The sequence below is a fragment of the Pyrus communis genome, chromosome 15 (genome assembly GCF_963583255.1).
Source record: "Pyrus communis chromosome 15, drPyrComm1.1, whole genome shotgun sequence".
Classification (NCBI taxonomy): Eukaryota; Viridiplantae; Streptophyta; class Magnoliopsida; order Rosales; family Rosaceae; genus Pyrus; species Pyrus communis.
Genome location: NC_084817.1, coordinates 19,400,158 through 19,461,543, shown reverse-complemented (window position 1 = coordinate 19,461,543; position 61,386 = coordinate 19,400,158). Strand labels below are relative to the sequence as shown.

General features: G+C 34.5%; 4 protein-coding genes across 4 annotated transcripts; 3 read left to right on the top strand and 1 right to left on the bottom strand.

Annotated features, from left to right (window-relative positions):
• The first annotated feature begins 21,342 nt into the window (after positions 1-21,342).
• LOC137718404 (transcription factor bHLH96-like) lies at positions 21,343-23,838 on the top strand. The gene is made up of 3 exons (XM_068457946.1): positions 21,343-21,931; positions 22,243-22,644; positions 23,591-23,838. The coding sequence occupies exons 1-3, from the start codon at positions 21,482-21,484 to the stop codon at positions 23,684-23,686; spliced, it is 948 nt and encodes a 315-aa protein (XP_068314047.1). The 5' UTR covers positions 21,343-21,481; the 3' UTR covers positions 23,687-23,838.
• Positions 23,839-30,071: 6,233 nt separating this feature from the next.
• On the bottom strand, positions 30,072-31,248 carry LOC137716750 (RING-H2 finger protein ATL54-like). The gene has a single exon (XM_068456128.1). The coding sequence runs from the start codon at positions 31,137-31,139 to the stop codon at positions 30,150-30,152; it is 990 nt and encodes a 329-aa protein (XP_068312229.1). The 5' UTR covers positions 31,140-31,248; the 3' UTR covers positions 30,072-30,149.
• A 5,612-nt stretch (positions 31,249-36,860) lies between these two features.
• On the top strand, positions 36,861-37,608 carry LOC137717798 (small ribosomal subunit protein eS17y-like). The gene has a single exon (XM_068457286.1). The coding sequence runs from the start codon at positions 36,954-36,956 to the stop codon at positions 37,374-37,376; it is 423 nt and encodes a 140-aa protein (XP_068313387.1). The 5' UTR covers positions 36,861-36,953; the 3' UTR covers positions 37,377-37,608.
• Positions 37,609-56,929: 19,321 nt separating this feature from the next.
• On the top strand, positions 56,930-58,490 carry LOC137716886 (uncharacterized). Its single transcript, XM_068456244.1, has 5 exons — positions 56,930-57,277; positions 57,371-57,436; positions 57,580-57,641; positions 57,859-57,967; positions 58,366-58,490. The coding sequence occupies exons 1-5, from the start codon at positions 57,099-57,101 to the stop codon at positions 58,460-58,462; spliced, it is 513 nt and encodes a 170-aa protein (XP_068312345.1). The 5' UTR covers positions 56,930-57,098; the 3' UTR covers positions 58,463-58,490.
• The last annotated feature ends 2,896 nt before the right edge of the window (positions 58,491-61,386 follow it).

Sequence of the window (61,386 nt, the reverse complement as noted above, 5' to 3'; positions counted from 1 at the left end):
TATGTGGGGGTATATTAAGGTAATTTTCAATTGAAAAAATAAATGTGGGGTGTATTAAGTATGTGAAGTTTATTCAACAATATGTGGGGTGTTAATATAATATATAGGACATTCGATTTCCTCTGGAGCAAAACGTGACCAGACGGACAAATTTTGGAGTTATTCAAATTGGAGGATGTTCGCAATTCCTTGCCTTGTTCGTATCAAAATTTCGGCTTTTTCCACCATACGGTTATTTTCTGATGATAAAATAAAGAAGCATGCGCGGTGTTGGAAAGTGACGTTTGGTGCTTAATTGCCATTTTTGGAGCTCAAGGACTTCTGATGGGTTCGTGGCCTTCTGGAGAAGTGTTCAGAATATTGCAAACTTTAAATCCTGCTGTTTGGGTTGGTTTTGGAGCAGATATGGGTCCAAAACGTGGCTGTACAGATTTTGGGCGAATTTTACTAGTCAATTTAGGATTATGTTGTGTAATTTATTTTAATTTATTTGGTTTCCCAGTCTTATAATTCTAAGACCTTTTACTTGGAGGATTTAATTATAGTAGTTTAAATAAGCCTTTTGGCCAACCCTAATTCCTTCTTCTTCTATGTGATATCTGAGAGAGGAAATTGGCCAAGCTTAGAGATTTTCAAACTTTTACATTCAAGGTATTTTTGATCTTTACAATTCCTTTTGATTTTAATTATGAATATGTGTAACTAATCTCTTTTGCTAGCTTGAGGCCACGAGCCTTTGCAAGAATATGTAGTTCATTTTCAATTCACTTATGATAATATGCATGCAGGTTTTTAAATTATTAATCACCGGTTTAAACTATCTAAGTGTTTTGATGATTCACGACATTACGATGTTCAGAAAAGCAATTTAATGCAATTTTGGTCGGAGATCGGTCCCTAAAATTGACGAATGCTTCTTGTGGTTAATATATGCAAGTTCACTTAGGATGAATACCACGTCTTAAGGGTTGCATGGTTTTTCAGATGATTTTTACAAAACATAATGAGTCATGCATGTTTAAATTTGATCTAAATACCATAGATTGATTGTATGTTTGATATATGCTCTATATTAGGGGTCCAAGTAGGCATATATTGTTAAGGTGACGGCGGAACTCTAATGCTTTCTCAATTTGATTTCTAAAAACTATTTCTTTCTCCTTCTCTTAATATTGCATATTTTTCCACTCTTTTTTATTAAGTTCATTTTTATTTAATTAGGTCATAAAATCAATCATCCCAAAACTTTGCCTTTAAATAAGTAATTGAGATTTGGTTTAATATGAATTATTTAATAATTCCTGTAGAGAACGATCTTGTTAAAGTCATCTATACTACAATATCCTTATTTCTCTTGCAAGTATTATAGGTGTTTTTAACCCTTTTGCGCGTGTCGTAAAAATCCTATCAAGAGTCATTTTTCAGTTTTCATTTTTTTGTAAACTGTAAACTAAAAATAGTAACCGAACAAGAATTCAGTTTTCAAGAAGTGAAAACAAAAACTAAAAACAAAATTATTATCACCAGCAAGAAAGTAGTTTTCGTTTTTTTTTTTTTTTTTTTTTTGAAAGATGAAAATAGTAACCGAACTAGATTTCGGTTTTCAAAAAAGTAAAAACAAAAACTAAAAACGAAATTGTTATCAAATGGCCATCCAAAAAGTAATTTTCTGTTTTCATTTGTTTGAAAATTGAAAACTAAAAGTTAACAAACAAAATTTCAGTTTTCAATATTCGAAAAAATGAAAACAAAAATTGAAACTAAGTGGTTATCAAATAATTGTAGCCACTTCTCACTCAGACTGTCAGACAGGGTGGCATTTGCAACAATGTACAATGCGTTCCGAGGACATTTTGTAGTGTACATATGCTATAAACGTAAGAACATACAAAAAGCAGAGCTTTTAGACCCCTTTTTGTGTTCTAACCGAGTCCAAACGGGGTGAAAAGAAGCAAAATCACGAGATTTTATATAAATTAACATGAGATTAGTCGAGCTTAATCCCCATAATAACTTATCCTTGGAAGGAATTCAAAATGATTGATTCTAGAATTCGTCAAAATTTCCTATTACACTGCTAAGGTAATTAAATTGTTATGCGTGTACATGATTCTATTATAAAATTATCATGCAAACTAAATAGTATTAGCACCTTTTTAAAAACCAAAAAAAAAAAAAAAGGATACTTTAGATGCAGTCCCTAGTCTCTAACACTCTTTGACTAAAATCTTAATGGTATTCAAACTTTGATCAAAGTCTCTTGACTTTGTACACCTCATTATGTTACTATTAATATTTATATTTTTATAGTTTTGACATTAATTGTTTGATATTTTATGAAATTTATAATCCTATAAATTTAAAATCCCTTATTATAATACTATTCGAAATGGCTACATTAAAAAAAATTCAAACATTTTGATTGAATAAATGGATAAAAACTATGTAACAATAAGAAATAATAAATGGCAAAAGAATGTATCCATAGTGTTAAAAAAATTGGTACATTTCATATATAACAAAGTCGTACATTAATAAAGAAGAATGGGTACATTATAAATAAATTAGGGTACAAATGAAAGATTAAAAAATTATGAGTACAAATGAAATTTTAAAAAATATGAGCGCAAAAAAAAATTAATGCATGGGTACAAATTAAAACTAAAAAGAAAATACTACAAATTTAAAAAAAGGTTGCAAATTAAAAGTGGGTACAAACTAAAAATATAAATATATGATACAAAGTTTAGCCATAAAACATAAATACACTGTATGTAATTTTTCTATCATTGATTAATTATACAATGTCACATGACGGTAAACACATGGGCACAAATACAAATAAAAATTTAAACAATATGTGGCACAAAAAGAAATTAATATATGGGTACAAATTAAAACTGAAAACAAAAATTGGTACAAATTAAAAAAAAAAGGTTTGCAAATTAAAAATGGGTACAAACTAAAAATAAAAATATATGACAAAAATTTTAGCCATAAATATAAATATACTAATGGTAACATTTTTAATACTAAAGGAATATATTTAAAAATAAAAAATATTGTATTATTGACATAATTAATGTTTTATTAATAACCAAGGATCTTGAACAAAAATTGAAAAAGAACAAGGTTTTAATCAATGAAGTAGCAAAATAAGGGATGAGAACCTAATTTCTCCTAAAAAAAAAAAAATACTACAGCCTAACCAAAAAAAGAATAATTACAAATTTTAGGTGGTCATAATTAAATTGGCCAGTAGATTATTAAAGAGGAAGGTTATGAGTTTTATAAATTTGATTAATTAGTTCATGATATCTGTTTGAAAAAAATTTGATGTTACTTGTATTAATAATAATATGTTTGTGTGAAAAAAAGGGTAAATTACATACCCACTCAAGTTTGAGGTCTATTACAACCTCATACAATATTTTTAAAACATTTTACTTTCATACCTCATGCACTATTTTATTTCAAAATAATACCTCCGTTAGATTTTTCATTCATTGGTCTGTTAAATGCTGGCGTGGCATTAGTGGACCCTATTACATGTCAGCCCACTCCCTCCAAAACTTGCACATGTGGATATCCATCTGCCACGTCATGCCAACTTAGCAAAAAGTGCCACGTGGCCAAAAATTCAAATTTCAAAATTTTCCCGCCATTTTTTTTTAAAAAAAAAATCCTATTTCTTTATGGGTTTTGGTGGCTAAATTATGAACAATTGCATTAGATGCAATCCAAAATGCAGAAATGCATATTCCCACATAATTGAACCTAGTAATCAATGAATAGGCAAAAATGTATTCCAATATCCAAATAGGCAACTAAAGTAGCAATATATTTCACTTTCTTGGTAACCAAATAACAAGCATGTTCCATATATTGGCAATCAAGGCTAACATCTAGGAGTTCAACTGGAAATAACAATAAAAAAAAAAAACCCTAACAAGCTAGCATGTTCCCAAAAGGATATCCCGCTAGTAGCAAAATAACCATTCCTAATAAGCTACAAATCCAATTGGGAGCAAAAAAGCAATTCCTAGCTAAGCAAAAAAGCAGTTCCTAGCTATTGCCAACATTCACAAAAAATTCCATCCACTAGCAAAAAATTCCAACATAAAAAAACCCAGTTTGCTTTTGTATGGCAACACTTTTCACTTTCTTGGTTGCCTTGTCTTTCTCTTCTTCACTCCTCTATTTGTTTGGACCTCTGAATTACCTCCTACAGCTGTGCTTGATGCCTACATCCAATGTTCAGTACAACAATATCCAAATCAACAACAATATAGGCCACAAGTTATCACAAAAGAATATCCACATCCAATGCATACAAAAGAATCCCTAAGTTGTCACAATATAGGCCACAAATTCATTTACAAACCCTAACTAAATAAAACAAGTGAAACAATGCTTACCTTGGGTTTCCTTCCCCTTTTCCTTGGTACACCACTTGGATTACTAGATGCTCCATGTGCAGAACTTGATGCCTAAAACAAATTAAAGAATTTCAAGATTAATAAAGTCTTAAATCAACTTAGGAGTCATATAACTTTGTACTAGGTTATATGTCACCTCTTGTTTTGTAGGAAGATGCATGTGATGAGTCTTGGTATTGTGGCCCTCTTTTTTACATATTTCACATTTGACGGTCATTTGGCCTTTCCTTGAGAGCTGTTGTGGCTATGGAATATCTCCACTTCTGTTAGTGGCTTTATTTTGTGCAGGATTAGCTTCTTTCTCCTTTTCTGCAGCCTCTTTGTTTCTATTTTTCTTGGGTCATCCAGGTTGTCTAGTATATAGAGGAGGCTGGATAGGTGGATTTTCAGTGGCATCCCACATTGACATCCCATTCATTAGCTGGATCAAGTGTCCATATATTTCCAAGTACTTGACCTTGGAATAATAAACATCCATATAGTCTTCTGGCTTCTCCCTCTTGTAATTAATAACACCAATGGCATGGCTGCATGGAAGGCCAGTGAGGTCAAATCCCCAACATGAACTTGTACGTTCAGTCAAGTCAACAACAAATTGGTCACTCCTCCAGTATCCACTTGGAATTTAGTCCCACCAGACAATTGTGCAATGCATCGACCATTCTCTATTTTTGCAACCTCCAACTTCTTTTTAATCTTGGGGCACAAATCTCCAGGTTGTCTCACTATAATGTCTCTTCTCATTTGAATCATTATCATCATCATGGTATGAATGATTTGAATCATGGTTACAATTGGTTTCGACCTTGCATTCACTATCACGGCATTGAAACTTTCACACAAGTTGTTCAGCAATATTTCACACTTGGTATGCATTTGAAAATGGAACGTACTCCAGTGAATGGCAGGTTTCTTCATGAGTCAATCATATGCATCTTTGCTCAACAATCTAAGCTCCTCCATGGCTCTTCTAAAGTGAGGAATTGTAGTGGTCTTGGCAACAGCCCATAAAGCATCCTTCAATACCTTACCCTTAAACTGTTCTCTATAGTTTGTGTACAAATGCTACACACAAAACCTGTGGTGACAATCGGGAAAAATCGCCAAGAACGCAGGAATTAAACCCTTCTGCTTATCATTAATGAATGTTTAACGATGCTGATTTATAATCCCAATATCCTCAGCCAGAATCTCCAAGAACCAAGTCCAGGAATCTTTGTTCTCTATCTCGACAACTGAATAAGCTATCACCCAAGTTTCATCATTGGGATCTATCCCCACAACAACCAACAATTGACCCCTATGTTGAGGCTTCAAATGACAACCATCTAAACCAATCAAAGGTCTGTAGCCATGCTTAAAACCTTCCTTGCATGCACCCAAACACAAATACATCATTTGAAACCTTCCTTCATCCAACTTTATTTTCACAGTGCTCCCTGGGTTTGTCTTTTTAATTTCCTCGGCAAAATCCCACAATCTTATGTATTGCTCAGCATGCTTACCCTCTATAATCTTCATATTCATCTTAGAGCAACAGTGTTTCCATTCATCTTTAATGGTGTCCATTAGAGACTCAACATGTCATGTTGGATTAAGTTGGATCATTTCCAAGTACTGCTCAGTAAGCCAAGACTGTCTCATATTCCTATTCATCCATAATCTACCACATGTGTGGTGATCCAAAATCTTCTTTATCTGCATGCTGTTTGAATTGCACATCTTCCCACACTTGACAAGCCACAAACAACCTTCTTTGCATGCTGCATCAACCTTGAACTTCTCATTTCGTGGAAAATGGACATCCTCATACCCATTTATTATAGAATGCATAACTACTGCCTTTTTGAAATGTGCGGCATCCCTAAATATCAACCCTAAGGACAAGTGTGGGTTCTTCATGTCAGTCTTCTCATTAAACTCAAGATAATGCTCACTGTTGCTTCGACCACCGTCTTCATCTTCATGCACTCTGTGAAAGCCATTTGAATTATAATCCAGCTCACCAACAAGATCTACATCAATCTCTTCTTCAAATTCTTCCCTTTGTTGCCGAAATCCCTCCCCAGTTTATGGGTTATTTTGTTCCCTAATGCTAGCCAACACTGCATCTTCCTGTGCATCCACATGATCATCTACAAACTTCATAAAATGTAAGTGATCTTCATGAGCAGGAAATTCTTCTTCTATGAAGTCACTGTCATTCTCATCTTCTTATTCCGCTCCTTCATCACCTATATCAACCACTTCTTCATCCTTCACCCCTTCATCAGCTAACATTTCATCAGGCACTCCTTCACCCACTACTCCATCACCAACTACTCTATCACCCATTTCATCAGGCATTTCTTTAACAACTTGAATCACACATTGGGAAGGCACACTACATTCACCACCAAGGCCATTGACTGGATATTCTATGGCTAGCTTGGCCTTTCCTCTATTCACTTGCACTGGCCTTTTCTCTATCAAATTGCATTGGTCATCCTCATCACCAACAAGTTCTTCAGCAACCACCCTACTTTGAGCAACTGGTTCAAATGACTTCATAAACTCCATCTCTTGAGAGACACATTCTTCAGGTACTATCATCTTAATATACACATCAATCAGAGTGTGGTTTGGCACAAATTTGCACATGTTGATAACATCTGAATCTGTCATCAAAAGCTTTAACCCATTTCGAATTTCCATCCCTAGGATCCTATACTGGTAACTCATGAAGATATTCCCATATCCCAGTTCCTCAACTACATTGTCAACCTCGAGCAATGACATGAAATCTTTGTCACAGTAGTCAAAGAAATCCACCTTCCCTCCAACATAAAAGTCTTCACTGAGTTGTCTACCGTGATACATTTTGATTGTGAATAGGTCATTGTTCCCTGAAATTGCAGCATAAAAAAACCCAATTATAAACTGATGAAACACCAATTTCTGCATAAAAAATTCCTATTTTAAAGTGATGAAATCTAAAATTCAAGACCCAAGACCACAAAACAATTCACAGATAAAGACATAATACAAATGACAATGTGGTGTCCCAGATAAAAGCATAGATAAAGGCATAAATAAAGCATCATACACACAAGGCACAAATAAAGGTATAAACAAAGCACTGCCAAACATACATAACTCATAAGCTTTTTTCCAACATGATTAAACAAAGACAAAAGTCCTCCATTAATCGACAACACCAAACAATTTTTAGTTCCCCACCATTTTCGAACAAAGCAATTTAAAATTAGGAAATATAGATCCAAAATTACAAAGTACAAACAATTTCAAATCCCCAACATTTTCGAACACTCCAACCATTTTCGAACAGTCCAAGCATTATAGAACAACACAAAATAAAGAAACCAAAAAGCACTAAGCGTATGTTGGGAATGGATCCAACGGATCCTCCCTCCTTTCCCAGGTCATTTTCAGCCCTCGACTTTGAATCCTTCACTTCGAAGAACTTGCTTATCGTTGCAATTGGGAGTTAGTTATGGGTTGTGGATTGTGGGTTGCGGGTCATGGGTTAAGGGTTAAGGGTTGTTATGGGTAGTGGGTACGACACCGATAGGAAATCAACAGGTAGAGAGTGATGGAAATAGGGTTTCGTGACAGAAGTAGGGTTTCACTGCGGGGCTAGGGTTACCAGAACTTCATCCTTCTCGATTTTGGGTTTAGGAATGGTGGTGTGCTCGATGATAGTGGGGTTGTGTTGATTATTGGGATGGGAATAGTGGGTTAGAGATTCAAGAAACGTTTTAATTTTAAATTTGCCATGTTGTCAGTGCATGTGGCTCCACGTGGACTATACAATTCCACGTGTGCAAGTTTTGGAGGAAGTGGGCTGACGTGTAACAGGGTCCACTAATGCCACATCAGCATTTAACGAACCACTTGATGGAAAATGTAATGGAGGTGTTATTTTGAAATAAAATGGTACGGAATGTATGAAAGTAAAATGTTTTAAAGATGTTTTATGAGGTTGTAATAGACCTCAAACCCAAGGGGGTATTATGTAATTTAACCGAAAAAAAAAAGGATGGTGAGTGAGCATACGTATTGCTAGGCAGTAAGCAATTGTTAGCTTAACAAAGATTAAGGACAAGCAAGCAATGACTCAGTGATGGTGGTGCCAATTTGCAAAGAGAAAGCGATTGTTTTTGTTGTGACTGCACTCTGAAAGAAGCCTCTGGTTTTCGTGGTTTTGGTTGTGCCGCGGTTTCGTTGCGCTACACCATTCTTTGAGAGAATCATGTGAGGGGCAAGATGCCAAGTGTACACCTGCTGATGTCCAACTTGTTCTTTGTCCAATCCGAAGCAGACGAATTTGCTACCTGGGATATTGCCTAATTCTGATATACTATCAAATATTATGTAACTGAAATTGTTCTCATGCAAAATGCATTTTTTATGCATTGGACAACTACATCAACGGCTGAATTATTATTATTTATTTTCCTGTTTCTATAATGTTCTTGGCATTCTTGCTTGGCTGATTCCACAATTGGAGCTCTGCCGGTCAGGGATTTCATTTCTTGCTGATTCCACAATATCATCATTACGTATAATTATGCATAGAATTCCCCCAGGACGAAAATTTTGATTGCTAGCTTATGCTCTCCTTTAATTATTTTATATGTTGTTGGACAATATTAATTCTGCTATTATTCGTTGTGATTAAGAGAATATTTGAAGGATATTTTTCATGCTACAATGGCTGTGTACATATACATATTACACTTATTATTTTGTGCATCTACAACTTTATCATGACCTGTATATTGCAGTGATCAAGTCAAGATTTTATAGTAATGATTTAGGGTACGTAAATAAGCTTTCCACAAGAAAAAAAAAAAAAAAAAAAAAAAAAAAAAACTTAAAAGAATATCAGAAGGCTCGCATTGTATATTTTACGTTACTCAAATACTCAATTAGTAGTTCTATTCAATAAATTGAAAAGATACCTAAAACTCCATGATTGATGGATATGATAAATAAATTGTGATGAAATTCAAGACTAAATAAGAAGATAGCTGCCTGAAACAATTAATGACAGACGTAATTAAATGAATTTTGTAATACAAAACGGTCAAACAAAGACCAACCCACATGAATAACGAAGTAAAATTCGTATCTCCAGTCCAAATGATACAGCCAAATTCCAATTAGATGGTATGAAAAATATTCCAATTAGATGGTATAAAAAATATGACATCGCTCCAACTGTACACCATCAAATTTGGTCTTCTTTGAACTAATTATAAGGTGAAGACAAAAAATACAAGGAGGAACACTAGGTTATTGGTGTCGTGGGCATGCCCCAGGGTAGCTCTGCTAATGTATAGATGTGACAACTTTAGATTTTGTTGTCACTTAAGATACTGAACTCGAATAAATCTATTGTCTTATATTTGTATATTAGATTATTAAGATGAGGGCTCTAATTTATACCTTTGACCAAAATTTAAGATATGTAGTATGTTTAATGAGCTAGACCACAATTTGGATTTATACTTCTTAATACTTTTCCAGTTATAATTAATTGGTATTCAATTTAGAAATTCAACACAGATTTGAGAGTATCGAATAAAATCTAGGTGTTGAAGAAATTCTACAACCACGGCTGAGATTTAGATTATCACAGTCGTTGGTCACAAGAAAATTATAGGTCGGATGTAACAAAGCATTTTAATATGTAATTTCCAGAACAAATTGTTGACTTGAATACGAGTTGCCTTTGCTAGAATGTTTGATCAAACCTCAACTTGTTGCTAACCTAACAAAGACGTATCAACCAGATATAAAGTGTTCTTTGACTGTGTACTGTCGTATATGGTAGGAGCTGGTGATATATAGGAGATCATGGAATATTTACAATCTGAAATATAGCTAAAAAACCAATTATGGTGGCCATCTAATTAATTTATTTGATCAAACCCTTAATTTATTTGTCTGTGCTATATAATAGCTCATAGTTGGACATACATAACTTAAACAAAAAATATATCTCCATAATTACATGTTAATATGAAAAGGAAAACAATCTGATGGAGGAAGAGGGTGAGAATATTTATGACCACGACAGTTTTTTCCTCATAAAGTATTCGGCTTCTTCCGTGAAGATCGTCATTCTTGTTCGGATTTCCACTGTAAATAAGGAAAAGGTAAGTGTCATACCTCATATAAGAATTACAATTTTATAATAGACCGGAAAATTTGAGTGTAATATTTATAATTAGTACGTTCAAAGGTATGACTCTCACAGTTGTTAAACTCACATTAATACTTTTATAAACAAAGTTATTAACTCTTACAGTTATTCAAATCACATTAATACTTTTATAAATAAAGTTACAAATATGCTGGCCATCTAATTAATTTATTTGATCAAACCCCTCAATTTATTTGTCTTATATTTTTGTCCTATAAAATAGTTCATAGTTGGACATACATAAATTCGAATTTGAGCTATATACGGTGATAGAATATTTATAGCTGTCGTTAAATAGAGACTTCAAATCATGCAGGTGGATTTTATCTTAAACATGATCAACAACCACATGACATATCCACCTGCATTATTTGCTCCATACTTTTTGGGATATCAATTATGTGATCGATACTCTTTCAAGCTTAGGAAACATTATCTCTGATATGTCGACCTAACATACTTAATTTCACTATTAACCAGTAACTTTTTTAGCTTGATGATGTAAATTAGAGCATAAATTATGCATATATCAAAAGAAAGATTCTTGTACCGGCCGGCCGCGAGGTTCCTTGAAAAAACAAAGGAATATATAAACGAATTTCTTGTGTTTGAGCATAAAAATACAAGTCATCTTCAGCTGTACACAATTTATTTTTTTAATTACATGCGAAATTATTATTCTTGTTGCAGTTAAGAACTGTAGAAGGCTATGGAAGATTTTCGTTTTTTATGGTATAGAACATTACCTGTACATTCCATACCAAGTGGCCCAAGACAAACATCCTAATTTCACGATTTGAAATTGTCGCTTTCTTAGGGTCTGAATATCAATCAGATTCACTATTGCTAATCTTCCTAGTGGCTGCAATATTGCTAGCTATGACCGGCCAGCCAGCTATACAGCGCCAGATTAATTTGCTAGAAAATAGATGATTAATAAGGGAACCGGATCCTTTCTGGATTCAAAAAATCTGAGTCTAAAGATCAAATGATTTAGAGGCTATCTCTAAAAGTTATAATAATTGTAACCGTTGGATCAAATTTCAATGGCCCAGATCATTTGATCTTTGGGCTCAGTTCCTTTGGATCCAGAGGGGATCCGATTCCATTAATAAGTACCATAATACACTCTTAAATCCATGATTTGCCTGCCTAGTTATATAACCCTAAGGGCAATGCTTAGGAAACCTTCTATTTAAACTATATGACGTGGCTATTAATGATTGAATTATTACTTAAGTGTTGATTAACGTGCTTATTTTTTATTGTGATACATCACGTATTTTACAAATATGGTCTAAAAAGTTGTTCTACTTGGTATTTACTCTAACCCTAAAGCACAAGTTACAAATAAGTCCCAAACAACTTCTTTACGAGCAATCTTAGTCTATTTTATCTGCTTAATTGGAGAACGACCTTTGGAAATATAAAGTGAAAAACTTTTGGACGGAACAGATTATCACAAAAGAAATTTAACAGAATAAACATACATAAATTAGTATTATATTTTAGTAGTAATATTTTTCTTCACGTGCTAGTGCAAGGTCTTAGACTTGACTTATGTAGATGGTGAATTTGATACCGAATTATTATTGCATGCCCCTTCTATAACTTAACTCCAATGCCCTATTTCTTTGTGTAAATATATCGTTTGTGTTAAAAATTAAAATATATATGAGTTTACAAATTATACTACTCCATGCATATGTAGATCGTTATGAGTTGATTGTCGTTATATCTATATATAATTAAAATGTTAGAAAAAATTAGCAATTTGGTTTATTTTTATGTTAAGATATCTTTTGGTGCCACTTAGTACTACGGTTTAGTGGTATTCAAGTTCGATTCTCACCAAAGATGAGTTTGAATCACATTATTGCTAGCCTATTGTGAGGCTAAGCCCACCCCACCTCCCTTAATGTAGATAATATCTTTTGTTAATATATATATATATATATATATATATATATATATATATATATTGTTGTAGGCCTATTTAACTGAGCTATTATAAGGGAATAGAGAGAGGGAGGCCGACGGTAGAGAGAGAGAAGAGAGAGATTTAATTGTGAGGTGTGTGTTGTATCACCCCCATTGTGCCCTTATTTATAGTAGTAGGATAGGTTAAATCCTTATCCTTTTAAGATTACAACTCTAATAGGAATTAGACTACTAAAAGGAATATAAAAGATATCCCTAGATACACTAGGATTTACACAATCACATTCATATTCTAATATGACTGCAACTCCCCCTTGAGTGTGTAAATACTCAAACAAACATCGCATCAGATCTTCAGCAGATAAGGTAGAACAATTGATAAAGTTGGCAGCACAACGGGTGAATTTGAGTCTTAGATTTAAAGAAAGTATGCATTGGTAGTAAAACTCACAAAACCTCGCTATGGTAAAACACAGCATGGGGAAAACCCATAGACTAAGGAGAATAGTGAGAAGTATGCGTAATGCCTAAAATAAACGTCAAACAGGATAAAAGTGAACTCAACATAGTATAATCATCCCAAGATGGGTGCCTCATCAAAATCTCGTTAGGTAGCAAAAACCCAGTGGAAAAAATGCTCTTAATCGTAGGAAAAATAGTACATTAAGATCAAGTGAGTATGCTTCTGGATACTCTTCCTGAGTTAGACATAACTTCCAAATAAGAGAACTACAAGTATTTCAACTCAAATAATTTACGCATACCAATTCCTTGGACGATTCTCATTAAAACGCACTATAGGTTCCAAAATGTTATGGTAGATACTTCTTCAACCTAATAGTACTGCGTGTCGAGATCAAAACATCTCACCACCTCTTAGTGTTGTTTAGAATAGTTATATTGCTTGTGATATAAAAAAAAAAACAGTATATAAATAGTCATACCAGGAAAGAATATCCCTAATAGCCTACTTAATCTGAAACTAAAACAGAATAAGAAATAAAACATAACTCCTGGTGTTTAGGGTTTCGCATATTTTCTTTTCAAAATTGAGCAGCTTTATTTTCTTATTTTTATTTATAAGAAACTTTGAAGTTCTATAGAATCTAGGCTAAATTAATTATGAATGCACCTTAAAAACTTGATGGATGGGATTTGAACGAGACTATATGGTACAATATTCCGAGAGCTTTAACATGAGCGTCTCTAATGGTATAGGTAAATGGGTCGTTAAATACATATATTTTGATGAGGCATATAGATTAAACGTTGCTCCAACGGTATAGGCAATTGAGTAATTTTGCCTACTCTTACAAAGTGGGCAATATTTACCTACTTCAACATTATAGGCAATAAATTATTCCACCTAGAGCTTGGAACCAAATTCGCACACCGTCAGGAGGGTGGAGATGCACAAACTCGACTCTCTATAAAACAGTAACAACTACAAGCAACCTTAGGATTGGTGGAGTGCCAGGCAAACTCTTTGACAGTCAAGTTAGTAAGCAAATATATTAGACTCAAGCGGTGGCTAGAGAATAGAGAGTGCGATTGCACTACCAAAAATGAACCTTATAAGGATGTATTTATACCAGTTGAGAAACAATCCTTTTAGGATATAGAATCTGTATTAAATTGTGAGAATACCAGAGGATACTTAGGAGTAAATATTGCATCTTCTTAAGAGTGTGATTACTTGTGTTGTACTATAGGAATCTCTAAGAATATAAGAAATCTGGCTAATTGCATTCCAGATCAGGTTTTCATATCTTGCAGAACAAGCATGGTCAATTTCAGTGAAGTCCACGGACTTCGACCACTTATTCGGAACAAGATAATGATGGCATCAACTGATCTGTTTGTAGCACTCCAAAATAGAAGTTGAGTTCATGACCAGACTACTGATGTATTCATATTCCGACCTTGAAATTATGGTCCCACGTGAAGAAGGAAGACAAATGACATTCTGCATATTTATAAAGCAATGACTTAATTATATTTTCAAAGGTTGCGGCACATAGATTTATTGAAATCTTCAACTCTCGTAACACCCTCATTTTTTTTTTCCAGTAAAAATAACGTCGTCTACTCTTCCTCACCCAAACCTACCACTAACATGCGCAACCAAATTCCACTGCCTCCATCTTCCACCACCTGCCCTCACCGCCACCCTCCACCACCATCTTAATTAAATTGGAGGTTTAAGATAATTGTTACGAAATAAACTATAATGTAAGTAATACTGTCTGTTGTTGCTAAACTAATTAATTAGTAACCATACTTTCACTCATATTCCCTTTAGTCATTATGTAAAATAACTACGTAGTTTTACTTTAAAATTTATAAAACAATGCGACACTACTTTTCAATTTCACACTCACAACACTTCAAAATATCTCTATATATAAAGCCAACACTGCTGTGAACATTATTTTTTGGGGTCACAACCTTCACAAAAAAAAAGAAAAAAAAAGAAAAAGAAAGTGGACAGAAATGCCCCTCTAAACAAAAATGTTCAAAAGGAATCCAAAATAATGCACGGGTATTTTCGTCATATAAACAATGTTTTTTTAATAATTAATTCTTTTTGTACAGTTTTTTTGGTACAATTTTTTTTAATTAGTACCTCACAATAGGCTAGCAATAATGTAATTCAATTAGTTGTTTATTAAATATTATTTTATCTATTTCTAAACAAGTTCAAAACATCTTAAGAGGCGCGTAGTGCCGGTAATAAAAAAAGGCCTTTCGCACGCGCATAATAATGTGATTCAATTAGTTGTCAGATGATTTTTTTTTTCGAACAAACGATATTTACTCTAAGGGGAAAAGGGATAGGCTTAGCCTCACAATGGGCTAGCAATAATATGATTTAATCAGTTGTTTATTAAATATTATTTTCTCTATTTTTAAACATGTTCAAAACATCTTAAGAGGTGCGTAGTGCTGGTTATAAAAAATGTCTTTTGCACGCGCATAATTATGTGATTCGATTAGTTATCAAATAATTGTTTTTTTTTTCTTTCAAACAAACGATATTATCTATACTAAGAATGAGGGGGTGGGCTTAACCTCACATTGGGTTAGCAATAATGTGATTCAATAAGTTGTTTATTAAATATTATTTTTCTAATTTAAAGCACGTTTAAAACATCTTAAGAGCCGCGTACCGTTTGTGATAAAAAAAAAGGTCTTTCACATACGCACAATAATGTGATTCAATCAGTTGTATTATTTTCTCTATTTTAAACACTTAAGAGGCACATAGTGCCAATTATTTATATATATATATATATATATATATGTAAAAGGCATTTCGCACGCGCATAATAATGTGATTCAATTAGTTGTCAAATGATCAATTTTTTATTTTCTTTGAACAAACGATGTTTTCTACACTAAGAGGGTGGGTAGACTTAGTCTCACAATGAACTAGTAATAATGTAATTCAATTAGTTGTTTATTAAATATTATTTTCTCTATTCTTGATGTTAATCAATAGAATATAGATGGAAATTGAAGGACCAATTTCATTATGTGGATTCAACTGTTTTATTGGTTTATGAGGGGTTTCTTCTAGCATGTTCGAATATTATTCATTTACTTAAAATATTTGACTTTCTTTTTGTCAAAAAAAAAAAAAAATTATTGAAGCAATTAACGCATATAAATACATTTAAAACGTATAAGTCAAGCATAGTAAGCCGTGGTTCAAAAAATGTCTTCTACACACGCGTGAATGGGTGCATGAAGGCTAGTATTTTATAAAATGCGCAGCTAGCTAGTTCTTTATAGTAAGATAAAGATATATATACCCTTCCAGCCAATATTGCTGGAATCCGAACGAATTAAATTGCAAAGAAAGAACAATTAGGAATTAGCAGGTTCCAGAATTTGAGGTCCCAAATTCCGTGGTTTCATGAACAAGTCAACAAACAAATATTCTAATTGGTTTAACACCAGATATCTGACCAAATATATAATTTGCGTAAACCACCACATAGAGTCGATTAATATATAAACCAACTTGTACATTGTTGCCACTTGCGTAAATTTAAAGGTTCTGGTAAGCGTACTTTGCGCTTGAGGCACATGCCATTAGGGAACATATGGGGATAATTAGGAAACATAATCTGAATTAATTTGGTGTTTCGTTAGGTGGAGTTGTACTAATAAGGACCCTCATAGGTTCGACTGTATTCCACAACTGACGAAGGCCTAATACATATTAAGACATGAAAAAGGTAGGGGTGTTTTGTTTGGTGAGGTGTTGGCGTGCTACTTGACCAGCCCTCAATTTAGATTTCTGAAAACCTTTGATTAACATCTCCTATTGCTTAGGAGGATCAAATAGATTTCTGAAAACCTTTGATCAATTTAGATTTCTTAATATTTCTCTACGGTACATATATTTACTTGATTCATTCACTATTTAACGGTTTGATATGCAACCAAAACAAAAAAGAATATTATAATATGACTAAATCTGACTGTTAGTCGCTTCTTTTACTTTTTTTTTTTCTTCAAATTATTGATAAAATATAGTAGGTGGGGGACGGGATGGGGGTTTTTCTAGATGCAATGGTCCTTTCTTCTTCAAGAGGGTTAGTGTTTCGCACACGACTATTGACGAATAGCTAGTCTTGCCTAATCATTCTCTACAAAATTTACAAAAAAAAAAAAAAAGAAGAAGAAAGATTTAACAAAAGAAGACAATTCAATTAATGGAAGGATGGCAAGATTGTTAATATGAAGTAGAATTCTCTCCTCTCATTCTCACACTTTTGTTTGTCTTTTTCTCTATAAAAAAAATTCAAAACAGAATGTTGACGTGACTTTATCATAATTCTTTAAATAAAAGGAGAGAGAATAAGAGAAAGATTAGAGAAAGAGAATCATACTCTTGTTATTAGAGCTAAATACTGGAATAATTCGACACATAATTCAATGAACAACGATATTTTTTTTTTAATGCATCGATATTTTTATATCAATGAAAGAGAGAGTTCGGCTAAGCCACACAATAAATAACCTAATTTGGTATCGAAACCCCTACATAATGTTTTATTAAAAAGCAGTTAATTAATTATTAATGAAGTAACACACTTAGGGTGTGTTTGTTTGACATCCCTAGCTCTCACTAGACTGGACTAGACTAACAACCAGTGTAGTCCAGCGTTTGGCAAAGCAAAGGATTAGCTTTAATGACATTAGCTCAGACTCGCCTCGACTTCGGGCCTCACTAGCTATCGTTAGCTAATCCCAACCAAAAGCATGTTATTAGCTAGGACTAGATGTCAATGCCTTCTTCTCTCCAAATCCGTCTCAAGCAGCCTTCTTCAGTGACCGCAACCCCTCATGACCTAAAATCTTAGAATCTGGTGACCACCCATAATCTGATTACCACTCAGGGAGTTGGACAGGAAAAGAGGTAGAGGGAAGAGAGAGGGATTTGAACAGAAAAATAAAGGGAAGAGAGAAAGGGAGCTAAACAGGAAAACTCACCATGGCTAGCATTGAATTGGCGATGCTAAACTTGAGAGGGAGGGGCTGGGGTTTTTGGGGGAAGGCATGTCTCCATTTTTTGTGATTTTAATTCGAATCGTCTGTGCAACAGAGGGAGAAAAGGAGCGAAGAAACTTGGATACACAGAAAGAGGAAAATATTAGAGGTTAGATGAAGAGGGGAGAGAGACGGCGGAGAAAAAAAGAGAGGTTAGATGGAGAGAAAGATGATTCCCGAATGATTCTAGAAAATAAGAAAAAGATAAATTAATAATAGAATATTAATAAATATATATTAAGTTAATAATAAAATATTATAGATATACATTAAATAATATAATATTAGAGTCATACTTCTTAGTCTGACACTGCATCAAATTCTTCACTAAATCAGTCCAATTTAGTCTAGTCTAAGCCAGTCTAGTTTAGTCCCTGAAGCTAGTTCAATCCAAGATAGTTCAGTGCAACAAACGCATCCTTAACCCATTGTATTACAAGGGGCTGTTCATGAGGTTACATGGCATGTAAATCAAGTTGTCGACAGCGTTCATCCCTACCCTTGTTGTTAGTGTAGTTGTATTTAAAACAAACGTAGATTTATAATCCAAGTGATTAAAAGAGTTTATATTTACTTTCGAGAGATTCTAATATGGTCGCTCTACCTCAAGTTCAATGTTGACTACGAAGCAGAATTAATAATAAATTGACAGCCAAACAAAGGAAAACACAAGAACAGTAAATGGTACAGTGGGTTTTTGGGAAAGGGTGATGGACACATTATAAGTCCTCATCGGAGATGATTACAGAGTGGCTGTTAGTGAGGTCACATGGATTCCTCTGAGCATGTCCGACACCTGAACGAAGCTGTTGTGTGTTGTTTTTATCTCCTTCTCTATCTCTATCTCTCTCTGTTTGTAGATCTTTATCAGAATCTTTAGGACATCACCAGCTTTTCGTCATCTTCTTCATTTTCTATGTCCAAGTATCCGACCATATTATTGCTAAATGAAACCAATGGTTACATATTCTGTTCAGAAAATTAGGAAAAAAGTACAGTACTAGGTGGGTAAAAGACTAAACTATCCCCCCCCTTCAGTGCGTATAATGTGAGTTGAATAGGGAGATTACTGTCCTCACGGTTTAATATGGCGTTCTATTCATGAAATGGTATATGCTTTTGGGCCCATACAAACAAAATGTCTTCTTAAAAGGGTCCCACTGTTGGATTATTCCAATTTTTAACTAATTTAAATAAGGGATACTTTTGATGCGGTTCCTAGTCTCTAACACTCTTTGACTAAAACCTTAATGATATTCAAAGTTTGATCAAAGTCCCTTGAGTTTGTACACCTCATTATATTACTATTAATATTTATATTTTTATAGTTTTGACATTAATTGTTTGATATTTTATGAGAATTATAATCCTATAAATTTAAAATCCCTCGTTATAATACTATTAGAAATGGCTACAATAAAAAATTTCAAACATTTTGATTGAATAAATGGAGAATTATAATCCTATAAATTTAAAATCCCTCGTTATAATACTATTAGAAATGGCTACAATAAAAAATTTCAAACATTTTGATTGAATAAATGGATAAAAACTATGTAACAATAAGAAATAATAAATGGCAAAAGAATGTATCCATAGTGTTAAAAAAATTGGTACATTTTACAAAACAAATTGGTACATTTCACATATAACAAAGTGGTACATTAATAAAGAAGAATGGGTACATTATAAATAAATTAGGGTAAAAATAAAAGATTAAAAAATTATGAGTACAAATGAAATTTTAAAAATTATGGACCCAAAAAAAAAAAAAAAATACATGGGTACAAATTAAAACAAAAAAGAAAATAAAACAAATTTAAAAAAAAAAAGTTGCAAATTAAAAATGGGTACAAACTAAAAATATAAATATATGATACAAAGTTTAGCCATAAAACATAAATATAGCATATGTAATTTTTCTATCATTGATTAATTATACAATGTCACATGACGGTAAACACATGGGCACAAATACAAATAAAACTTTAAAAAATCTGGGCACAAAGAAATTAATGCACAAATTAAAAATGAAAATAAAATTGGTACAAATTAAAGAAGGTTTGCAAATTAAAAATGGGTACAAACTAAAAATAAAAATATGTGATAAAAAATTTAGCCATAAATATAAATATACTAATTGTAACATTTTTAACACTAAATGAATATATTTAAAAATAAAAAATATTTTATTATTGAAATAAGTAATGATGTTATTAATATTCAAGGACCTTGATAAAAAAAATTGAAAAGGAATAAAGTTTTAATCAAGGGAGTAGCAAAAAGAGGGATGAGAACCTAATTTCTCCTTTAAATAATCCATTAGAGGTGCTTAAGAGTTTTTTTTTTTTTTATTTTGTTTAAACTACAATATATTTATACTAAGAGAGAAGAGAGAATAAATTAGTATCGAAATTAGCATCTACAGAACTTGAAACTAAGACCTTTTACTTATATATGTAGAAAAATAGCACTATACTAAATAGTTGTTTGAGAGTTTGTCGGTTGGGTATACAAATTTGTAATTGTACTACTCATAAAACTCATAAGGATGAGACGTACATCAGTAATCTATCTACACAAGTGAGCTTTTGGATTTTTCTAGCCATTGATGCATGCTAGGTTTATAATGTGAAACGGTTAGAGTCATAACTCACTCAGTCATTGCATGTTTGTATAGACGATTGATTGTACTTATTTACGCAATCAAATTCATTTTTGTACAAGGTGTAATCAGTAGTGCAATCAGTAGCTCGAATACAAATAAAATGTTTCTGTAATTTATTTAGTCTAACCAATATAGTTGTTATTTCTGGGTGGAGAACTTACATAGAAAAAGTTCACTATCATGTGAGGTCTGATTTAGGGTATTGTTGTGCGTAGTTGTTTTTCATGTAAGTACATTGTTAGATCAGGATATCAATGTGATAGTGAACATATTTCGTGTAAGTAGCGAGAGAAGCAAAAGAGAATCTCTTTAACCTCTGGTGGAGTGACTAGTCTACACGAAATCACACGTGCAACACAATGTAGCTTTTCGTTTTCTTGGCTAAAGCTCCTTTAAAAAGAAACCAGATCGAGTTTCTTATTTAGAGATGATAAAAGGGTGTGTTTGTTTGGTCTTTTGGGTGTAGTGCTTTGGCATAGCTAACTTCAACCCTAATAAAAATTTCTTTGATTTGGGTTCTCTTTTAGAGGAAAGAAAAAACCTCCTCACCCTTCTAACTTCCTTTTCCCTTTTGAACCACACAAAAGCCCCTCGTACACTTTCACTCACTACCATAAACAGATTCTGCAGTAGTTAAAAAGTTATTAGAGTGATCAAATCATGGCATTAGAAGCTGTGATTTCCCCACAAGAGTACCTATTTGGCTTTGGTTGCAAAGACTACTACTCTTTTAATGGAGGTGGTTCTTGGGGCAGTGACTTCAGCTTACAAGACCGACAAGGCATCATTGAAAATTGGGACTACTGCTCATCATTTCCTTCACTTTTGCAAAATGTGAAAGATTGGGATCCTAACTCCTCACCTGAGGCTTGCACAGTTGATCAATCTTGCCCACCAGGACACCTCTCTGCCATGGAAACACCACCGCCCCCGCCACCACCTGCAACAACGAATCGCCGCAAACGGCATCGCACCAAGAGCAGCAAGAACAAGGAGGAAATTGAGAACCAGAGGATGACGCACATTGTTGTGGAGCGCAACAGGCGCAAGCAAATGAATGAGTACCTTGCTGTCCTCAGATCATTGATGCCACAATCTTATGCTCAAAGGGTTAGTTTAATTAAATTTGAATCACAAAAATAAAATTCATTATTGGGTTCCTAGCCAGATATAGCTGCAGATGTTTTTATTTTTATTTCCTTATACGAATGTGATATTACGGGAGGGAGATACATGAACACAGAACCTCAAATGCGAGAGTAAATGCGCTTAACCAATTCAGTTAGAAGTTTTTTGCATCTACATTTTCTTTAGATTGAAATGTTTTTTGGGATTAACCCTTATCATTGAAAAAATTTCATAATAAAGCCATATGTTTTGGGATTGCACCAAATTAATCTTGTTATGAATATTTGGTACAGGGTGACCAAGCATCAATTATTGGGGGTGCCATAAACTTTGTGAAGGAGCTAGAGCAGCTTTTGCAGTCGATGGACAGCAACAAGAGGAGTAAGCAACAACCTTTGGCTGAGTTCTTCACCTTCCCACAATTCTCAACTCGAGCAACACAGTGTAACCAATCAGCTGGTCTCCAAGCGAACGAGTTGAATACGACTCAGTATAACAACAACCAGTGGGCAGAAGCAGCAGCAGACATAGAAGTGACCATGGTGGACAGCCATGCCAACCTGAAGATACTTTCCAAGAAAAGGCCTAGACAGCTGTTGAACATGGTGGCTGGGTTTCAAAGCCTTAGGCTCAGTGTTCTTCACCTTAATGTCACCACAGCTGATGAAATGGTCCTCTACTCAGTTAGCGTTAAGGTAATTAGTTTTACAGTTTTGCAGCCAAGTCTTTTCAAATGATTGCATTACCTTTTCATAATTAATATTGTCCTATCAAGAAAGCATTTCCATTTGGCCGAAAAATGATAATTATTGTCACTTTAAAAATTTTGTCGTGCATCTCTCGTAAGTGTAATTTTTTTTTTTTAATATAGGTTGTTTTGAATGTATAATTAAATATTTGGAGTGCTAGTAACTGTTTCAAAAATTAACCATATCAACAATTGTAGAAGTTTTTATTTTTTATTTTTTATTTTTTTTTTTATTTTTTTTTATTGAAAAACAATGAAAGGAGTACAGTAAACAAGGAAGTGACGGGAACACTAAGCTTTTAATAACGTTGGATTTTAATCTCAGGCTATTTAAAGGACAAAAGAAGATTACTTTACCAACTAATCAGTTCACACCGTCTTATTATATTATTTTCCACACCACATTTTTGTCATTTGGTTTTGCACTGCGTTTGCAGCAAGTGGGATGTGATGATGGGAATGCTACAAGTTCATAAACTAAAAAGTAATGTTAGGGAGACTAAATTTAGAAGATAAAATTTTGAAAACTAAAGGATATGGAAGTTGATGATTGGTTTATTACTTAAACATTGATAAACGTGCTTATTTCTATTAGTGACACATCATTTGGTTTACAAATTTAATCTCCAAATTTAATCTTCTTAAAATTACCCTGCACTAAAATGTTTGTCTACAAATTAATAAGAACAAGTTACATTTTTGTCATTTGGTTTTGCACTGTGTAAGTGTGTATGCATCGATCAAGTGGGTCCGATGTGAATCCTTCGAGTTCATGCACTAAAAAAAAATTGTCCAAATAAGAACAAATTATCATTTTGTTTCTTTACTAAATTCACTATATATGTCTTTATAATTTTAGAAAACAAATTAATTTTTGTTGTGAATTGGGACAGATTGAAGAAGGGTGCCTCCTCAATACAGTGGATGAAATAGCAGCAGCTGTTAATCAAATGCTGCGCAGCATTAATCAAGAAGTCGACTTTAATTAGCTGAAAGTTTAATCCTTTTGTTTGGGTGGATTAATTTTTCTTCCGTCTCTTTTGCATTATATTGTATGGTGTATGTTTGCTTATTGAGAAAAAATTAAACTAATCTAATTGTCTACAGTGAGGCACAATGATTGAAATAATCACTGCAACAGCATCTTCCCAATACCTATAAAACCAACAAAATAGACAGAAAAGATGGATTTGGACCCATCCGGATCTAAATGGCGGGATCTTAAGGATATCATAACTTAACTATTTATAGTAAATTATGCGGATAGAAATCATTTTGAATTTTTTTATTTAAAATTAAACATAAATAGTATCTAATAAAAACTGACCGCACGATATACAATGAATGATTAGGATGTAAGGATTCTAGGAATACTCACAAGGAGGATCCTCATCCAGAAAAGATATATTAAGTACCATTTTTCTCTATCATTACTTAATTTATGATACAGTAGTGTCCCAGATGCAAATTATAATTCCATCGTCAAATAAATTACATACTTTGGCATAAATCTGCTGGAATAACTTTGGGAGTCGAACATTTTGAATTATGGAATGACTGAATAATGCTACGTAGATTAATTTTTTAGCCTAAATTTATAAATCAAATGATATGTCATCAATAGGAAATAAATATGTTAATCAACACTTAAATAATAATTCAATCATCAACAATCACGTCATATAATTTATAAAATTTGGTCTAAATAGTTGGTCTCCCTATCATTACTTGTGATCAAAATGAGACAATTCCTACAATTGGAGGGTAGGGTCCCCATTGTACAGTCGAATATTTGTACTTAAATTATATACCCATCGATATAACCCTAGCTCATTTTCTATTAATTGAGATTAACTTGCACATGCATTATGGATAAACTCGTTTTTACAACATGCACATGAGTATACATGTTGTGAGAAACAAAAATGTTGTGACGGGAAGATTATAAATGATAAATCAATTAGTTCTTAATTTAGTCGTGTTGGAATTTTTTTTTTCCAGTTAAGTTAGTTCAACGTAATGAGATTTGCATTTTGGTTTGCAGCATTTTATTGTTGTCGCGGGACAAGTTACAGAGGAAAGAAAAGGTTGGTGTCTATGAAAATGTAATTAATCCCAAATGTGGAAGTTAACTTAATTTTGAGGCTTGTGTGAGAGTAATTAACAACCTTTTTTCTGAAAAAAAAAAAAAAAAAAAAAAAGAAGAAGAAAGTAAATTGGCTAACCGGGATTGAAGACGATGGATTAGAAATCAAACGGCTGTTTCATCTGTTGAAAATAGTATTCCTGATCGGTATGAGAGGTACCCTAAATTTTAATTAGGACGAGGTTAAGACCGTAACACTTTATATCCCCTATTTGTGTTCTTTATTGGTTAAATTGAATTAATTTTTTCCGAGTATCGTCGAGATTTCTCAAAAAATTTAGCAAAAACAACATGCACACGAAACCCGAACACTTCTACGTGCACTTACTGCATCTCAGACCTATCTTATTTTGCTTTGTTTATAATTGATCTTATTACTATTACTACTGGAGTGCTTTTGATATTGCGCTTTGGTAGCTTTAGAATGTTGACTTGTGAGCAAGAAAGAAGGTTCATGAATGAAGAATTTAGGACAAAGCACTTTGGCGTGTTTAAGGGCTCACGACGAAATTCTCAATGTTAAAAAGCTATCGTTTCTAACAAGTTAATCATCTAAGTTCTGAGCGCAAGAGCGAAGAAGCTTCATTTACCATTAAAAAGGAATGAAGAAGTTTCGTGGAAGAAATTATTGCAATTCATATTAAAGTTGTTCTGCTTTTGACATGTTATACTGGGGCCAAGAAAAGACAGAAAGCTATTAGCTTTACAAATTTTTGCCTATAGAATACTGGGAGCTTTAGATTTTGGTCCTTACAATTCATGATTCCTAAATAAAAACCCATCTATATTTGAACGTCCAATAAAAGCCCAAATTTAAAATCTACAGCCACATCGGAATACTATTGACCTACTAATACAAATTATTTACACCCATGCCACTTTCTCAAATCGCTAAATTTATTTCAAATTAAAAGTTGTAGAAAAAGTGAAATAAAATATATAAACTGTTGTATTGCATTAATTGTATCCATATCATACCAAAAACTTACCTTTTTGTGATATATATATTTTGCATTAATTGGGAAGTAAATTAATTTGTTCCAATTATTAAAAACAAATTATACTAAATCCGTATTATATATTTTGAATCAACTAATACTTCTCTAACTTGTAGGTAAATTATTTTTCATGTATTGTTACATATATTAGGCACGTTTTATTGTTGTATAAATATAGGTATGACATAATATTTTTCAATATAATACATCAAATTATATTTCTTCTTGTTATGGGTAAATTAATCTCTATGTATTAGTGAAAAAAAAGATATTATATTACACACGGGGTATAACTTTTTGTAGGTAAATTATTGAAAATTAATTTGTAGGTAGGTAAATTAATTTGTTCCAATTATATATATATATATATACACACACACACACACTACATAGATTATATATTTTGAATCAAATAACATTTTTTTATACATGATAGGTAAATTATTTTTCATGTATTATTACATATATTAGCCTATTAGGGACGTTTTTTTGGTAAAAATATATAAAGCAATATGTATATGATTGTTTGTAGGTAAAAGATAAAATCAAAAGCATGATCCAATTCCTAAGTTTATGCAATATTTTGTTGTTGGCATACAATATTTTGCATAATTGGAAATGAACATTTCAAATAGTAGGTAGGTAAATTAATATGGTCTAATTATATAAATACACACACACACACACACACATATACACACATTTTGAATCAAATAACATTTTTGTACATGGTAGGTAAATTACTTTTTTTTTAATGTATTATTACATATATTAGGTTTTTTTTTTTTTTTTTTTGTAAAAATATATATATGAACTCATAATGCCAAATACATAGAATTAAGCCAACAATTATCATATTTGATATTAATATGCAATGAATTATTTAACATTAATGTCTTATTTTTCTTTTTGCAAAATTATTAACTCTCTCCTTACAATCTGCATAGAATTAATTGTGCACATCAAATATGCAATAGGGTTATTTTAGCCATCTAAAAAATGTAAAATGTGTAAAGTAATATGTAATTAATGAATTCACTTAGGTGGATCCTAGTCATTGGGTTTTTTTTTTGGTAAAAAAATTATGTCGGGTTTTATATGGAAAATTTTGAATTTGAGGGGTTAAAGTCATATTTTCAGTAGAAGGGGGTAGAATATTTTAGCGGCATCTATAACTCACTTGAGAAAATAGTTATTAACTACATTGAAGAAAAACCAAAGAACAATGAAGAATTGATAAAGATGAATAGCTAGAGAAAAGTTTAGTTAAGAGCTGAGGTTTCTGTATTTCTGAAAAAGATGACTGACTGATTACATTTGTGAGTTGCAGTTCCTGATATACTAAGCACAATAGAAGCTTACTTGTAATGAATTAACCAACGAACACTTAACATCTAATAAATATTTTAACAACTTTGGCTGACGTGGCAGTGATTATGACAACCAATGATCATGAGACATCTGTCCTCTTTTTATGAAACGGTAGTTGTATAATTGATAATCAAGAGAAGTTATATTTTTCAAGAAGCATATCGGGAATAATATCAAATTAAAGGAAAGGTGTTGAGTGCTTGCATGACGATATGGGTTCAAACTCCGTCGGTGACTAATCTAACAAAATCTATCGTTTGACCAAAATAAATAAATAAAATAAAAAGAATTTCAAATCAAAAGGACTCATGCTAAAAAAAATAAAGCCAACTTAACTAATTTATGAGCGTTGAATTAGTAGTGTGGCGAATATAACACACACAAGACTCAATAAATGAGTCCAAGTTTTATTTCAAAAATAAAAAAAAATAAAAAAAAAATGCAGCCATCACGCTCAGCGAAGAGAGGTTTCATGCAGGCTACCAATGGTTATAGTGTATAAGTGTAACGCGCACTTTAGACTCCTACATTGATTATATTATCAATCGTATTTCAATCATTGACTTCTACATTGATTTGTATGCTCATTCCAGTTTCTGATAGTTCACAATTCTTCCAACCTCTTCATATTATTGTTAGTCTCGACTAGAAGTTGGCTCATTTAGTTGTTACTATTTCTTTTAATTATATTGTTGTTTGGGCCATAAATATTAAAAAAAAAAAAAAAAAACGCTTGTTGTGGGATCAAACAATTTTTATTACATAAAGTCATGCGACTCTGGTCCACCAATTTCGAAACCTAAGCTAGGATCCTATCTTAGGGATCAGACGACCAACTCTTTTCATCTCAAACCATTCGAGGGCTTGGATAGGATTCTTCCCGAAGTGTGTATGCGTGCAGACAACCAAGCCTGGAAATATTTCGCCTCCCTAAATGCCAAGGAACACGTCATCCAACATGTTGATGCCACCACAAGACACAGCTGAAGGCCACCAATCAAGAATTATAGTCATCGTTAGAGCCAAATGACCGATCTATCTGTGCTTGAACTCAGTGTTAAAGGTTGAGGTTGCTCCTTCTTCACTGCTCAATCTCTATGATTATATGAAGGGAGACTTTGAATGCAGTCCTTAGTTATAAATAATCTTTGATTGAAACCTTGTTGGTTTTTAATTTTTGATCAAGGTCCCTGAAATTAATGTGATAATTTATTTCTATATACGTTACTATATTTTTTAAATTAAAAATTAGAAATTTTAGTTGTTTATATAAATGAGATTTTAAATAATAAAAAAACCATAATTTCTGGGATTAAAAATATTAAAATATAAATATACTATTGTGTGTGTGTGTATACATGGGTACATTCTTCAAAATCACAAAAAAAAAAAAAAAAAGATATTAGGCTTAATAACGTTAGTAAATTTCTTCGATTAAACTTGATATGGATACATTTTAAAATCAAAGAAAAAAGAATGTACCCATATAAGTTTAAAAATGGATTAGAAAAAAATTGAATAGATTTTATATAAAAAATTGTACATGTTACATATAACAAATTGATATATTTAAGAATGAGTACATTTAGCAAAAATAAAAAGTACAAATAAAAAAAAATATGGGCACAAAAAGAAATTAATATATGGGTACAAATTAAAACTGAAAAGAAAATTGGTACAAATTAAAAATGGGTACAAACTAAAACTAAAAATATATGATAAAAAATTTAGTCATAAATGTAAATATACTAATTGTAACATTTTAAACATTAAATGAATATATTTAGAAATAAAAAAAAATTTATTATTGAAATAATTAATGATGTTATTAATACCAAGGATCTTGATCAAAAATTGAAAATGAATAGGATTTTAATCAATGGAGTAGCAAAAGGAAGAATGAGAACCTAATTTCTCCTTATATGAACCTTAGTGATTCTTTAATCAACCCAACTACTCTTCAATACAAACCCAAATTGCTCTTTAGCAAAACCTCTAGCTCTTAAGTTACAATTCAAAGCCTACCTTCGAAATAAATACTGCCTAAGACCCTAGGATCTAAAACTTTTATAGCTCTACGACCCCATGTTATAATTTGGTTGACGTGCAATTTCAACTACCTTGATCACCTCTACGAGGCAATATTTCCTGTTTTGTCCAATCCGACCCTAGAGACCTCAGTGGACTCCTCCATATTTTACTTTTGTAAATATTTGTAATCTTGACTCTATTATGAAATGATTACATTTTGTTTCTCGTTTTAGTTTCTTTTTCTCTTTCATTTACATTTCACCCAAATTCACACCAAAATTGTAAGTCCTAGTTTGCTTGGGGCACAAAAAATAACTTAACTGAACCAACGTCCCACTTAGTGTACAATCTTTTGGTTAAGAAGTTAGTTTTACGCGCAACTCTCACACACTCACTGTTTGTTGGCAGCTTCCAACACTAGCACTTTCCAGAAGGAAATCTGTAGTTATAATCCTCACATTCCAAATGTAGGTATCAGTAGTTGTTTGGTGAGCATTATTGTACATCATTTTTCCTTTCCTTTTAGATTAGCTTGGACTGGAAATTGGCTTATTTTTTACGTTTTGGTTGCAGAAGATCATTTTTATGTTCTACTTTTTGAAAATACCATGTACAAAAAAGTACCATGATTCGATGCTCTCCACTTTTCCTTTTGGTGTATGAAAATATAAAATAAATAAGTGATTAATGGATGGACTTCGGTTAACTTGTTATGAATGTCTTATGAGCCACATGTAGCTTTACTTTTCTTGAGCATTATTCTGCAGATAGCAATTGGATTCTGCATTTGGTGCTCCAATCTCCTTTTTTGACAAGTCAGAATTTCAAATAAAATGTCACTTTCCATGTCAAGAAACAAGAAATCTGTATATTACAGCACAAACATCTCACACAATTAAACAAACTTTACAGGGGAACAACAGAAATTTTGCTCCACTTACGTCTCAAAGACCGTTTCATCAAAATAGGGCTTATATGTAGACATTGCCTAATGGGAGAATGACGCTTTCGAGCAAGGTCCGAATGCATTTTTTCAGCATTCTGCACTTTGATGACTAACTTTGTTGGAGCCAATGAGGAAATAATTGAGATAGACCTTCTTTCAAGAGCCCAATTTTCATTTGAATTTATTTCCTGCTTTGGCATATTTTCACCGTCATCATCCACCCCAGCTCTGTTTTCGCAAACGTCTTGATATCCCACTTGATTATTTGCACCTATTTCACCTTCACTCTCAGAATTCTCCATCTGGGGTTCTCCATTTGTGTCTGTGGAAGTACTGATCTGAGTCTCTCTCATAATATTAGCGCGGCATATCGGGCAATTCGTGTGGGACCTCAACCAAGTGTCAATACAAGGAATGTGGAAAGCATGATTGCACTTTGGCAACAGCCTTAGGGTGTCATCTTCTCGAAACTCATTCAAACAAACCGAACACTCAGTCCCTTCGATCAAGCCCTCGTCTTTCCTGTACTTACAAACTGAAATTGAATTTATGATTGACTGTTGCAAACCAACGGAGGAGATGAACCAGATTGGATGGTCTACTTGATCTTCAAGTAACTCTTCATCCGTGCCGGTAGATTGAGAGGGTGAAGATCCATTACTTCTGTGACTGCACCAACTTGTGCAAGACTTCACCACAATAATATAGTACCCAATAAGAAGGAAAAAACTAGCTAGCAAAGAGACTAAGAGCACCACATAAGGTGAGATATGGTGATTTGGGTTGGTTTGATTGATAACTGAAGTTGGTGGTGGTGGTGGTGGTGGTGTGTAGAAATCAGCATAACGGTAACAGTCGTACGTGCAATCGGGGCAAAAGTCTGGACAATCAGTTTGGTTTGTGGAAATTGGTGCAGATGGGAAGAGCTTTCTGTGTTTGATCACTGCCATTAAAGAGGGTTAGTGTTGAGGAAATTCACGAAGCTTGAGAGAATTGAAAAAGAAGATGAGAGGTATACAAGGAGTGAGGTGGGGTGTCAGTTTCCTTGTGTGAATTAGAAGAAAAGAAATGAAATTAGACACATCTCTTTCAAGGTTAGTGGGAGGGGGTATGAGAGTAAATTGTATAAAACAGGTTTGCTATCACATGGTGTTCCAATTCAAGAACATAATATCACAAATTGTATTATTGGACGGGACGTTATGTTAGATGTTTACCCATTACATGTAAGTTCTTCTCGATGCAAATTGCTGGGTTTGGAATTTTGAGGGGAGAGGGGGAGTCAGGAAAGTCCATGCCTCCATGACGTCATGGATTTACCAATTCTTTGGTTATAACTAGTTAATTTTTACTGCATTTTCATGTCCATCTTCTTTTCTACCTACCAAAAGAATGGTTGGTTGGTTCTATTTTTGTATTGATATTGATTTGTCTTTTTAATCATCTTCTCAGGCAAACTGGGGTGCCATTTAGTTGACCAAAAAAAGGGTTAGTCTAGTTTTTTTTTTTTTGAAGGAATCGATAGTGAATTTCATTCATCTTAAAGAGAAAACAGTACATTCAAGGTTGACACAGATGTGGGGCAATCCACAGCTAATATGTCGGTAATAATACTAGGGGGATGCTCTACCCATTCAACGCATTGATTGATTAAGAGTCTGAGATGAGCAAGTCTATGAGCCCCGACATTGGCTTGACGACAAACGTGGATGATAGGAGCTTCAGTGACCACCGGAGCCAGTGACTTGATGTCTTCGATTAATTGACCAAGAGAAGATCGATTAACCCAAGGTTGTCGCAAGCCTTCAACAATCTGAAGCGAATCTAATTCACAAAGGATATTAGAAAACCCTTTTTTTTACCCCCAGATCAAACCAATTTGAACATCCATTGCTTCTGACTGAAGGGGAGAAAATATCAGGGAAGCTTCCACATTTGGCAGCCAAGAAGCCTCTTGAATCATCCTTTATTTTCAAACCGTAGCCACCTGAACAATTGAACTGGTTCTAGGAGGCTTAATGTTGAGTTTGAGGCGACCCGAATGAGGGCATGACCACTTTGCCGAACCTTGCAAAAGGGGGTAGGGACCACTATTTTGTTGGCCAAGAGAAATGAGAGCCACCACTAAGTAGCTCAGAGCACTACCCAGAGGACCACATTTAGAACTCCAAAGCTTCGCTTTTCTAGTGCCCCAAAGTGCCCAGCAGAACATCATAAAGGAATCGAACATTTCAGATTTTAGCATACTCGTAATGTCCATGGCCAGAGGAAAAATGGGGGATAGGAGTCCTAGAGTGGCATCCAAGGTGGGACGATAACCAAGCACATTTAGCGAAAGGACATTTTTTCAGTAAGTGAAGGATTGTATCATCATGGTGGTTACACATCACGCACGGCAAATCAGTCGTGATATGGCGCTTGGCTAGGTTCACTTTGGTGGGGATGATGTCGTTACAAAGGTATCACATGCTTATTTTGACCTTTAGGGGAACCTTTGTGTGCCATATCTTGGACCAAAAGGTTGATCTCCCGAGAGGGTTTGAGGATGAGGACCCCGTATTGCTTGGATAAAGCCACTCCCAAGCAAGGTGATAGGCGCTCCTTACTGAGAATCTCTCATTCTTTTCGATCTACCATGATAGTAAATCTGCTGGACTTCAAATGCTCAGGGGGATGGACTGGATTAGGTTGAGCAGAGAAGAAGCCAGAAATGAGGTCGAGATTCCACACTTTGGCTATAGGGTCAATCAACTCACTAACCATATGAAGAGGTGAATTTGCTGGCTTTGGAATGAAAATTTGTGATCAACCATACAAAGGAACCCAAGGATCTTTTCAAATTCTTATTGAGGATCCACTGCCTATTTGCCACCTTGAACCCCTAGATATTATATCCCTCGCTGTATAAATACTTTTCCAGGAGTATGAAGCATCGGGCGACATCATGGCCTCGAGGAATGATCTGTTGGGGAAGTACTTTGCCTTGAGAACCCTCAAAACCAAAGAGGTATGATTCATGATGATTCTCCACCATTATTTTCGCTAGAAGGCTGAGGTTGAAAGCATACAAGTTCCGTAGGCCCAAGCCTCATTCGGATTTCGGGATGCAGAGTTTTTCCCATGAAATCCAGTGAGTTTGTTTCCTTCCTTCAATGTCATCCCACCAGAAGGAAGAAATCATCCTATATAAGGCATCACAACACTACTTTGGAATAAGATAACAGTTTATAGTGTAATGGGAATGGCTAGGGCAACAGACTTGATGGGAAGTTCTTTACCAGCAACACTAACAATCTTTCATTTCCAGCTTTGGAGTCTCTTCCACATCCGTTCTTTGATGTATGCAAATCATTGGCTTTTGTTTCTTCCCATATAAGTTGGCATACCCAGGTACTTTAAATGTCGGTCGACCATCTGAACGCCCAGCAAGGCAACCAGCTTGCCTCGGATGGGTCTTTTGATATTGTGGCTAAAACAGACCTCACTCTTCTGGAGGTTGACTTTTTTACCAGGGGTACTTTCGTAGAACAAGAAGATCTCAGTAATCAGGTGGCATTCCAATTCATTGCCACGACAAAATAGCAGACTATCATCTGCGAAAAGCAAATGGTTCACAGTAAGGTCTCCAGAACTGATCGTGATCCCCTAGATTTTACCTTCGGCCTCTCTTTGGGCGATAAGGCCCGATAACCCTTCCACACATAGGAAAAATAGGTAGGGAGAGATACGGTCCCTTTAACGGATCCCACGGGAGGGGTGGAAGTAGCCTATAAGATGCCCATTCACTACAAAGGAGTACGAGACCGAGCACACTAGTTCCATGACCAGGTTTGTCCATTTTAGGGAGAACCTCATACGAGATAAGATACACCGTAGATAGCCTCATTCAATTCTATTGTAAGCCTTGCTAATGTCCAGCTTTAGGGATAAGAACCCTTTTTTACCCCCGCGACGCATAATGAGCGAATGAGAAATCTTCGAAGCCAGTAGGGAGTTTTCTGCTATCAATCTACTCAGGACGAACTCGTTCTGGGTATGAGAAATGATATGGTTAAGGATCCATTTTAGCTGATTCGCCATTACCTTTTGAGGCAATTTTAAAGACCACATTGCAGAGACTAATAATAGGCCTAAATTAGGACATATCCTTGGGGTATTTCACTTTGGGAATAAGGCAAATATGGGTGAAATTTATTTGCTTGAGAATTATGCCCGACTGGAAAAGACGTTGGATGACGATTGTCATATCCGGACCAACAATGGGCCAAGAAACGCTGATAAAATAAAAGGGAGATTCCATCGAGCCTCGGTGCCGTGGAGGGGTGCATGCTGAAAATAGCCACCCGAACCTCGTTAGCCGACACTGGAAAGTAAAAACTGATATTAGGAGTCACCCGACGATTGGCGGTCTGGAGGACTTCTTCTCGATCCCCCAGTCGCCAAAAGGTCCTCGAAATAGCTCAGGACTGAGGTCTCAATACCTCTGTCATCAGATTGCCAGGAGCCGTTCCTGTCTAGTAGCCCTTTGATAAAGTTTTTTACCTTACGGTTTTTGGCCTATTGATAAAAAAAAACGGGTGTTCTTGTCCCCTTGCCGCAACCAAAGAGACCGAGACCTCTGGCACTGATAGGTCTCCTTTTGGCCTAGAAGAGCATCCAGATGCTCCATTAAATGCAACCTCTCTGCTAAGGATGCCTTCGATAAAGGTTAGGCGAGGATAAAGCCGAGCTTCGAGCGTATCTCATTTATCTTTTCCCTTCTACCTTGAAAGACCACCACTTGAGGATGGCAACTCTAGTAGCCTTGATTTTATGAACAACTTGGAACATAGGGACAAAAAATAGCTTGTCCTTGAAGATGCTGATCACCATAAAATTCTATATGTTTTCCTTGATGGTAAATTGGTAATGAAGCCAATGAACAAATATTTGTAGAAGCATATGACTTAAGACTTGGATTGATTTAATATGTGAAATAATGGTTTAGGGTTTTAGAATGAGTATTAGGAGTTTAGGGGTTGTTTGAGTTTAAGGTTTAGTAATGGTTTTTGTTTTAGGTTGGGGTGGAGTTTGTGGTTCAAGATTTAAATATTGAGTTTTGGGCTACATCAAAATTCGAGATTTAAATTATGAGTCATAATGATTAACTTGACACCCGAACTCACTCTCTTTATATATGTGATTAATTTGACTATAACAAAATAAAAATTGCAATGCAAGGTTTAAATTCACTTAGCGACAGACAGAAACTACAATGTAGTCTAACCTAGAGGTTGTGATGAATTCTAAGCTTGTATTCCACATAGCACGTCCTAAGTTCAATCCCTGACGCTAGTGAATTACAAGATGGTGGCTTACCGTAACGAAACGACCAACTAGTCTTCTTTTTTCTTAAAAAAAATATTAAAAAAAGTAAGAAAATACCTGCTAGTTGTACATGTAATGGCACTAGTAATATTTGTTTGGTCTAGGTGCATTAGTGTATTTGAAAATTTTATTGACCAGTTATTTTGTTTCGATCCGATTAGTGACCACTTACTAATTCTACTCCCTATATTAAGAAGGGGGATCGGAGACATTTAACATAAAGTGATAAAGTACCTTATCTCTATGGGCGGTGTCACCTTGTTAAAACTATGGGCCACTTTATTGAAACTATGATTGATATAAATACTTAGCGAGTAGTACAATAGCATATTTTTTTTATGCAAATTAGGTTGTCTATTACGTGGTTTATTCGAACTTCTCTCTTTTTTAAAGTGAAAATATCGATGTATTAAAAAAATAATTAGAAAAGAAAAATGCCAAGAAGATTTTTTTAAAGTATGACTCTTTAATAATTCTCCGTTATCTCATATTTTTAACACAATGTTTTATAACGTGATCACATGAAAAATGATAAGGAGTGAGACTCTTCATAGATTTTCTGACACATACTTTTGACACAATTCTCATATCAAAATTATAAAATAATGTGCTAAAAATATGATACGACAAATAATATATAAAAATATAATATCAGCTTGTTGAAAATATGGGCGGCGTCGTGAAGTCTCACGACTCACTGTGTAAATGTCACTAACAGCAAGACTTCCACGGTGTACACAGGCGAGTCGAGTAGCGTGTGATTTCTGGAACTGGGCCTAACTTAAATGGTAACACACACACACACACAATCCCCATTAAGTCTCTATCAAGTGAAGGGTAGGCTTACCTTCTGTGAATTGAAAATTGTAGCGAGTCTAGTGACATATGGCCAATGATTTGGAATTTTTTTGGTATAAATTTGGTATATAGAATTCAGAAATTAAGCAATTAATGTCGAATGCATGTATTGGAACGACGTCTAATATAGTGTTTAAGAGACGGAACTGAAGAGGGCCAATCGGCACGTTACTCTCAAAATTATGTTGCAGTGACTAGGATTTGCAAGCATAAGCGCCGTTAAAATATGTTCTCAGTGACATCTTCCAATCTATAAGAACTTTTAAATATTTTTGCAAATCGTAATTAAAGACGCTTTTAGTATTTCTAAAAATAGTTTAAAAAATACTCATAAAATATGAGGCCCAATTTCACAATACATTGGCCCACAAAAATCTGAACAAGGCCCAGAGCCCATATAAACCAGCCAACACCATTTCATAGATTTTCCAATATATATCCAAAACCCTAGCCTCCTATATCTCTTACCCTCTCCTCGCCTCACACGCACATTCACCAGCCGCCGTCTCCTCCCAACCCCACCGTGCAAATCCGCCAGCATGGGCCGCGTTCGCACAAAGACGGTGAAGAAGTCATCTCGCCAGGTTATCGAGCGATACTACTCGCGCATGACCCTGGACTTCCACACCAACAAGAAGATCCTGGAAGAAGTCGCCATCATCCCCTCCAAGCGCCTCCGCAACAAGATCGCCGGATTCTCTACCCACCTCATGAAGCGGATCCAGAAGGGCCCGGTTCGCGGTATCTCCCTAAAGCTGCAGGAGGAGGAGCGCGAGCGCCGCATGGACTTCGTCCCCGAAGAGTCCGCTATCAAGACCGACGAGATCTCCGTGGACAAGGAAACTCTCGACATGCTCTCCTCTCTCGGCATGGCTGACATGCCTGGGGTCAAGCGGGTCGACCCGGAAGCTCAGACTCAGAACCTCGGCGGGTTCGGGCGTGGTGGTCCCAGGAGGTACTAATCAGGGTTTAGAGAATGATGGGTTTTGCTTAAAATCCCAAGTTATCGTTCCCTTAATTTTCTGGAAGATTTTTAATGTTATAGTACATTTGAAGTAGGAAGGAAACTATTGCCAATTTTCTATGCTTTTCGGGTTTTCTATGGAACGAATGCGGATGCAATGTTTTCTTATGTGATTTTGTTCAAGTTTGGATTTAGAATCGAAAGCGATGCGCATTGTTTCTTTTGGTTAATTAATCGTTTTGGTGAAGATTGTTGGTAGGAACTGATAGTATTGCAGTAGTATTCTTGCTGCTTACAATGTTTGTGTTCTCTTGAGTCACTATCAGTTTTGGTTAGGTTTTGAATTATACTTTGGTTTGTGAATTCCGGAGCCATTTTAGTTGTTGGGGATGATTTGTTTGATCTGTGAAACAATGCTATGGCGTTGCATCTGGTCTGTTAGAATTCGGAACCTGTGTGATGCCAATTTGGATGTTTATTGTTCGGGTTTCGTTCAACATTCGGAATGCAAGTTGCTAGGATTTCATTTGACTAGCATCCCTTAAAATGCCTTCTCTTCTGATTAGCATGTAGACTGTAGTGATTTGTGCGGTTTAATTCGCAAGATGATTAGTTCCGCTCACTCGCTCACTTGCACTCATCACTCATGTCTCTGCTTCCGATAGCATCACCTTGTTTTGCCTTTCCTTAGCGTAAAATGTGGAAATGAGTTGGTATACTGTTGTGCACATAGGCAGGGCTTGTTGTTAGGACGATGCCCTTGGTTGCTGGACGATGCTTCTTTTTGCTTTCCTAGTTGCAACCCACCGGCTGATTCCATTTGCACCACCTGTAGTCAAGGCTACCTTGCCTCTTGTAACCTAGGGCTGATGTTTTGTATCCTAGCCCTACCATGTTGAGCATATGACAATGGTCTTCCTTAAATCTCTCCAATAACGTACCTTTCTTATCGTCATGTTTTCTTTCTTGTTCAGCCACTTTAGTAACAACTCCTTGGCAGCATTTTTTCACTTCTGGGTAAATCCGTTTGGTCTTGGATAGGGACTCGGATTATCTCTCTTCCTCTGCCCATCTTTTATTCTTAGCCTTTCAAAAAATTTCCTATCGTGAAGATCAAGGCCGTGTAAGAGCCAGAACCACGCAGTCTATTACTCAAAAGAAAAAACAAGAACTCCGACACTATTTAAAGCCAAAACGATGTCTATTACCCAAAGTAAAAATAAAATTTGCAGCGACTTCTTCTACAGAACGACGGGGATTTGTGAGAGGTGGAAGGCGGGCCAGGTGACGAGGACAAGAAGCGATCCATGGTGTGATCGTGGTCGCGATGGCGCGAGGGTCGAAATTGAAGTTCTCTGTTTTGTTCCCAAATAGATTCGCACTGCGTAAAACAAGGTTTTGCTTTTATGTTTTGCAGTTGATGGAGAAGGAGGTAAGGGAGTAGAGCTCGGGCCATGGGCAAAGCAGAAAGAGGTGATGAAAGATTCACATTACACTGCCAGTATGCGTGCAAAACAACGAGACACAAAAAAATCATGAACCCAAAAATCGCAACCGATGTCATACAATGTGATGCAGTTGGAATCGAATCGATGTTTTCGAATCTGTTGTATCGATCGAGGAACTTAACCTAGTTGGTCTTCCTACCAACAATTAGAACAAACGAAGCCAGCGCAGAGGATAATACAACGCAAATGAAAGAATTTTAGTGAAGCAAAGCGGCTAGCTTAGCTGCTAATGCCACTGGTTGGGCCAACCATTAGAAAACGTTGCAAATGTGGGTTCGGTCATGTCAATTTGCCATGACAGCGTGCCCTCCTCTACATTCAAGTTTTAATACCGGTCGTCGTATGTCAAGTTTCAATACACATAAAATTTTTGCAAGGATGTATCATATTTGATATGCTGATCACAATTTCTTTCTCCGGTGGAGATGCAATTCCATCATCTCTTTCCATAAAAGATGCATTCCTTTACCTTGCATTTTTGTTCTCACCAAAATAAAATCATCTCTCTTTTTGGTAAAGATACGTTCCATTATTTGGAGTTTCCGGGAAAAATAATGGCTGACGCTCTCTAACATAGATAGATTTTATATAATTATAAAAAAAATTAACAAAATGTATTAGTTTTATGTGTTTGAATAAAATCATTGTTAGATGAAACACTAATAGGCAGAAACTAAGCATTTTAATGTTAGAAGTTGGTATAGAATCCGAGAAGGGTTCCTAACTGGTGTGGGAGTTCTAATTATAATAGGTATGGGAAACTTGGACGCAAGTTTCAGATAGGTTTAGGATTCCAACTCAGTTTAGGATTAGGTTTTGATTTAGTATAAAAAGGGTCCTTAACGTTAGGGTATAGTGTGTGTGGATATAGGGTGTGAGAGACTTGTGTGACAAGAAAACTATTTGTATGTGTGAGTTTTCTTGTATTCCTTTATTCAATCAATAAAGTGTGCTTCCGTTGTTCATGTTTTCTGTTATTGGTTTGGTTTGATCGAAGTGTAAGTTTCAACAAGTGGTATCAAGAGCCATAGGTTACGTGGTCAAATCAAAACGATGACAAAAACTGAAAGTGGAGATGATAGGGGTACTGAGGTAACCAAGACTTCGGTGCAAAGTGCTCGGTTTGAGATCGAGAAATTCATTGGGACAAATAACTTCGCTATGTGGCAGTGCGAAGTAAAGGATGTACTGATTCAACAAGGTTTACTGGTGGTGCTTGAAGACATGCCTCTAACAATGAAGAAGGAGGAATGGCAGCGGCTGAATGCACATGCATGTTCCACGATTAGACTATGTCTTGGAAAAGCACAAAAATATGGTGTAATGAATATCTCATCAGCTAGAGAACTATGGGATACGTTGGAATCGAAGTACTTGAAGAAGAGTGCAGAAAACAGACTTTATCTTAAGAGTAAATTGTATCGTTTTTAGTACAAGGAAGGAACTAAGATGATTGACCATCTTGAAGAATTTAACAAGATGATTGCTGAACTTCTGAACCTAGAAGAGACGATCAAAGATGAAGATAAAGCGTTGATTCTGATGAATTCCCTACCTGAATCTTACGAGTCGTTTGTTACGACATGGATTTATGGTAGAGAAACTCTTAAGTTTGATGAAATCTCAAGTGCAGTGATGAATCATGAAGTCCGCAATTTAGACAGACAAGAAAGAAACAATTCCGAAGCACTAATGGTAAGAGGAAGATCAAAGGAAAGAAAACCAGCAACTAAGAAGAAAGGCAAGTCTCGTTCAAGAGGTGCCTCAAGCAACAGAAAGTTTCTCGATAAAGATGAGTGCGCCTTCTGTCATGAGAAAGGGCACTGGAAAAAGGATTGTCCCAGAATCAAAGCCAAGAACAAAGAGAAGAAATATGAAGACTCAGAGGCAAACATTGTCGAGGCTAACAATGAAGATTTCGTCTGTGCCCTAACTGCATCAGACGGAATAAATTATATGAATCACTGGGTGCTTGATACTGGATGCACGCATCATATGACCTCTCAACGTCATTGGTTTTCTTCGTTCAAGACTCTTACGGGAATGGTATATATGGGGGATGATAATCCATGTGCAACGAAAGGAATTGGTAGTGTTAAAATCAGACACCATGATGGTGTAGTCCGAGAGCTACAAGGGGTGAGATATGTCCCAAATCTTAAGAAGAATTTAATCTCGCTTGGAACTCTTGAAGATCAAGGTTGTAAATTCTACTCAGAAAAACAAACATTGAAGGTTGCAAGAAGAGCATTAGTGATAATGAAAGCGCCAAGAAGGGGTTTGCTTTATTTGTTAGAAGGCAACACTATTGAATCTCCGATGGCTATGGTAGCAGCAAGTGATCAATCAGATACATCTTGTCTATGGCATATGAGGCTAGGGCATGTGGGAAACAAGGCATTGCAAGGATTGATTAAACAAGGGGTCCTAGAGGGAGCCAAAAGTGGGAAGATTGATTTTTGTGAACATTGCATCCTTGGCAAACAAACCAAAGTAAGTTTTGGCACGGCAATACATCAAACGGAGGGAATCCTGGATTATGTACACTCAGATGTCTGGGGACCTGCGAAGAATGAATCTCTAGGAGGAAAGAGATGGTTCGTATCCTTCATTGATGATTATTCACGAAGAGCATGGATTTATGTGATGAAGCACAAACATGAGGTGCTGGATATTTTCTTAGAATGGAAAAACACAGTCGAAAGGAAGACTGAGAAAAAATTGAAAGTCTTAAGAAGTGATAATGGGGGAGAGTATACTTCTGATCCCTTCTTTGAAGCCTGCAAAAGGGAAGGTATAACACGACATTTTAGTGTTAGAGAAACTCCTCAACAGAACGGAATTGCAGAACGATTGAATCGAACACTGTTAGAAAAGGTCAGATGTATGCTGTCACAAGCAAAATTGCATAAACGTTTTTGGGCAGAAGCACTGAGTTATGCATGTCACATTCTAAATCGTCTTCCTTCTTCAGCCTTAAACGGAAAGACTCCAATGGAAGTATGGTCAGGACAAATTGCTCAAGATTATGACAGACTAAGGGTATTCGGGTGTGATGCGTATTACCATGTGAAAGAAAATAAATTAGACCCGAGAGCAAGGAAGGCTATCTTTCTAGGGTTTAACAGTGGCGTCAAGGGATTCAGATTGTGGAGTACAGAACTCAAGAAGGTTGTAATAAGCAGAAATGTGACGTTTAATGAAACCCATATGCAACTAAGAGAAGATCGAAAGATTGTACAAGAGGTGGAGCTAGCAGAAGAACAAACTGAACATTCAAGAGATGAAGACAAACACGACAATGAGGGTCAAATCAGTGTCGATCAAGAAGATTGTATCGCCAAGAGAAAAGGAAAAAGAGAGGTTGGCCTTCCTGCTAGATTCAAAGATTGCGTCTCCTGTATAGCCTACGCATTGCCAGTAATCGAAGTAGACATCCCTACAGATTTCACAGAAGCATCAAGGAGTAAAGAAGCTAAAAATTGGCATGAAGCTATGGATGATGAGATGTTGTCACTAAAGAAGAACAAAACTTGGAATCTGGTGGAGCTACCTAAGGGAAGAAAGGCCATTGGATGCAAATGGGTGTATGCAAAGAAAGATGGAATAAATAATGCAAGTTCAGTAAGGTTTAAAGCCAGATTAGTAGCAAAAGGCTACGCTCAGAAAGAGGGAATAGATTACAATGAAATCTTCTCTCTCGTGGTGAAACATTCATCCATTCGAATCCTCCTAGCACTGGTGGCACAGTTCGATCTCGAATTAGTACAATTGGACGTAAAAACTGCGTTTCTGCATGGAAATTTATCTGAAGAAATTTACATATGTCAACCAGAAGGATACGAAGAGAAAGGAAAGGAGAATCTAGTATGCAAGCTCAACAAATCTCTATATGGTTTGAAGCAATCACCAAGGCAGTGGTACTTGAGGTTCGACAAGGTTATGAAGGATTTTGGCTACACTAGGAGCCAATACGATCACTGTGTATATCACAAGAAAACAAAGGAAGGTACATATGTATATTTACTGATTTATGTAGATGATATGCTCATTGCCTCTACTGATCAAACAGAAATCTCAAAACTCAAAACTCAGATGCAAAATGAGTTTATGAAAGACCTTGGCGAAGCAAAGAAAATTTTGGGGATGGAAATCACACGGGATAGAAAGAAAGGGCTGGTGTGTTTATCACAGAAACAGTATGTGGAAAGATTGCTACACAAGTTTGGCATCCGTGATGAGACCAAACCTGTAAGTACACCTCTGGCCTCTCACTTCAAGATGAGCACGCAGTTATGCCCTAAGTCTGATGAAGAAAGGACTAAGATGAAGGACATTCCTTATTCTAGTTTGGTTGGAGGGTTGATGTATGCCATGGTGTGTACTCGACCTGATATTGCTCATGCAGTTGGATTAGTAAGTAGATTTATGCATAATCCTAGTAAAATGCATTGGGAAGCTGCTCGATGGATACTTCGATATTTGCATGGAACAAGGAGCACGGGAATTTGTTTTGAGCGGAATGATAAAGGAATCGAGAAGTTCTCGATTGGATATGTAGATTCTGATTTTGCTAGTGACTTAGACAAAAGAAGATCTACCACAGGATATGTGTTTACCATGGCGAATGGTCCTATATGTTGGAGATCAATTCTACAACCAACTGTTGCTTTATCAACTACAGAAGCTGAATATATGGCAATGGCAGAAGCAATTAAGGAAGCTATTTGGACACTGGGATTAATAGCAGATTTGGGAGTTAAACAGTGCAAGATAGATGTGCATTGTGATAGTCAAAGTGCTATTTACTTGGCGAAGTATCAAGTGCATCATGCAAGAACCAAACATATAGATGTAAGATATCATTTTGTTCGGGAGATTATAGCTGAAGGCAAGATTCTTGTAAAGAAAATTGCTTCAGCTGATAATCCTGCAGATATGTTAACAAAGGTGGTTGGTGCATCAAAATTCAGTCATTGTCTGGATTTGGTGCATGTAAGACAGGTTTGATACTTGAAAATGGTGGAGCGATGGAAGCAGAAGAAGTCTCGAGGCGGAGTTCTTACCAAGGTGGAGTTTGTTAGAAGTTGGTATAGAATCCGAGAAGGGTTCCTAACTGGTGTGGGAGTTCTAATTATAATAGGTATGGGAAACTTGGACGCAAGTTTCAGATAGGTTTAGGATTCCAACTCAGTTTAGGATTAGGTTTTGATTTAGTATAAAAAGGGTCCTTAACGTTAGGGTATAGTGTGTGTGGATATAGGGTGTGAGAGACTTGTGTGACAAGAAAACTATTTGTATGTGTGAGTTTTCTTGTATTCCTTTATTCAATCAATAAAGTGTGCTTCCGTTGTTCATGTTTTCTGTTATTGGTTTGGTTTGATCGAAGTGTAAGTTTCAACATTTAATTGTTGATCGGGATGTGGACGGAATCTCCGTAGCACGACCATGAGGTAAGTGCTGCTGGTGCAGGCAAAGAAGCTGTCCTACACTAGTTGCCTTGCCCTTACTGCTTTGTCAAGTTACTATTGTGAAAAACAACAATGGAAAAAGAAGGAAGCTGTTATTGGTATTCTCAAAATTTCAATCTGTATTTCTCTTAAGTTTTTAATTTATCTTTTCTTAGTTTCTCAATTTGATTTTCGATTTTAGCCCTGTATTGCTTTTGATGTCCTAGAATCTTGAAAACCTAATTAAAGATTTTTTTTTTTTTTTTTTTTTTGTCAAACGATAGATTTTTTTAGAATAGATGTTAGATTAGCCATCGATGGGATTTGAATTCATGCTGTCATGTAAGGACTCAACTTCTTTCCATCAATGTGGTAAAGGCACACAAATATTTTGGTTAATAAAGATTTTTTTGTTGTATGAGTTATTAATGAATTTGATTGGCATGTATCGGTTAGTAGACGGTAGAGACTTCTTTTTTACATATTTGCTTTAAGTCCAGTAGGCTAAAAGTCTAATAGACTTTTGAAATGCTTTTTGGGTAAATCATGGACGAACATACGTATATGGACATGATGTGGCTGAAGAATTTTGATGAAATTTACAATGCTAACATGGAAGAAATGTCAGAGTATGATTGAAATTCCTTGTTATTATAATATGGTCTCACTAAAGCACCTTCTATAATGATGATAAAACGTTATTGTGATGTCCGTCTAATGGTAAAAGGTCATGCAGACAATAAAAATTTATCTATTATCATTGTATTACTAAGATGAAATATTATACGGCGTTACGCGTGTCATATAAGTCTTTTTCTGCCAAATACTTACTCCGAGAGCGAGTGAGTCCCCCTCTTTTCACCACAATTTGGGTTGACCATTTAACAACAAACAATTGTCCTCAAGGACCCATGGCACATGCGCTTGCAATTTGGCAAAGCAGAAAATGTACAATGCAGTACGAGATCCAAGACCATTCTTATAGTGATTTTGATTACGATTTTGATTAAACAACAACAATAATGATCGCATGTGAATGTGAGACGTTAGGCACTGATTATTTCTTTATTTAAGTTTTAGTTTAATCTTTAAGTGAAGTGGTAGTGATATTCACCATTTTTTTTTTGTCACTGTTACGTTAAATGAGTTTAAATTTTAAAATATATGTAGTGAAGAAACGTAAAGTTTAAAATTTAAACTTATTCAATCGTGATAATTTTTCCTTATAAGTTTTATCACATAACGTATTTATTCAATTGTGATAATTTTTCCTTATAAGTTTTATCACATAACGTATCTTCAAGTTTTAGAGTTACAACATAAATCATCTCTAGCCCCAAGTGTTAAGAAACTTCGTTGCCAAACTTCCTAGATTTATCAACAAAAAGAAAAACAACGAGAAGAAGTTGCATGTCACAATCCAGTCCAGTTCGCATAATAAAGGTGACACAACACCTATAACAGTGGTCTCTGCATTTAGAATAAAATATTGTTGTATAGATAGACTTGAGCGATATAGACTGAGCAGGGCGCTCGATTAGTCATATAATTATTAAGGGTTGTACAATAGATAATTCACTATAGTCCCATGGCACCAGAAATTTTTAATTGTGATGAGAACATAAGTTGTATATCACGTATTTTAATAGGAGTGTTAAAAAAAATTATTTGTAAGTTATTAACATCTTAACACACATATCCCACTATTTATATAGTAACACAAGAAGTATCATACCGTGTACCGGTTATATTGAGCCCCACACAAGTTTTTCTCTTAATTATCAGACACTTATATCTCATTTGATAACAATTTAATTTTTAATTTAGGTAAATTGCACAAAACTACCTCAATTATGGGTTTATGACAAACTCATACTTCATCTTTTAAACATTGCAATGTCGTATATCAACTTCAAATTTCGTTGCAATGTCATACATTCGTTAACTTTTCTGTCAATTTTTCTATTAAATGATGACGTGACAATTATAGGCTTATATTTTTGCTAATATGGATATCAAGTTAGCGCCAAGTGGACAAGAAACTAATAAAAATTTGTTATTATTTATAATATTTGAAAACTAAGAAATTTTTTTTTTATAAAATAAAAAAAAATTCAATTTGGCGTTATATTCCCCACATTCGTCTCCACTGCCACCTTACCACACTCGAGTCCCGACCTTCAACCACTCCAGTTCTTATCCTTTCTCTCGTCTCCACTGTCATTGAAAATCCCACACGCTATCGCCTCAACTCCACAATGGGTATCGGAAATGACTTCTTCTCCTTCTTCAGCTGGTGCTTCGGAAAGTCGAAGTTCTGGGGATGGCGGAAATAGGTGGAGGAGGCGGGTAAGGTGGGATGTGATATGATTTGATTTTCTGTTTTTTTTTTTTTTTTTTTGGGGGAATTATTTGGTTTGGAACTTGGAAATAGATTTCTAGGTTTGGATTTGGGGTGGGATGGTTTGATTTTTAGGGTTTGGCAATACATTTTCTAGGTTTGGTTTGGAACAACGTGATTTTCGGGGTTTGAAAGTAATTGAAAGGAGGCCCAAGATTTGAGAGTAATTGAAAAGATGGATATATTTGAGGTTGGGGAGGTCGGGGAGGGTATCGGGGAGGGATGAAGTTCTAGGGAGATGAGATATAGAGATTTTTTTAATTAATTTAATTATTTTTTTTTTCAATTTAATTTTAATTACTAAATAAAAAATTAATAATTTATTAATACTTAATTATTTTTTATCAATTTAATTTTAATTATTAAATAAAATTTAATAATTTATCAATAATTAATTAATTTTTATTCCTGTTGGCCAAGGAGTCGACCTTGCTCTTGTCATGTCATTATTTAACATCCAAATTGACAGAAAATTTAACGGAAGCATAACATTACAACAAATTCATAAGTTGATGTATGATATTGTAGTGTTTAAAATATGAGGTATGATATTGTGGTTCGACCCATAGTTGAGGTAGTTTTGTGTAATTTACTCTTTTAATTTTATATTTTGTAAAAGAAGAAAAGTATGTATGAAAATGAAGAATAAAAATGAGTAAAAGAAAAAATAGTGAACGACATGTCAAATGAATTTGTATATTCAAAATGAAAACTAAAACTAAAACAAATAGTTATCAAATATGACATTATTAAGCATGGACCGAACCACCTTGGGCCCAGAGGGGACAAATGCCCCCACTCAATCTTTTTGGTACACAAAAAAATCTATATACTTGTAACATTAGTGAGGTGTATAACTAGTTTACTTGCTTGTGATGTATTAACTCCTCCAATTGCAACTGACAACGTTGAAAAAGCATTTTTGGCAATATTTTTTTTGAAGAATCGATTGATAAATCGGATGGGAAATCAATGGATGAATGATAACATGATTATTTTTATATAGAAAGATATTTGTTGGTATTGGTAATGAAGTTGTCATGCAACGTTATCAAAACATGAAAACACATCGAGAGATATTGTAATATATTGTATGAAAAATCTTATAGACTAATATATAAGTATTTTATTTAGTAAATTCTTTAGCTTTTTATTTTGTGACTTTGTTGTTTAACAATGCACCCATCCATACAAATTTCTAATTTCGTCTCTGTTAATAAGTGATACAGTAAAAAATCAATATTTAGTTATTAACTCTACTATTATAGAGTCAAGCTCTCACTTTGGAGTCGCAAGCTTCTAAAATAAAATTTGGACAACTGTGATAATTATAATTTAGAGTCAAGCTCTCAATTGTGATAATTTTTCTTTATAAGTTTTATCACATAACGTATCTTTACAAGTTTTAGAATTACAACATAAATCATCTCTAGCCCCAAGTGTTAAGAAACTTCGTTGCCAAACTTCCTAGATTTATCAACAAAAAGAAAAACAACGAGAAGAAGTTGCATGTCACAATCCAGTCCAGTTCGCATAATAAAGGTGACACAACACCTATAACAGTGGTCTCTGCATTTAGAATAAAATATTGTTGTATAGATAGACTTGAGCGATATAGACTGAGTAGGGCGCTCGATTAGTCATATAATTATTTAGGGTTGTACAATAGATAATTCACTATAGTCCCATGGCACCAGAAATTTTTAATTGTCATGAGAACATAAGTGGTATATCACGTATTTTAATAGGAGTGGTAAAAAAAAATTATTTGTAAGTTATTAACATCTTAACACACATATCCCACTATTTATATAGTAACACATAATGTATCATGCCGTGTACCGGTTATATTGAAAAATCTCTTCCATGGCATATGCACTTGCAATTTGGCAAAGCAGATTCTACAGTGAATGCACAATGTAGTACGAGATCGAAGACCCTTCTCGTAGTGATTTTGATTTTGATTAAACAACAACAATAATGATCGCATGTGAATGTGAGATGTTCAGGCTACTCGACAAGTTTTAAGGACGTTAGGCACTAATTATTTCTTTATTTAAGTTTTAGTTTAATCATTAAGAAAAGTGACGGTGATATTCATCACTTTATTTTGTCATTGTTACGTTAAATGAGTTTAAATTTTAAAATGTGTAGAGGAGAAATGCAAATCTTAAAATTTAAACTCATTCAATCATAATAACGTTTCCTTACAAGTTTTATCACATAACGTATCCTTACAATTTTTAGAAATACAACATAAATCATCTCTAGCCCCAAGTATTAAGAAACTTCGCTGCCAAACTTCCCAGATTTATCAACAACAAGAAAAACAACGAGAAGAAGTTGCATGTCACAATCCAGTCCAGTTCGCATAATAAAGGTGACACAACACCTATAACAGTGGTCTCTGCATTTAGAATAAAATATTGTTGTATAGATAGACTTGAGCGATATAGATTGACTAGGGCGCTCGATTAGTTATATAATTATTAAGGGTTGTATAATAGATAATTCACTATGGTCCCTTTGACAATGATTCATTCATTAATCCAACTACCCATTTGAACATTGAATTCACTTTGGTCCCTCACCAACATTTAGTTTTAGAACATTGAATTCCCATTTTCTTTAATCCAAAACTTGGAAATGTGATTTTTTTTTTTTTTTATCAATTAAAATATCTTTCATTACATTAAAAATTAGGGCAAACTTGATATAGGTTCAATTTTTTGAGCCAATAGTAGGAATAGTCCAATTTATTAAAATTAGTCCAATTTCTTAAATCTTATTATTTTATTATCAATAATTATCTCTTAAATGATAAGATTTATTATAAAAATCAAATTTCTTCCTAATTATCTCTTTGATTATTTATTTATTTTTGTTCTTTCTTGTTCTTTATCCCGTTTTAAACCCTATTTATAGATTTTATTTTTTATTTTTATAATCAACCTATATCACAGGTTAATTATATTTATTTCAATTCTTTAAAGACAAGGGAGATTTAACACTTAAACTAGAGGAACATGGTGAATGCAACAAGCATCCCTACTTAGGAAACTGATCAACATCAACCCATATTAAAGTTTATCTCCCAGGCTTTTCCAATGGAGGAAGTCTGGGTGGGTGTTTTTGTTTTATTTGTTTTAATGTTGGAAATAATATTTTTTTAGTTTTTATGTAAATAAGAAATTGTAGTTAAATTTAACCATGTGTCAAATTTTGATTGAGTTGTAGTACCACTAGGCATTGTCTAGTGGCACGTTGAGCCCCACACAAGTTTTTCTCTTAATTATCAGACACTTATATCTCATTTGATAACAATTTAATTTTTAATTTAGGTAAATTACACAAAACTACCGTAATTATGGGTTTATGACAAACTCATACTTCATCTTTTAAACATTGCAATGTCGTATATCAACTTCAAATTTCGTTGCAAAGCGGCTTGCAATTCCATCATCTCTTTCCATAAAAGATGCATTCCTTTACCTTGCATTTTTGTTCTCACCAAAATAAAATCATCTCTCTTTTTGGTAAAGATACGTTCCATTATTTGGAGTTTCCGGGAAAAGTAATGGCTGACGCTCCCTAACATAGATAGATTTTATATAATTATAAAAAAAATTAAATAAAATGTATTAGTTTTATGTGTCCGAATAAAATCATTGTTAGATGAAACACTAATAGGCAGAAACTATGCATTTTAATTGTTGATCGGGACGTGGACGGAATCTCCGTAGCACGACCATGAGGTAAGTGCTGCTGGTGCAGGCAAAGAAGCTGTCCTACACTAGTTGCCTTGCCTTTACTGCTTTGTCAAGTTGCTATTGTGAAAATTAACAATGGAAAAAGAAGGAAGCTGTTATTGGCATTTTTAAAATTTCAATCTGTATTTCTCTTCTTTTCTCAATTTGATTTTCGATTTTTGCCCTGTATTGCTTTTGATGTCCTAGAATCTTGAAAACCTAATTAAAGATTTTTTTTTTTTTTTTTTGGTCAAACGATAGATTTTGTTAGATTAGATGTTAGATTAGCTACTAACGAGATTTAAACTCATACTGTCATGCAAGGGCTCAACTTCTTTCAACCACTGTGGTAAAGGCACATAAATATTTTGGTTAATAAAGATTTTTTTCTTGTATGAGTTATTAATGAATTTGATTGGCATGTATCGGTTGGTAGACGGTAGAGACTTCTTTTTTACATATTTGCTTTAAGTCCAGTAGGCCACTTTGGAAACTTCATTAGTATGCTTTTGGGTAAATCATGGACGAACATACGTATATGGACATAATGTGGCTGAAGAATTTTGATGAAATTTACAATGCTAACATGGAAGAAATGTCAGAGTATGATTGAAATTCTTTGTTATTATAATATGGTCTCACTAAAGCACCTGTTATAATGATGATAAAACATGAGATGTAATATCCACATATCTTTTTTTACTTCTCATACTTTTTTAATTTTCGACCCTTCGGATCAGATGAAATAAAGAAAATCAATTAATAGAAATTAATAAGAGGTGTGTGAGAAATAAAAAGAGATGTGTAGATAGCACGCACCTAAAACATTATCTATTATCATTGTATTACTAAGATGAAATATTATATTGTTGTATGCGTCTCTTTTTCTGTCAAATACTTACTCCGAGAGCAAGTGAGTACCCCTCTTTTCACCACAATTTGGGTTGACCATTTAACAACAAATAATTGTCCTCAAGAAAGGAGCCATGGCACATGCACTCGCAATTTGGCAAAGCAGAAAATGTACAATGCAGTATCGAAGACCATTCTGATAGTGATTTTGATTTTGATTTTGATTAAACAACAACAATAATGATCGCATGGGAAAGTGAGATGTTCAGGCTTCTCGATAAGTTTTAAAGACGGTAGGCACTGATTATTTCTTTATTTAAGTTTTATCTTAATCTTTAAGTGAAGTGACGGTAATATTCATCATTTTATTTTGTTACTTTTAAATAGATTTAAATTTTAAAATATATGTAATGAAAAAACATAAATCTTAAAATTTAAACTCATTCAATCGTAATAGCGTTTTCTTACAAGTTTCATCACATAACGTATCTTTACAAGTTTTAGAATTACAACATAAATCATCTCTAGCCCCAAGTATTAAGAAACTTTGTTGCCCAACTTCCTAGATTTATCGAAAAAAAGAAAAACAACGAGAAGAAGTTGCATGTCACAATCCAGTCTAGTTCGCATAATAAAGGTGGCACAACACCTATAACAGTGGTCTTTGCATTTAGAATAAAATATTGTTGTATAGATGGACTTGAGCGATATAGATTGACTAGGGCGCTTGATTCGTCGTATAATTATTAAGGGTTGACAATAGATAATTCACCATGGTCCCTTTGACGATGATTCATTCATTAATCCAACTACCAATTTGATCCCTCACCTACATTAAAGATACATTCAGCACGACCATGTGGTAAAACCATCTCCAACCAAAGAGTTTAGAGGGCCAGAGAGCCAAAAATAACCTGAAAATCGTCTCCAACCGAAGACCAGAGCAAATGGCTCATGGACCTCATTGGACAAAAAAGGGCTAAAGGGCCAACCAACTAGCCCTGGGCCGAGTCACAATTTCAAACTCAACAATAACTAGCTGACGTCAGCTAGCCGTTTTTTTTTTATTTTTATTTTTTTTACAAAATTAAATTTTTTTTTTGTCCTATAACTTCCTAAGTCATTAAACAACATTAAATTAAATTAAGTAACATGAAACAACATTAAACAATATGAAACAACATGAAAATTATACAACATAAAAAAAAATTAAAAAATTCTCAATTTTTTCCTATAAATTTAAGTTGTTGTAGTTTTTAAATTTAAGTTGCAATTTTTAGGACATGGTTAAAACGAACCATCTGGGCCTCCTTTGGTTGGAGATGGTCTAAGTGCTACTGGTGCATGCAAAGAAGTTGTCCTACACTGGTTGCCTTGCCTTTACTACTTTGTCAAGTTGCTATTGTGAAAATTAGCAATGGAAAAAGAAGGAAGCTGTTATTAACACTCTCAAAATTTCAATCTGCACTTCTCTTAAGTTTTTAGTTTATCTTTTCTCATTTGCTCAATTTGATTTTCGATTTTACCCATGTATTGCTTTTGATGTCCTAGAATCTTGAAAACCTAATTAAAGATTTTTTTTTTTAGTCAAATAATAGATTTTGTTAGATTAGATATTAGATTAGCCATCGACGGAATTTAAACTCATACTGTCATGTAAGGACTCAATTTTTTTCCATCACTGTGGTAAAGGCACACAAATATTTTGGTTATTAAAGATTTTTCTGTTGTATGAGTTATTAATGAATTTGATTGGTATGTAGACGGTAGAGACTTCTTTTTTACATATTTGCTTTAAGTCCAGTAGGCCAAAAGTTTTGAAACTTCATTAGTATGCTTTTGGGTAAATCATGGACAAACATACGTATATGGACATGATGTGGCTGAAGAATTTTGATGAAATTTACGGATTTGAATTCTCTCTTGAGCAGAAGGGTTCAAATCTTACTGACCAAGGAACATAGAAAATTAGATCAAAATCTAACGACTACAAATATAAGGCTTTTTAAAAATTATAATAATTGATCGTTAAATTTTGATTCAACGCTCTGTGTTCCTTGATCATCAAGATAGAGGATCCAAATCCGAAATTTACAACGCTAACATGGAAGACATGTCAGAGTATGATTGATATACTTTGTTATTATAATATGGTCTCGCTAAAGCACCTTGTATAATGATGATAAAACGTTATTGTGACGTCCGTACTAAGATAAAAGGTCATGCAGACAATAAAAATTTATCTATTATCATTGTATTACTAAGATAAAATATTATTATGGCTGTATGCGTGTTATATAAGTCTTTGTCTGCAAAACACTTACTCCGAGAGCAAGTGAGTCCCCCTCTTTTCACCACAATTTGGGTTGACCATTTAACAACAAACAATTGTCCTCAAGAAAGGATCCATGGCACGATGAATTTTGAATTACTACGGAAACACAAGTGGTCATCACATGTTTTAATAGGAATAGTGAAATTTTTTATTTTTTAAGTTATTAACATTTTAGCTTACATATTCTACCATTTGTATAATGACATGTGATGTACTATCTCATGCACATATTACATTAAAATATCTCTTCCATGGCACATGCACTTGCAATTTGGCAAAGCAGATTCTACCGTGAATGTATAATGCAGTACGAGATCGAAGACCCTTCTGATAGTGATTTTGATTAAACAACAACAATAATGATCGCATGTGAACGTGAGATGTTCAGGCTACTCGACAAGTTTTAAAGACGCAAGGCACTGATTATTTCTTTATTTAAGTTTTAGTTTAATCTTTTAAGTGCAGTGATGATGATGATATTAATTACTTTATTTTGTTACTGTCACGTTAAATAGATATAAATTTGAAAATATGTGTCGTAAAGAAATGCAAATCTTAAAATTTAAACTCATTCAATTGTGATAGTGTTTCCTTACAAGTTTTATCACATAACGTATCCTTACAAGTTTTAGAATTACAACATAAATCATCTCCAGCCCCAAGTATTAAGAAACTTGGTTGCCAAACTTCCTAGATTTATCAACAAAAAGAAAAACAACGAGAAAAAGTTGCATGTCACAATCCAGTCCAGTTTGCATAATAAGGGTGACACAACACCTATAACAATGGTCTCTGCATTTAGAATAAAATATTGTTGTATAGATAGACTTGAGCGATACAGATTGACTCGGGCGCTCGATTAGTCATATAATTATTAAGGGTTGTACGATAGATAATTCACTATGGTCCTTTTGACAATGATTCATTCATTAATCCAACTACCAATTTGATCCCTCACCTGCATTTAGTTTTAAAACATTGAATTCCCATTTTCCTGAATCCAAAACTTGGAAATGTGTATATTTTAATTTTTTTTTATCAATTAAAATATCTTTCATTACATTAAAAATTAATACAAGGCCCAAAAAAAAAAAAGGCTAAACAACAGTAGAGATAGTAAAAGCCTAAACAAATAAGAGCAACAACTCAAGATACAACGACATGTCCATACAAGCTCAGGGCCAAAGGCTGCAAAAAATAAACAATAAAATATCATAATCTCTTGCAGCAAAAAATAAAAAATAAAATATCATAAGCTCAGGGCCAAAGGTTGCAACTAGGGTCAGCGGCTGTAACAGTTTGGAGAAACGAATGAACTCTCACAAGCGGAGAGAAGAGCTCTTTAGTAACTCCTCCTTGGTAGCATTTTATCACTACTGGTATATCCGGTTGTTCTTGGATAGGGACTCGGATTCTCTCATCTTCTTATGCTGAACTTTCATTCTTAGCCTTCAAAAAAATCAAAAGTATGAACATTGATTCGAACCATGGCATCCAAAAATTGACAATGGTGCGATTGTGGTCGAGATGGTGCTAGGGTCGAAATTGAAGTTCTCTATTTTGTTCCCAAATCGATTCGCACTGTGTAAATCAAGGTATCGCTTTGGGTAATGCTAGTAAGACTAAATTTAAAAACAAAATTTTAAAAAGTAAAGGACATAGAAGATGATGATTGGTTTGCTTAAGTCCTGATAAACGTGTTCATTCTTATTGATGACACACATTTAGTTTGCTAATTTTGTTTCCAAATTAATCTCCTTAGTATTACCCTATTGCTTTTATTACATTCCTAAATGTGAGTTTACCTTTAATTCAACCTTAGAAAGGCTGGCTAGCTAAGACCTGCAGTTAGAGCATCTATAATGAGAGCTTTATCCTCCATGAAGCTACTACATTTGAGCCCTAATGAGAAATTTCATCACCAATGAGCCGGAAATTAGGGTTAGATTTACCACTTGTGTTAGCAATTTTTTTCCTTGGGTAACAAAAAATTAGACTACATATATCCCCAAAAGGCAGTGGATCCCACGAGAAAAGTAGCTAATCATGTGAGCCAAATTTTGTCACTCTCCCCTCACTTGTGAATATACTTATACTCTCATTTTTTTTTTTTAATTCTTATTTTACATATTTTTGTTCAGAAGGTGCTCCACCATTTTATTTCTATGTTAAAAACACACTACATATTAAATTGACATTGGAAGATCAGAGGCTTAATGAAAAACATAAACAAACAATATATCTAAATTGCAAGGACGTTATCTTGTTTGATTTCAAATAAACAAACCAACAAATATGATTGAGATAAAAGAACCTAATCTAACGGTTCATAAGTGATGAAATGTTCATAAATTTCTGAACATTTCATAAAATATATTCATTTAGTTTTAGAAATTTGACATTTGGTATATTTATATTTATGGCTAAATTTTTTATCATATATTTTTATTTTTAGTTTGTACCTATTTTTAATTTGCAATCCTTTTTTTTATTTGTACCAATTTTCTTTTTAGTTTTAATTTGTACCAATTTTGTTTTTAGTTTTAATTTGTACCCTATATTAATTTTTTTTGTGCCCATATTTTTTAAAGTTTTATTTGCATTTGTACCCATATTTTTTAATTTATTTGTGCCCATTTTTTATTTTGCTAAATGTACCTATGCTAATTATATGTATTTATTTTATGTTTTAAAAAATATCATTAGTTATTTTTTAAAATATGTTAATAATTATGTGGGTACATTATTTTCTTGCTATAATTTTGTGAAGAACAATATTACTCTAATATTTATTTTAAGTATTTATTATATTTTAAAAATATTATTTGAATTTGTTTAAATTTTATAATTTGTGGGACATTAAATGCATAAATGCATGAGTTAAATATCTTAAATGATGTTAAGGATCTCAATCAAAATATTTAAACAAACAAGATTTTGTCTAACAATTAGATTGATTAGGAACTGGAACCAAAATAACTCTATTGAAAGACCATTCCACTTCATTCAAATTGAACAGGACGAGCAATTTGATTTGATAATGTAAGAGGTTGTTTAATCACACGTCTCGAAAATTAACGAGGAAAGTTCCACCAATGTGAAACTAGAATAATACAGGCAAATTACAAAACGTGAAGCGAATGAGAGAAAGAGATCGGTGATGATCATTGACATTGATCGGTCTATATATAATATTAACTTTACATCTAATCCACCTAATAGCGTCTCCAAATTAAGCATTAAATCGAATATTTCTGAAAGCTAGAGTTCCAACAATTAATCCTGTAAGCCTAGAAAGCCACATTCTCTGGAAGTTCTTTTACAAGCACGCAGATTCTCATTCTACACACTTTTGTTAGCTTTCTAACCTTGTTTCTCAGTCTTCAACAGAAGCCCATCTCAACAAAAACTTGTATTTTTAGGCCATGGCCATATCGATCAGAAGCTCAATGAGTTCTCCTGGCAGTTCTAGACATTTGCAGGCTTCACTTTTAAGACCTAGTTGTCTGAGTAATAATCATCGGGACCGATGTCGTTTTCTCGGAAATCGGAGTTTCTTGCAGCCCCTTATCATGAAGGTCGAAAGTAGTAGCCAGAAAAAGATGTAAGTAAATTTTTTCCTAGCTGTATATCTTCAACTCCATGAGTTTACTAAACTTGATTGTCATGGATAAATAGTACGACCCTTTATTTTCAGGGCCGTGGTTGTTAGTAGTGTTGAACCAAGAACTCCTCTTCCTTCTGATCCTTCCGATACTGATTGGTACGTCGAATCGATGATCTTCTACTACTTAATCTCTTTGAAATTCTTGTCTAATTAATTTCTTCCCACATATGCTTTTCTTTTAATTTTTTATTTTGGATCAGATCAGTGCATGATTAATGTCAACATTACTACATATGCAGGAAACCATGGCTTGTGTGGATGCTTTTCTCAGTAGCTATACCCTTTTGGAAAAAAATCAAAGGTAAGGAATGAGGACATATTTAATGTAATTATCATCATCACCGTCACTTTTTTTCTCCGATGTGGGAGGAGAGATTCAAAGTAAAGATATTTTTTTCGAATATAGAAAAATATCACTAGACGAATTAGTTAATTAATTTTATGATCAAATATTAGTGTGATGTAACATTCTCTGTGTTTATATAAATATATATAACAGCCCCCAATATTATGTACAGAGCTGGATACAGTGGAAGGTGTGGTAGAAATGTTGGCTGGGGAAGTGAAGAAGGTGGCTGGGATTGTTGAAATTGCGGCAAGGGAAGCAGGCCAGGATGCTAGGCGAGGGTAAGTAATAAAATAGCTCTGTTGAACAATTTTTAAAACAAGGCGCCTTCCTGCTTCCTGCTTCCTGCCCTTTTCCCCATCACACATCACACATCACACATCACACATCACACATCACACATCGCCACTTGTTTAGTAGCTTCAATAATAAGCAATTAAATGGAAATTCTATTGCCAGCCCTAAATTCTTTGATATCTTTTTTGTTCTTACTTTTTAAAAATTTAAATAAAGAGAACCGACCAGGATTTTACTTTCTAAGCTCATGGCGAAGAATGTCATGGTAAGGTGGAACTATGACGTCTGTCCATGACTTCCGAGAAGGAGTAAAACTACCAACTTTTATAAGAAATGACAGATGCGTTGAGACTATACGTGATTTGTTTACAAAACTTTATAGGTTGAGGAAGTCGAAGACGAGGTGGATTCTATCATTGCGCAAGTCGAGGAAGATAATGATACCGAGGATCAGACGGCTGTTAAAAAAGAGACAATAAAAAGCTGATGCAGCAGATGGAAGTAGCAACTCATGTATTTGATTTGTTTCAACTTTTAGTTATGTAATTTAAATCCTCGTGTACAATGAGGAGTTGGGGTTTAAGATTTATTATTGTATACAAATCTATTTAATATTAGATGCATGTTCCACTAGTTCGATTTCTGCAGAATTATAATTTTACTGTGTCACAATTGGGAACCCTAGATGCATATGCCTAACAAAAATTCTTCTCATTCAATCTTATCAATGCCTTGCTGTCTTTGTCTTGTTGTCAATAAAAGAGGTCATGAGTTTTGTAGATGGAGCTTGGATGGTTTGATCAGTTGTGTGGGTGGCTTTTCATGAGGTGTGACACATTGGACTTTAAGATCTGGACTATGTCCAATATATGTTAGCCAGATATTATATAATTATAACACAAACAAAGGAGTGGCAAACCTGATTTCCGTGGTAATTATGGTAGTCGACCAAGGAAGATGAAGGGCAAGACCACCAAAGTCTTCTACAATACAACTACTTTATAGGAAGTATTATATATGTTGTATTTTAAAAGGCATATAGGGACCGATGTTTTTATATAGGCTAAAAGCTACAGTAAACCTAAACATACTTTCTTGGCCTTCAAGTTAGATATCATAATCATATATTCATAGTCAATTAAGGACTTCCTCAATCCTATTTTCCAATATAAGACACCTTATATAGGATTGATATCTTTAAGTGATAAAATCACAATCAATATTATTCTCTAATTATATTGGATAAATCCAACAATATCCCCCCTCAATCTAACTAAGCTGTGGTGGAGGAGCAATTAATTTGGAATTGAGAAACTTGAATTTAGGCTTTGGTAAGCTCTTTGCGAAGATGTCCGCAAGCTGATTCTTGGAGGCAACATAAGCTGTATCAATGGCTTTGCTAGTGACTAATTCTCATTTATAATGGTAATTGATCTCAATATTCTTCGTCGTAGCATAGAAAATAGGATTAGCAACAAGGGGCAGGGCACTTAAATTGTCACAAAACAACAGAGGTGGTGTCCGAAGGTAGAAATGAAGATCTCGAAGTAGATAACAGAGCCAAGAGATTTCAGCGGCGGTGTAAGGAAGCGATATGCACTTTCAGTAGATGAGCGGCAACAATGGTTTGCATCTTTGCACACCTTGAAATAAGATTGTTGCCAAAGAAAATGCAAAATCCAAAAGTAGAGCGTTGATCAATTGGGCAACTGGCCCAATCAGCATCCGAGAAGCTACGATGTTGGTTAAAGTTGTAATAAGAAGTAGCCCATGATCCGGTGTTTTCTTTGGTTTCGTTTGGTATGCAGACGGGACGGGACCGAACGGAATGGGACGGGACGGGATGGGACAGGACATGACGGAACGGAACAGAGCGGGAGCAAAGATGCCCTCGGATGGAAACAAGGAGGAAGAAGAAGAAGACAGAGAGGTTATAATTTTGTGTTCCACGGATGTGGAATGAGTCGTTCCAGGGGGGTGAGGTGGAACGAAAATTCATCCAAAACTCGTCCCGTGGAACAGCTCGTTCCACCCGTTTTAGGCGCACCAAATGTGGGACGGAACGCCTTGTCCCACTCTGTTCCATCCCGTCCCACGTACCAAACGGTACCTTTAGGTACCTAAGAATTAGTTTGACAATGGTGAGATGAGTTATGCTGCATAGACATAGATACGTGGACACGTGACACGGTGACATGGCAAATATCAAAAAACATGAACACGGACATGTCCCGAACATAGTGATTAAAATACAATAAATATTACATAAATTAAAAGCAATACTTCAAATTCATTATATAACAAAATGCTTGATCTAAATGCTAGATGTTGGCACATAGGATGTAAAAGGAAGTGGCTAATGAACTGAATAGGGAAGCAACAGATTAGAGAGAGGAATGAAGTTAGGTTGAGGTCGATGACTCTTTTAGGTTTTAGTTTCAATATTTTCAAAATTGCCTCAAAATGTTTTCTAAATTTTCAAATAGGCTCATGCCATGTCTTGATCGTGTCCAAGTCGTTGAGCATGTCCAAAGCGTGTCCGGGGGTGTCTGAGACATGTCAAAGTGTTGGTGTACGACACTTCGGATTTTAGAAGTGTTCGTGCAACCTAGGAGATGAGACACCCTAGGATTTTGAAGATGATGTCATACTTGATTAACGGAGAATGAGATATCCTGTCTTGTCCATGCGAGATATTAAAGTGCTCCTACTAAAGATTGATAGTTTGTGGGGTCTTAGAGAAGTTCACCATCATAAGGATCAAGCTTAGTAGTAGATGAGGGAGAAGCACAAGGCTTTGCATCAAGCATGCTAGCCTTGGACAAAGCGAGTTTGGATCCCATATGGATTCAAATTGTGAGGATTTTAGAGATCCTCATATCTTAGTCATTCATTTTGTATCATGTGGTCAGAAATCATTTGATTTATTTTATTTAAAATTAAACACAAATAGCACATGACAAAAACTGACTGCACGATGTACAATATGTGGAGATTCTTAGGATTCCTACAAAGTTGATCCGTAGAAAATCCTTTTCCGTACAATACAACATGAACATACTTGATTGGGCTGATTTTTCTTGTTTTCTTTTTTCTTTTTGCTATTTGTATTTGGACTTTTTTTAGTTGTTTAATAAAAAGCTTTCTCATGAGACGATCCAATCTGAATCGTGGCCACCACAACAAAAATCCTTGATTATATTAACATCCCATAAATTGTTGAATAAATTCTAAATACTTAATACACTCTACATTTACTTTTTCAATTAAAAATTATCTTAATACATCTCACATATTTCCCACTCTACATTTACTTTTTCAATTAAAAATTATCTTAATACATCCCACATATTTCCCCATAATACCCTCACACCCCACAGTTTTAATATACACCTTACATTTT

Excerpts from the sequence above, each read along its gene's own strand:
- LOC137718404 (XM_068457946.1), top strand. The coding sequence starts at position 21,482 with ATGGCATTAGAAGCTGTGATTTCCCCACAAGAGTACCTATTTGGCTTT. Across the intron at positions 21,932-22,242 it reads CACAATCTTATGCTCAAAGG|GGTGACCAAGCATCAATTAT; the intron begins GTTAGTTTAATT and ends TATTTGGTACAG. Across the intron at positions 22,645-23,590 it reads TCTACTCAGTTAGCGTTAAG|ATTGAAGAAGGGTGCCTCCT; the intron begins GTAATTAGTTTT and ends GAATTGGGACAG.
- LOC137716750 (XM_068456128.1), bottom strand. The coding sequence starts at position 31,139 with ATGGCAGTGATCAAACACAGAAAGCTCTTCCCATCTGCACCAATTTCC.
- LOC137717798 (XM_068457286.1), top strand. The coding sequence starts at position 36,954 with ATGGGCCGCGTTCGCACAAAGACGGTGAAGAAGTCATCTCGCCAGGTT.
- LOC137716886 (XM_068456244.1), top strand. The coding sequence starts at position 57,099 with ATGGCCATATCGATCAGAAGCTCAATGAGTTCTCCTGGCAGTTCTAGA. Across the intron at positions 57,642-57,858 it reads CTTTTGGAAAAAAATCAAAG|AGCTGGATACAGTGGAAGGT; the intron begins GTAAGGAATGAG and ends TATTATGTACAG. Across the intron at positions 57,968-58,365 it reads GGCCAGGATGCTAGGCGAGG|GTTGAGGAAGTCGAAGACGA; the intron begins GTAAGTAATAAA and ends AAAACTTTATAG.